At 39.5% G+C, this 72,089-nt stretch overlaps 1 protein-coding gene across 1 annotated transcript; it reads right to left on the bottom strand.

Annotated features, from left to right (window-relative positions):
• Positions 1-21,507: 21,507 nt before the first annotated feature.
• On the bottom strand, positions 21,508-71,087 carry LOC148477377 (uncharacterized). Its single transcript, XM_088456797.1, is given in 8 exon segments — positions 21,508-25,996; positions 26,597-27,012; positions 30,537-30,584; positions 31,996-32,450; positions 35,160-35,609; positions 37,618-37,896; positions 38,024-38,090; positions 70,929-71,087. Coding segments are annotated over 8 exon segments (6,363 nt in total).
• Between the last annotated feature and the right edge of the window lie 1,002 nt (positions 71,088-72,089).

Raw genomic sequence — 72,089 nt, 5'->3', positions numbered from 1 at the left:
ATTGGTTGCTATGGGCAACATCACTTTTAAAACTCACTTCTAAAAACTATCACTTTAGTAAATTTACCCCCTAGCAAATGTGACAAACTTCCCATTAGTGAGCACATCAGCCGGGTTCTCCTTACTGACTATATGAATCATAGCACCAGATCCACTCTCCACAAGCTCACGGATAAAGTTACTTTCTATTCTAAAGTGCTTGGACCATGCATTGTGTTTGTGTGTGGTGCTCTAGGATAGTTGTAGAGGGGGGTGGGGGAGCGGGTACAAACTACCCGGGCCCGGGCTTGCTGGATGGTACCACGCTCCCCCCCTCTCTTCCATCACAGCAGCCCGGCATACGCTGCTGTGTGCTGGGCTGCACTGGGAGACTGCTTGCGGCTGCTATCAAGTTGATCTCGCCCCCAACTGGTTATGCGCTAGGCTGAAGAGGCTCAGAGCACCCCCTCGCCAGCAAGCAGCGCCTCTTCACGGCGCTGCAAAACTTTTGTTTTTGTCTTGAAGGAGGTGTGGCCAAGCCTCCCGTGATTAGGCCAAGCCCACCTTTTACCTGGGTCAGCCGCGGCTCTCAGCGGGCCTGGTTCTATCTCACGTTTACAATCAATTCTTGGCTTACAAGACTTAGGGGTCTATTTACTAAGCTTTACTAAGCTGTTTGGCTGGGAGGTGCAGTTTTTCAAAGTGCAGTGTTTTTTAAGTGCAAAACTAGCGTTAGACCTGCGTTAAACCGAGGATAAACAAAAGGAGAAAAAGTTCCATCAAGCAACAAACCTCAACGGCCTAAAGATTCAGGCTACATCTGGACTCCCTGTGCAGTAACGGCAAGAACACTTCTATTGCTATTAATAATGCTGGCCTTCTGATTCTCGCATACATCTCAATGCTTATCCTACTTGTTCCCATGTCAGTTTACATTTTTCCACTTGGAAACACTGTCCTCTATCTCAGCTCTCTTGCCTAGCCTCACATCCTCTATCTGCTTACAATCTGCGTTATTATTCAAATTCTGCACACATTACATTAACATTAGATCCCCACTTTTAATCCTCTCAATAACAAACTTGTTAATCTGCATACATATTTACCATCACTGTTCTTTCTCTTACATTTCTACAAATCTCTTGCATTCATATCTCATATACATGTCCAAATTTCATTCCTCTTGTTTAGTTATAAACACCATGACAAGGTTTTCTGTCAACTCCCTCCTTCACTCAGCCGCTAGCTAATCCTCTGTTCTGCCCCCTGCTTCCACCTTTATCCTTTCCCCCTTATATCTTCCACCTCCTTCTCTCCCCTCCTCTGTCTGCCTACTCTTCCCTCCTCTCCCATTACTCCACTTTCTTCCTGTCCTACTAGCACACCACCAAACCCTCCTCCTACACCCCTCTCCCTGTCACTTCACCCCACTGTCATCCACATCTCCCTCCCTGCCCACCTCCTACAGGTTCCCTTTCTACCTCAGGTTCCCACACCATCACTAAACTCTGTTCATATCGGTCCCCCAAATTAATATTACCTCCATGTTACAGCAACCCAGATAATCTTATTTACATCTCCCCCACAAATGCTATCTCTCTATCCTGTGCCCTCTGGAATGCCAGGTCAGTCTGTAATAAACTGGTCCCCACCCATGACCTTTTCATCTCCAACTCCCTGAATCTCCTACCATTACTGAAACCTGGATCTCACCCTCTGACACCACTTCTCCTGCTGCTCTATCCTCTGGGGGCCTTGCCTTCTCCCACACCCCCCAGCCTGGGGGTTGCCATGGTGATGGTGTTGGGGTCCTTCTATCCACCAGTTATTCCTACCAGCTTATATCCTCTGAACCATCCCTTACATTCCCCACATTTGAGGTTCATGCTATACGCCTCTTTCAACCAGTAAACCTCAGAGTAACTGTCATTTACCGTCCCCCTGGCTCTCCCTCCAAATTCCTTGACAACTTCACTTCCTGGCTCCCTCACTTTCTCTCCTCAGATCTTCCCTCCATTATCCTAAGTGATTTTAATATTTCTATTGACATTCCCACAGCTAAACTCCTTAGCCTCACCTCTTCATTTTATCTCACCCAATGCACTCACTTGACCTGGTCTTTACTCACCATTGTGATATTTCTGATTACTCCAATTCCCCATTCCCCCTCTCTGACCATCACCTTCTCTCTTTTAACCTATCCCTCTCTCCTTCCCCTCCTTTACCTCCTATTACTAAGTGTAATATTGAGGCTATTGACACTGTTGCTTTTTCCTCTCTGCTGGACTCTCTTCTCTCCCCTATCCTTTCTCTCTCCTGTCCTGAACAATCTACTTCCATGTACAATTCCTCCCTTACTTCTGCTCTTGACTCTGTTGCTCCAGCAATAACTACTCACTCTCGCAGATCCACACCATAACCATGGCATTCAAAATGCACCAGATACCTGCAAAAATGTTCTGGAATTGCTGAGCGTAAGTGGAGAAAATCACGCTCTAAGGCTGACTTCCTCCATTTCAAATTTATTCTCTCTTCCTACAGTGCTGCTCTGTCTCTCTCCAAACAAACATATTTCTTCATCTCATCCCAGTCCTCAAACCCCCGGAGACTCTTTGCCACTTTCAACTCCCTCCTCTGCCTTTCCCCTCCTCGCCGCCCCTCCTCGCACTCTGCCCTTGACTTTGCCACCTACTTTACATCTAAAATGTACTCCATACGTGAGGACATCATATCCCATCATACCTTCAGCACTCCTCCCCCTCCTTGCCCTGACCACCCCTCCCCTTCTGTCTCACCAACTCTTACATCCTTCTCCTCTGCTTCTGGAGAGGAAGTCATGGCCCTCATCCGGTCCTCCCCTCCTTCCACCTCCCCTCTTGACCCTATCCCTTCATGTCTCCTCTCCTACCTGTCTCCTTCTGCCTGTTCCCATCTGGCTCACCTCCTTAATCTCTCCCTATCATCTGGCACTGTCCCTTCTGCATTCAAACATGCCCTTGTCTCCCCCATTCTTAAAAAACCTACCCTTGATCCTAACATATTTTCCAACTATCGACCCATCTCTGTTTTGCTTCCAAACTCCTTGAGTGTATTGTCTTCAACCACCTTACCACCTTTCTTTCCTCCCACTCCCTCCTTGGCTCATTTCAATCTGGCTTCTGTTCTCTCCACTCCACTGAAACTGCCCTCACGAAAGTCAGCAACGACCTCCTTGCTGTCAAATCCAAGGGCCACTATTCTCTGCTCATTTTCCTTGACCTCTCTGCTGCATTTGACACTGTAGACCACCCTCTCCTCCTGCAAATCCTTTACTCTCTTGGTTTACATGGCACTGCCCTCTCCTGGCTTTCCTCCTACCTCTCTGATCATTCTTTCTCTGTCTCCTCCCCCCCACTTCCACTAACAGTAGGAGTTCCCCAAGGTTCTGTTCTTGTACCTCTCCTTTTCTCCCTATATACGTCCTCTTTAGGTTAACTCATTAACTCCTTTGACCTCCAATATCATCTCTATGCTGATGACACTTAAATTTACCTCTCCATCTCTGAGCTCTCCTCCTCGCTCCTTACCCGTATCTCCAACTGTCTCTCTGCTGTTTCTTCATAGATGTCCCAGTGCTTTCTTAAACTTATAATTTCTAAGACTGAGCTTATCATCTTCCCACCCTCTTCTACTACATCACTTCCCTCAATTTCATTAACTATTGATGGCACAACTATCTCCTCTAGCCCCAAAGTGTGCTGTCTTGGAGTTATCCTAGACTCCTCCCTCTCCCTTAAACTAAACATTCAGCACCTCTCGCAATCCTGCCGATTCCATCAAAAAAATATCTCCAGGATTAGACCTTTCCTCACCGAGGATGCCACTAAAGCCCTCATCCACTCACTGGTCATCTCCAGATTGGACTACTGTAACCTTCTCCCAGCTGGCCTCCCAGTCTCTCACCTCTCTCTACTACAATCGGTTCTCAATGCTGCTGCTCGGCTCATCTTCCTCTCCTGACGTTCTACATCTGCTTCCCCTCTCCTTCAAGCCCTACACTGGCTCCCCTTCCCCTTCAGATGCCAATTCAAGGTTCTTACACTTGCCTACAAAGCCCTCACCCAATCCTCCCCACATACATTTCCAACTTTCTCTCCCTTCACACTCCCACCTGTCCACTTCGCTCAACAAATGTACGCCGCCTCTCTTGCCAACTGATTACTTCCTCCCACTCCCACATCCAAGATTTTACCAGTGCTGCTTCCTACCTTTGGAACTCTCTCCCTATCAGACTCTCCACCTCTCTACAAATCTTCAAACAGGCTCTCAAGACCCACTACTTCATCATAGCCTTCCAGCACTCATCCTAACCCACCTCATGCTCTTTCCTCCCTATCTTCCCCTTCTGTATCATGCCTGTCTGTCTGCCCCTCCCCTTCTGTGTAATGCCTGTCTGTCTGCCCCTCCCCTTCTGTGTCATGCTTGTCTGTCTGCCCCTCCCCTTTAGAATGTAAGCTCTCATGAGCAGGGATCTCTTCCCTCATGTGCTTCTCTTTACATTTTCTTCGACTCTTTTCTCCCCATAGGGGCACCCAACACGTGACTGCCAACTCCCTGCTGCTTACTGTGAGTGCTTTAATCGCTATTGCAGCAATGTATATAAATCTTGTCCTTGTCCTGCACTGTAATGTACGTTACTTGTTTCCTGTTTACCTATTAGTTCTATGTACTATGTAAGGTGCTGCGGAACACTTGTGGTGCCATATAAATAAAGGATAATGATAATAATAAGCTTTGTAAGGAGATAAAGTGAACAGTGATAAGGTAGAAACCTAACTGCTATCTTTCAAGCACATCCTGTGACATGGCAGTTAGGAGTTGATTGGCTGGTACCGTATCACCATTTACTTTATCTCCTAACACAGCTTAGTAAATAGACCCCTTAATTCACAATGTCTCTTTTTTTTGTTATAAAATCGGTTTTATTGAAAAATTTTCAACATACAAATAAATATATAATAGGAAAAGTGGTGATACAATATGGAGAGTCTCTCATAATCATAGTAAATATTTCTAAGTATATTGAGCAAGTTATGTTTAGTAAAGTGGTATCTTGCTATCTATAACAGATATCATAATAATGTGGAACATAAGAGAGTGTACTCACAGGTTGGCCAAAAAAACGGGCAGTTGTACACTCAGTGACTATTATAGAAATGACCAAGCAGGCAAAGAAAGAAAATGAACAGTCAACAATGAATCCATTTCCTGGCTGAGAAGAAAGGACACCACCTAACATCATGCATACAGATACAGAGGGATAACACGGAAGGGAGGAGGGGGACATAAAGTCAAAGCAGTACATGCAGAGATCACATTAAGGGGTAGAGATAATTATTATCGAGGAAGATTTGCCTGTAGAGGAACATCTCCATCGAGCGAAACACTTTGAGGATTTGATCTTGTTCTTCGGGAGGTAGTGTATTTATATATAAACCCCATTTCTTAGAACTTTTTTCAACTCCTCTATCCAGGTCAGGGGCAGTGGCACTCCGATCAAAATACAGGAGTTGCACCAACTTTATGTTAACTTCCCATACTGAAGGGGAAGTTTTGGAGATCCAATGAGTACAGTAAGTATCACTTTTTTTTCGCCACTGTCGCTATAGTGGTTAACAAGGGGATTGAGGATGTTTTTCCCTTCTTTGAAGACCATTTAGAAAAATTGGCACAAAGACAATCTAGAGGGTCTGGTTGGAGTTGGAGTCAGAACATTTGGTTAATGAGATTAACTAGCTTGTTCCAAAATCTTCAGATTTTCAAGCAGTCCCAGAAACCATTAAAAAATATTTGTGGTAGGAACATGGCATTTACTGCTCCGTTCCGTGACTACTATATGTTTTCATTGTACAGGGTTATATAGGCCCCATGTATGCTACAAATATGAACCGCCTGTAAATATGTGGACTGCAAAAGAGCATAGTGCTATAGCTAGGGGTTCTATAGCAATTATGAAGAGATTTGGAGACAGTGGGCACCCTTGCCTTGTTTCCCTCTGTATAGGGAAAGGCGCAGACAATAGACTACTACAGGAAATTTGAGTGCTAGGCTGGTAGTAGAGTGTCTTTAGTATATGAGTAAAGGGCTCAGGGATTCCAAGTCGACCCATAGAGTTAAAAAGGTGTTGCCCTAATATAAGGTCAAATGCCTTTTCTACATCTAATGAAATAACCATATTGGTGCCAGGTGACCCTGAGTCCTTAACAATTTTAATCGCCGAAAGCACTCACATTGACAAGCAAGTGTCTACCACTTATGAAACCTGACTGTCCTGCGTGGATGATGTGTGGAATTATACTTCAGTCTTTCAGCTAGAATCTTAGTAAAAATTTTGTAATCAAAATTGAAAAGGGCCATAGTGCAGTAGGACCCCGGTTTGGAGAGGTCTCTTCCCGTCTTGGGTAAGACTTTGATAATTGCTGCGTTAAAATATAATAGGATAGTTTTAGTAGATATAATATTATTGTAGAAGACAACTAGTGCTTCTCCCAAACGATTTTGAGGTATTCTATAGAAATCTCCACTCAGACCATCCGGGCCAGGCACATTGGCAGGCTGCTGACGTTTTATAACCTGTAAAACCTCTTGTAATGTTCTAGGAGCATGCAAAGCAGAAGCCATATCAGAGGGCAGGGTTGGAAAGTGGAGGGAATACCAAGGAGTAGAAGAAGAATTAAAAACCCGGGGAGATTGCTGAGCACTTGAGGACTTGGGGTAAGATATAGAGGGAGAATAGTAGTCTGTTGTAGTAAGTAAACGATTTGAATCTGGTTGAGCATAGATCTTTTTGCAAAAATCACTCATAATAGGTATTTGCGCATTGAAGTAGCGAGGGAGCCATATGCCGTATGTAAAGGATGAACAAGCATAGGGCTACGGGAGCCATGCAAAAGATTAGTTAACAATAGGCCAGTCTTGTTTCCAAGCTTGTAAAAATGGAAATTCACATAATAGGAGCACCTATCACCCATACCTCTCACCCATACCTCTCACCCATACCTCTCACCCATACCTCTCACCCATACCTCTCACCCATACCTCTCACCCATACCCATCACCCATATTTTGAAGAAATTTAACAAAACACAAAACACGAAAAGTGGCTGGTGCACACCCCTAATTTATATCATATCATAAAACCATGTAATGGACACATAGTTCCAACCTGGTTTATCACATTCATTAAATATACATTGTGACTTTTTATACTTGTGACATGTACCACTTTTGCTGGTAACTGAATAACTAGTGTTCTCAGTATATTATCATAGGATTAAATCCTGTTTATAGTAACACCATTACCACATCCATATATCCATTATAAACATGAGCTGCGGTGTTAGATCTCTGAGGACCGGTGTCAGTGTATACAGAGAGCCTGTGTTTGTGCGTCACTGTTAAATCTCCCAAATAATGTCCGTATATCAATTGCCACAATATTATTAGTAAGTGAATAAAGGGAAAAGGAAATAACCTCCACTCTCATGACATCTGATGTAATCTCAGCATGCCCGTACATATATACATAACGTCAGAATATAACACATCCAACCACACATGCTAATGAGCGCTCTAATTGAGATAGAACTCTCAGAGCTCTCACTTCCTGTATCACATGAGATTAATGCTTGTTTAGTGGGTGTAGGTATTGGAACAAATGCATATCACCGTCTAATAAGTCGCAGTGTCTGCAGGGCCGGTTCCCGTGTCGGCTGGTCCCTGCTAAGGTAAATGGAAGACGATCGTTTCGCCTGAGGGGCTTGCTCACTTCCTCACCAGTGTATACCCCGAGCATAATTATTAACATAGTTTGTCTAATTAATTTTTTGACACATTCATTTTAACTAATACATTAATAAAGGTTATATTTTAGCTGAATCATACAAATCAATGAGTGCCCCATAAAAATAATTGTCTGCATCTGTAAGGCTGTTTTTTTTCTATTATATCTATGCATTAATAATAATTATATTTTATCGCTCATTATTAATCTATATATCTAAGAACCAGCAGGTATAAAACCATAGATATATCTAATTAAATATATATTAATAAGTACAGTGATAGTGAATAATACAAAAGAGAGAAAATAAGGGTTAGTTACTTCATATCAAATATAAGTTGATTATTAAGAAGAATATATTTATTAAAAAGAATAAAATATATTCTGTATGTTTTAATATTTAAGGAATTAGCAATGATATAAATTAACAAAATGGCCACAGCAAGAACAAATGTGATAAAAGAGTAAGTAAATGAGATTTTTAGCATATTCGCAGGTTTCAGGTCTGCCACCCATGACGAAAAATAACCACAAGAGGAAGTTACATCCAATGAAGACTTTCATACTGTGAGGTGAAATATTTCTTCTCTTTTGGAGATTTAAACCTTACAAAAAAAAATGACCAATTTATGGATTTTGTTAACTAGTGATAGGTGTTTCCCAGCAATGAAAACATTAGTATACCACTATAATGTATGTTATATTGGTCACACATAAATGTTGAGTTTTTTGGCAACTGTGGGCTTCTGAATAATTTATATGTTGGTTGATAAAGAGACAATACAGAGGACAGAGAGGGGGGATTATGGATTAGATTTCTCCTAGGTTGAACTGGATATGTATACAATGTATTAATATGTGATGCATTGGTTAGAATATAATCCTTTTTTAATAAGAAGAAAATAATACTTTCATCAAGTCTGGCCTGCAAGTTATTATACATTTTATTACGTTGAAATGTACCTTTTATCTAAAATTCACCTTAACGCTGATCCATGGGTATGATTCCTTTCTCTAGATCTTGGATGATTTTCAGGCCTAGAAAGTATTGCGTAGGACCTGTCTATCATTTTGAACTTTTGTCCAACAGCTGCTTGACATCTGCGATGCGCAGTTTTTTGCCGGCTAATAAGAGATTATCCACGTAGACAACTATAATAAAGAGGTCCTCCTTTATGTATTTGTGGTAGAGACAATGGGCAGTCTTTGAACGCACAAAGGGCCTGATTCAGACCCAGTTGCAAGCGCTGAGCGCTTGCAACCGGGTCAATGGTGAACCACAGCGCATGCGCACGACGGAGCCGGCTCCATCATGCGCATGCGTGAGACCCGGCTAGCGGCAGGCAATCCATCGCTCCGGGTCTCGCACCAAAGGGGGCGAGCTGTCGATATTGAGTGACAGCTCGCCCCCTTTGTTGGGCGGGCCGGGGGGTGGCTGCCCAAACGGAGGCGTTCCCATGAGAACGCCTGCCATTTGGGGGCAGCCCCACTGACATCATGAGTGATGTCAGTGGAGAGATTCCGGCTTTGTTAGAGCCGAAATCTCTCTGGGGCTTGCGGCCATGAGACCCTACCACAAGGGTCTCGCCACAAACCCGATGGTCACGATGGTCTTGACCATCGCGACCATCATCATGGCCGCTCGCAATAGCTGTGGGTGGTCACCCACAGTTTTGCGAGCGGCCAAGAGGCCGCTCCAACAAAAAAAAGCCCGGCCCTGATTCAGAGCAAGCGCTCTGTCAGAGCGAGCGGCTCTGAATCAGGCCCAAAGTCCATTTCTTGCAGTGCAGCATTATGTTTGATGTACCAATAATGACCACTTTGCTTGAGATCATATAGAGCTTTCAATAGGAGACCCACTTCGTTCTCTTAAAACATGTTTTTCGCAGTAATGTTCTGGAGGTTCATGAAAGCTGAGACAAAGTCTAACTGGTACAGCAGCATATTGCACAAGGCAGATACAGCATCACTACCCATAGCCTTTTGCTACCGGAAAGTAGGTTTCACAGTACTCAATACCTGATCTTTGTTTATAGCTCTTTGCAGTAAGATGGGATTTGTAACAGGGGAAAGTCCCATCTGCTTTCATCTTTGTGCAGAAATCCATTTGCTCTTGACTGTATTGCGGTGACTTGGTCTCTCAGCTACATCCATGTACAGTATTGTTCTCATTCAGTGATGTCACCACCTTGTCTATTGCTGAGTTCCCACTCACACCAGTCGTTGCTTGACTTTGCCTCTTGGATATTTTGGGTTTCACATAATGTGATATTTGCAAACTCCTCATAATACTGTTTTGCTTTGCTGGTTTTTCCACTATTTGCTCTTGCAGAAGTCCTTTTCTGTGGTTGGATGTCCATGGTGGTAGTTTCTGCCGCAGCAGCGTATCCAAAACACAAACTTGTTCTGCATTTCCAATTACAGCTTTGTGTTAAGTGGTTCTGCTTCTATTCTTAGGATTCCAAAGCTTTGTTCCTGGCCATAATAATAATAATAATAATAATAATAATAATAATAATAATAATAATATAGAAGCATTGGGTCTCATTTAGAGTTAGGAACAAAGTATAAAAGGAGAAGCAGAATCTGCACGTGGTCACACACATTGAGTTATTAGAGATACAGAATATTAATTATTTGTCTTTGAATGGACAGCTTTATATTTACACTGTTACACTGATTTAGGGATGAGCTATGTCGTACCCACTCTCAACTGTTAATGCAAATTAAATATACCCCCTCCCACATACACAGACCCTGCATTGCAGCGTGATTTTGCCAAGTGTCAATTTGCTCCTGTTTTTGCTCCTCGCACAGCTCTGCACCAGCCCCTCAGAGGCCCCCAGTGTGTAATATGTCCCCTCTCTCCGGGATTGTATTGCAGCAGAGTTTGTGCATAACGGCAGCTTCATCAGATAAACCTGCTGATGTGATACCCCCAACTTTCGGAGTATCACTATGAAATGCCTTCCAATGTATAACCCCAAGTTATATGTGTATTTTTAGTAGGGGTGTGCACCGGCCACTTTTCGTGTTTTGTGTTTTGGTTTTGGATCTGGATCTTTCTGGATTGGGATTTGCCAAAACCACCCTTCCGTGTTTTGGGTTCTGGGTTTTGTGTTTTGGATCTGCATTTTTTGGAAAAAAAACATAAAATGCTAAAATTACAGAATTTGTGTGTTTTTCTGCTCCTATGCTATTATTAACCTCAATAACCTTAATTTCCACTCATTTCCAGTCTATTCTGAACACCTCACAATAGTGTTTTTATGTCCAAAAGGTTGCACTGAGGTAGCTGGATGACTATGCTAAGCGACACGAGTGGGCGGCACAAACACGTGGCCCATCTAGGAGTGGCACTGCAGTGGCAGACAGGATGGCAGTTTGAAAAACTAGGCCCTAAACAGTACATAATGCAAAGAAAAAAAAGAGATGCAAGAATGGAATTGTCCTTGGGCCCTACCACCCACCCTTATGTTGTATAGACAGAACATGCACACTTTAACAAACCAATCATTTCAGCACCAGGGTCTCCCACACGACTGTGGCTGAAATGATTGATTCGTGTGGGCCCCCACAAAACAAGCTGGCAATTAATCTGTCCCTGCACAAACTGGCTCTACGGAGGCAAGATGTCGTCCTCATCCTCCTCATCCACCGATTCCTCACCCTCTTCAGTGTTGTGTACATCCTCATCCTCACAGTATTAATTCGTCCCCGCTGGAATCCACAACCACAGGTCCCTCTGTACGTTCTGGAGGCTGGTCTCCCTGGAAGAGTTGATAATTCATTTTTATGAACATCATCTTCTCCACATTTTGTGGAAGCAACCTCCTACGCCTTTCGCTGACAAGGTTCCCGGCTGCACTAAACACTCTTTCGGAGTACACACTGGAGTGGGGGCAACTCAGGTAAAATAGAGCCAGTTTGTACAGGGGCCTCCAAATTGCCTCTTTTCCTGCCAGTACAGGTATGGACTGTCTGACATGCCTACTTGGATGCTGTCACCGATGTAATCCTTTAACAGACAGACACATGCTTGTCGCTGCTGCTTTGAGGATGCAGGTGCGGCTACAGCCCACACAATTCACAAAGACAGAAAAAAAAAGAATTTTTTTATTGTTTGTTGAGCGCACTTTGAGGGTTACACCACCCTTTAACAGACAGATGCATGCTTGTCGCTGCTGTGATAGTAGACTTGTCAGAAATTGTTGGCATGCTTGGCACTGCTACTGTGTTGATGCACGTGCGGCTACATCGCACACAAGTCACAAACACAGAAAAAAAATTGTTTTTTATTTTTTGGAGCACTTTGGGGTTACACCACCCTTCAGACTTATGGGACACAGGTGCACGGTTGGCACTGCTCCTTTGTTGATGCACGTGCAACTACAGTGCACACAATTCACAAAGACAGAAAAAAAAAGATTTTTTTTTTTTGTGGAGCGCACTTTGAGGGTTACACCACCCTTTAACAGACACACCACATACTTGTCGCTGCTGCTTTGGGGATGCATGTGCGGCTACAGCCCACACAATTCACAAAGACAGAAAAAATAATAATTTTTCTATTGTTTGTGGAGCGCACTTTGAGGGTTACACCACCCTTTAACAGACATACGCACGCTTGTCGCTGCTACTTTGAGGATGCAGGTGCGGCTACTGAGCATACTTTTCACAAAGACAGAAAAAAAAGATGAATTTTATATTTTTTGTTGAGCGCACTTTGGGGGTCACACCACCCTTTAACAGACAGACGCACACTTGTCGCTGCTGCTTTGAGGATGCAGGTGTGGCTACAGGCCACACAATTCACAAAGACAGAAAAAAAAAGAAGAATTTTTTATTTTGTTTGGAGTGCACTTTGGGGGTTACAGCACCCTTTAAAGGACATGCCAGCCGGCCCTTTACTTATGACACAGGTGCACACAGTCGCTGAATGGCAAAAGTGGCCAGAAATTTTTTTAGCCACCCAAAGCGTCTCCTGCACGCCCCTGTCGCTTTACAGAAAATTCTGCTGTTGTTGCTGCGTAAGGTGATACATTTACCCAGTTGGCTGTTACAGTCATATAGTCCATAGTCTGCCCTGTTCCACTTGTCCACATGTCCGTGGTTAAGTGGACATTGGGTACAAACGCATTTTTCAGGACACTGAGGAGACTTTTTCTGACGTTTCTGTACAGTCTCGGTATCGCCTGCCTAGTGAAGTGGAATCTAGACGGGATTTGGAACCGGGGAAACACTACCTCCATCAATTGTCTAAATCCCACTGCACTAATGGCGGATACTGGACGCACATCTAACACCAACATAGCAGTCAAGGCCTCAGTTATACGTTTTGCTTGAGGATGACTGCTGTCGTACTTCATCCTCCTCGCTAAGGACTGTTGGAGGGTCAATTGTTTAGTAAAAGTAGTGGTGTTCCTACTTCCTCTCTGGGATGATGAACAACTCCCAGCAGCAGCAACAGCACAAGGAGGAAGTGGTTCTTGATCTTTCCCTATTTTATTTTTATCGGAGAAAGTTTGGTCCTCCATTTATGTTATATTGATATATACGTGCTGCTTAGACGCACACAAACACAGAAAATATTTTTTTATTTTGTTTGGAGTGTACTTTGTGGGTTACAGCACCCTTTAACGGATGAGCCAGCCAGCCCTTTACTTATGGGACACAGGCGCACGCTTGGCGCTTCTCCTTTGCTGATGCACGTGCAGCCACAGTGCACACAATTCACAAACACAGAAAATATTTTTTTATTTTGTTTGGAGTGTACTTTGGGGGTTTCAGCACCCTTTAACGGACAAGCCAGATGGCTTTTTACTTATGGGACACAGGCGCATGCTTGGCGCTGCTCCTTTGTTAATGCACGTGCAGCCACAGTGCACACAATTCACAAATACAGAAAATATATATTTCTTTTTGTTTGGAGTGTACTTTTGGGGTTACAGCACCCTTTAATGGACAAGCCAGCTGGCCCTTTACTTATGGGACACAGGCGCACGCTTGGCGCTTCTCCTTTGTTGATGCACGTGCAGCCACAGTGCACACAATTCACAAACACAGAAAATATTTTTTTATTTTGTTTGAAGTGTACTTTGGGGGTTACAGGACCCTTTAACGGACAAGCCAGCCGGCCCTTTACTTATGGGACACAGGCGCATGCTTGGCGCTGCTCCTTTGTTGATGCACGTGCAGCCACAGTGCACACAATTCACAAACACAGAAAATATTTTTTTATTTTGTATGGAGTGTACTTTGGGGGTTACAGCAAAGCTGCGTGAACCCCCCTGCACCCTTGAGACAGTCCCCCAAAGTTAAACTGTGTCAAAGTTTAAAAAAGTCTTTAGATCAGTACTTTTGTTTTGCGGTCGAAAAAGTCCAAAGTTGGGAGACAAACTTAAAAATTAGTGAAATAGACTCCAGGGGGTCCCCAAGGATGCCCCAGGTGTTTTTAAGATTGCAGGTACTTGCAGCAGGTGTTTTTTAACAATTTTTAAAACAAAGCTTTAACAACTTAAAAATATGCTTGCCCCCATTTTCAGGTACCCCAAATTTGCTAGGACTACTTATTTTGAGCCTAAAAAACGTCAAAATGCTATTCTTCTCCACTTATGCAAAGACGCAAAATTTCAGCTATTGAGAGCATTTAAGTACCCCAAATACCTTCAGCAGGTCTATTCGGGGTATCTAGAGTCATCTCCAATGCCAGTGCATCATTTGGGGGGTGTCAGGCTGATTTCCCCAAATCTGACAGCACTTTTCGCATGTTAAGAGTTTCACCAGGTCCCGTTTTCGACGATTTCTACTTGAATACGGGGAACAGCGGGCATGGGTGCGATACTTTTTTGCATTGAAAACCAGGGATGTGGGCGAAAAGTCCTGCATGCGAAAAGTACGGGACTTTTTGCCTGGAATTGAATATGCCCCGAAGTCGGGTGAATATTAAGTGGCCTCATTGGACTCCTAATGATGAATTGGTCCATTAGTAAAATTTGCAGAAAGTAGCGATTCCGTCTGTGTAACAGCCCATTAGTGATGATGAATAGGCCCCTTAAATAGATGAGGGAGAGATGTGGAGCAGTTCGGATTTAAATAGATATCAAATGGAGAACATTGCATTCACCTTTATAAATAACTGACACCATAATAGTCCTTCTTGTTTACTTTATGTCCTGCACAAATAGAGAAAAGTGATTTTAGCATTTGCTACTAATAATAATATGCAGCATCTCAGTGACGCATCCATAATATTGGTGTATACGGAGCATGTGGGTCGCTGGGCCCATGTGTTGTACTTACCTCTCTGGAGTCCGGTATCAGCAGCCCTGACAACACAGCACAGATCACCAGGAAACTGGAGCTGCAGCCATTATCCCAGAGATTTGCACATTCACTGTAGAAAAATCACCTGCACCACCAGAGATAGAGGAACAGGCCTGCGAGGAGACTGTACACTGTCCCGCTCATCTCTTAAGTCACCCAAGCTACAGCTCTACCCTATGGTTAGGCAAAGGGAGAGTCCTGACGTGCACCTTGATATGTCTATCTTGTAAGTATGACGTATACCTGCACAAACATTACTTTGCCTGTGCTGGACGCATAATGAGATTCTGTCTGTCTAAGTTCTGAGCTCAACTTCGTCCAACTCAAAATGAGCCCCAATGTGTGCACCCTCTTTGCATTTTATGAAACTGGTAAAATAAGGCTGGCTATCCACATTCCATGGGCTTTTTACATCGTTCTAAATGATTGAAATACTTTATTTAACCAGAGTAATTAAACAGGCAGCACCTAATCATTATACAGCATTTAACAGGTTCTCTGTACAGAGTAAACATTTCCACAATATATCACTAAATCTAAACTTATAGGGGTTGTCAATATGGAGCGAAAACGCAGTTTCTGCAATGTTTTCACTCGGATGATGTCACTTTCGCCGCTCTAACTTTTACACCGTGTTCAATTTGAAAACTTTTCTCCGGTGCGATAAGTATATTGCATTTGACCATGCGAAAAAGTATCTCCAGGGAATGGGTGGCGAAAAAAAGTGCAGAATTGGGGTTTTGGGGTGCAACATTTTTGAAACCACCCTGCAACCTTCAGACAGTCCCCCAAAGGTAAAGTGTCAAATTAAAAAAAAAAAATACCTCAGAAGACCCCAAAAAAAGCACTTTCATTTTGGGGGCGAAAAAAAAAATTGGGGAGTACAAAGTTGAAAACTAGCGAACTACAATCTAGGGCAGTGTTGGCTAACCTTGACACTCCAGCTGTTATGGAACTACATAACCCAGCATGCACTGCTACAGTTTTGCTATTAGGGCATGCTAAAACTGTGGCAGGGCATGCTGAGATATATAGTTCCACAACAGCTGGAGTGTCAAGGTTAGCCAACACTGATCTAGGGGGGTCCCCAAGTACGCCCCAGGTGTTTTTTTCATTGCAGGTGTTTGCGGCAGGTGAATTTTTCATATTTTTTAAAACTTCACTTTAGCAACTTTTAAATATGCTCACCCCCATTTTCAAGTACCCAAAATTTGCTGGGACTACTTATTTTCAGCAAATAAAACCTTCTAAATACTATTCTTCACCACCTTCCCAAATCCCCAAAATAGCAGCTATCGAGCCCGTTTAAAGACCCCAAAAACCTTCAGCAGGGCTATTCAGGCGTATCCAGAGTGATCCCCCATGTCAGAGCATCTTTTTGGAGGTGTTAGGGTGATTTCCCCAAAAATCAGCGAAGTTTTTGCTGATTTCATTTTCGCCAGGTGCCGTTTTCGACGATTTCATATTGAATATGGGTATAATCGGGGGCGCGCGCGATACTTTTTCGCCGGCAAAAGCTCCGATGTGCGGCAAAAACTTCGACACGCATAGACGGCGAAGTTTACGTTTTATATTGAATACCCCTCATAGAATATTTTCCTTCAGGTCGCACCACAGGGCCACTAGTGATTTGTTGGTGATGAGGGGAGTCACGGGAACTCTTTGTTGATCATAAATTTTTGGTGACTAACTGAATCTCCAGTCAATTCAATTGTCATTGATTCCAATGGCCTATTCATTTCAATTGGAATTTTTTCACACATCTGTTTTCAGAAGGACCTCTTGTGTCAGGGTTAGGGGTGATGTAAGCACGCTCTGATAAAAATGACAGCTAGGAAACCAAAAATAAATGTCCCATAGATGCGTACAGCTCTGCATAGGGATGACTATCTGCAATCTGTACTACTGTATGCATGCAGAGCGAACGCAATTCCGTCCAACTCCTGTTCAATTCTACGTCAGTCCCCAATGTGTTTCCAGGGAGATAAATGTAATTTTTAAAGAGAGATGACATGCCCCGAACACATTGCAGTGGATTAAGCCATGTCATACAGATAGGGAAGGGACATAGCCACCTGCAGACACGTGTATCAATGGATCTGAATGTATAAAATAAAATAGAATGAGATATATAATGTCTTCTATGGATGTATATACATAAATAAAAATAAATCCCGATGAGTTTGCCCCATCCTATAGATTATTGATGACGATAAAGTGCCTTTTTTGCTACACCAGATGGGTTTCATAACCTGATGGGAGACTGCTCTAAGGTCTACACTCTGAGGGAAGATCAGAACACGCATGTAGTGAACATAAGAATAAGAAATCTATTGGGCACCATGATATAATTCCCAGAAGCATAAAGTTGTCATGGCAGACAAGGCTAAACATGGATCTCCAGGTAATAGGTACAAGATATTAAATGTCCATTTTAGACACATTGCTCCAGCTTCATAAATACTGTAACATTTCATTGGGGCCTATTTATCAATTTTCACATTTTCATTGTGACCACAATTCGCAATGCGGTCCCATGAAATATTTTTTGAATGTATCAAGCAGCAAGTGGCGGGGCAGCGGATGTGAATAAGCGCTGTTTCAGCGAGTAAATATCTTTTGTGTAGAAATTCTCTTCCACAAGTTCGGATAATATAATTTCAGTGTCTGACAAATTCAAGAGTCCTCTACCGCTGAAAGACCTCAACCCACAAAAAAAGGATTGCTTATGTGTGTAATCTGTGTGATATCTATTGTGGCTACAGTAACAATTCAACGCATTAATTACAACACATTAATGCAACAGTTCACACAGCTACATTATATAAATACAAAATATACAGTATGTACAGATAGCTTAAACTAATAATACAATACACTCCCGATAATTATTTCCAGTATGAGACCAGGATGCCAACAATGAAAGTGACATAAAGCTGATACAGCAAAGGCTTTGGGAATTTTGTAATACTATCCAGTCACCTGTAACTCTATAACACTACATGGCAATGGTACTGGTGGCGAATGTAGCAGGGGTGATCTAATGAGTGCAATCAAGGTGCTGCTGGGAAATCCAGCTGTGGCCATATTGTTACTTCTCCGCAGCCAAAACAGTTACTTGCTGTTTTTTATTTTGCTCCCAAATCAGCCCCTACCTCTGCAAAGTCCATCACAAGAACTTTCCAAGATCAATGTGAGATCATGTTTCTCAGATGCTGGTTTAGTTAACGCTCCTCTGTCAGGCTATACCCATATTCCTTAAGGAATCAGTGGCAACAAGGAGTCCTAGCCATCTTCACATCTGGCAGAGGCATAGCTACAAACATCTGGGCCCAAAGCAAAATGGTAAATGGTTCCATCCATGCACCATCACAGAGTCAGATCCACCACAATGTCTGTCTGTGTGTGTGTGTGTGTATTATATATATATATATATATATATATATATTATATACAGTACATATATATAATTCCAGAAAAGGTATTGTATTCAGGACAAGCTCTGGCATTGGCTGGTGGGACACCTGTTGTACTATACTGTCTCTGAAATGGTCTCTAAGGCAAGCCAGATGGCGTTTTGAGAATCAACATATTTAGAAGTGTTATCTGCTTAATTAGTTGTGTGATATGATGTATTAGAGTCTGTCCTTCCGGGATTTGCATTGGTTTCTCCAATAGGTATGGTGATGTTTCCCGAATAGGATTTATTTTCTCCTTGATCAGAAGAGGTATTTTTGGAGATGTTTTTATTATCTCCAAGAACATTGTCAAGGTAGCCAGTATAGTGCGTGTCATCCCTCGGATTATCGTTGGTATTTCCATGACTTGTTTCTGTGTTTCCTTGATCTCTTGTGGTGGATTCAAGATGAGTAGTCTTATCTCCTGAATTATATATGGGATTTCCTTCAGTATTTTGTTGACTTGTGTAAACAGATCCATGATAGGACTTTGTAGAACGTGCATATAATGCTGCTGTTTCATCAGGAACTGATGCAGTTGTTTCATAACTGGAAATGCTGAGAGAGGCCATTATATGTCCTTGTACTGATGCTGTAGGTTCAGGACTAGTAGTGATGGTCCTGAGATTTGTGGAGATGTACTCTGGCTGTGGGGGAGTGTTTTCTGGACTTGATGTTTTATTCTCAGGATCAGTTATTTTGTTTCCTAAAGTAGTGTACTCTGGATTTGTGGATGTTTCTATAGGAAGTAATGGTATTGTTTCACGGAAGGTGATGTTTTGCTTTGTACTGTTCTCTGGATATGCATATAAACCTTCTCTAATTGATGTAATTTTTTCAGATCCAGTGGCGGTGATGCTGTTTGTAAGTACTGTAACTGATTTGGGGGTTTAGAACTATGAGTAATGACACCTAGCTTTGTTGTGGTGTTCTCTATATCTAGGGTTGTATCACCTGGAATTGGTGTAACTAATTTGGAACTAGCTGTGGGATTAGTAGAAGCAATGTTTCCTGGAACAGATGTGTCTGCTTTAGGACTAGTGAAAAATGTTCTTGAATTTGTGGTAGTGTATTCTGAATATGAAGAGGCATCTCCTGGATGTGATGTTTTTGTCTCAACAATGGTGACTTTTTCCAGTGTAGTGTACTCTGGATTTGGTGGTGTGGCTCCTGGAGCTGATGTTGTAATTTCTGATCCTGTGTTGGTGATGGTGGGGAAAGGATATCCTGGAAATGATGTGTGGTTCAGAACTAGGGAAAACAATTCCTATATTTGTGGTGGCGTACTCACTGTCAAGGATTGTATGTCCTGGAATTGGAGTATCTAATCTAGAACTAGTTATGGGAACACTGGAAGTGCTGCCACCTGAAATGCAGGTCTAGATGTAACAGGTCCTAGATTGGAGGTAAAGTACTCTTGGCCTGATGATTTTATCATGGGTTCAGTTACAATGTTTTCTAATGTAGTGTTCTGTGGATTAATGGAAGTGCTTGGAGGAATGAATGGTGTGGTTTCATGAACGGATCTGGTGGTACTGGGGGAAATATGGTCAGGAACTGATATTTTATCCTCAGGATTAGTGATGTTTTACATTGTAGTATAATCTGGAATTGCGGACATACCTCCTAGGATTGATGTAATCATCTTAGATTTGGTGGTTGTGGTGGTGGCTGTATGTTCATGAACTGATGTGGGGGGCTCAGAACTACTGTAGGTGTAATAATTTCTACATTTAGGGTCGTGGTTTCTATATCTGGAGTTGCATTGCCTGGAGTTGGAGTAACTAGTTTGGAACTATATATGGTGATAATGGTAGTAGTATCTCCTGGAATAGCTGTGAGAAAATTTGGACTTGTAGCGATGGTTTCTAGACTTGTGATAATAAGTTCTGGATTAGTGGATGTACTGTATGTCTTGAATATGATACTTCAGTATCAGGATCTGTAACTACTTTTACTGAAGTCAATTTCTAGGAATTGATGTTGCTACATAAGCAGATCCAGTGGCAATGGAAGATATATCCCCAGAAATTGATGGGTTAGGCTCAGGAGTAGTGATGTTTTTCTGTGTAGTGTGCTCTGAGTTTGGGGTATTATCTCCTGGAGTTGTTGCTGTTATTTCAAATCAAGTGGTGGTGGTTATGTCTTGGAACTGGTGTAGGGTGATCAGTACTATGAGTAAGGAATCCTAGCTTTGTTGTGCTATACTCTATATATGCTGTAGCGTCTGCTGGAATTAGTGTAGTTAATGTAGAATTACTTTTGGCAATAGTGGGGGTGCTATTTCCTGGAATGGGTGTAACAAATTTAGGAGTGATGGGGGTTGAATGTTCTGGAACTGATGTAGATTGTTCAGAACTTTGAAGCATGTCCATTAGATTTGTGGTGGTGTACTCTATATCTTCAGTTGAATCTCTGGGGAATGGTGTAGTGTCTTTAGATCTTGTAATAATGGCAATGAGGGTTGTGTTACTTCGGACTGATGTGGGAGTTTCAGATTTTGGGGAAATGGTTCCTAGATTAGTCATTGTGTTCTCTATATTTGGTGTTGTATCTCCTGGATTTTATGTGGTTACTTTAGAACTAGTTCTGATTGTGGTGGGAGTTATTAGTGCTGGATCTGATGAGTCAATTCCAGATGTTGTGATAATAGTTTTTCTAATAGTGGTGATGTTTTCTGTGGATAGAGTAAAATGTTTTTGGCTTGATGTTATGATTCCAGGACCAACTGTGAGATTTAAGGTTATATCTGCTGGAGACAATGTTGTAGTATCTGTAGTGATGGCACCTAGACTAGGAACAGTGTAATGTGGGTAGTCAGTACTAGTTTCTGTAAATGATTGGTTTGATATAATACTAGTTGTGGAACTTTCTGGCATGGAAATAGTGGAGTTTGTACTAGTTGTAGGATATACTTGTTTGTTATGGATAGTGGCTGGAATTTCCTGGAATGGATATAGTTGTGTTTGGACTAGTTGTGGGATATAATTGTGTAGTTGTATTGTCAATTGTGTAGTTGGGAGTAAAGGTAGAAGCTTGTGTCCTGTTGATCCCAAGAGATGTAACGGTTTCTTCTGGATAGTGGCTGGAATTTCCTGAAATTGATATAGTGGAGTCTGGACTAGTTGTGGGAAATACTTGTGTTGTTGTATTGTCAGTTGTGTAGGTGGGAGTAAAGGTTGAAGATTGTGTACTGTTGATCCCAATAGATGAGATGGTTTCTTCTGGATAGTGACTGGAATTTCCCGGAATGGATATAGTTGTGTTTGGACTAGTTGTGGGATATATTTGTGTAGTTGTATTGTCAATTGTGTAGTTGGGAGTAAAGGTAGAAGCTTGTGTCCTGTTGATCCCAAGAGATGTGACGGTTTCTTCTGGATAGTGACTGGAATTTCCTGGAATGGATATAGTGGAGTCTGGACTAGTTGTGGGATATACTTGTGTTGTTGTATTGTCAGTTGTGTAGTTGGGAGGATAAGTAGTAGTTTGTGTCCTGTTGAACCCTAGAGATGTGACGGTTTCTTCTGATTAGTAGCTGGAATTTCCTAAAATGGATATAGTTGTGTTTGGACTAGTTGTGGGATATACTTGTGTAGTTGTATTGTCAGTTGTGTAGTTGGGTGGAGTGCTAGCAGTTTCTGTCCTGTTGATCCCTTGAGATGTGAGGGGTTCTTCTGGATAGTGGCTGGAATTTCCTGGAATGGATATAGTGGAGATTGGTCTAGTTGTGGGATATACTTGTGTAGTTGTATTGTCAGTTGTGTAGTTGGGAGTATAGGTAGAAGCTTGTGTCCTGTTGATCCCAATAGATGTGACAGTTTCTTCTGGATAGTGGCTGGAATTTTCTGGAATGGATATAGTGGAGTTTGGACTAGTTGTGGGATATACTCGTGTTGTTGTATTGTCAGTTGTGTAGTTGGGAGTAAAGGTAGCAGTTTGTGTCCTGTTGATCCCTAGAGATGTGACGGTTTCTTCTGGATAGTGACTGGAATTTCCTGGAATGGATATAGTTGTGTTTGTACTAGTTGTGGGATATACTTGTGTAGTTGTATTATCAGCTGTGTAGTTGGGAGTAAAGGTAGAAGCTTGTGTCCTGTTGACCCCAAGAGATGTGACGGTTTCTTCTGGATAGTAGCTGGAATTTCCTGGAATGGATATAGTGGAGTTTGGACTAGTTGTGGGATATACTTGTGTAGTTGTATTGTCAGTTGTGTAGGTGGGAGTAAAGGTAGAAGCTTGTGTACTGTTGATCCCAAGAGATGTGACGGTTTCTTCTGGATAGTGACTGGAATTTCCTGGAATGGATATATTTGTGTTTGGACTAGTTGTGGGATATACTTGTGTAGTTGTATTGTCAGTTGTGTAGTTGGGAGGATAAGTAGTAGTTTGTGTCCTGTTGATCCCTAGAGATGTGACGGTTTCTTCTGGATAGTGACTGGAATTTCCAGCAATGGATATAGTTGTGTTTGGACTAGTTGTGTGATATACTTGTGTAGTTGTATTGTCAGTTGTGTATTTGGGAGGAAAGGTAGCAGTTTGTATCCTGTTGATCCCTTGAGATGTGACGGTTTCTTCTGGATAGTAGCTGGAATTTTCTGGAATGGATATGGTTGAGTTTGGACTAGTTGCGGGATATACTTGTGTTGTAGTATTGTCAGTTGTGTAGTTAGGAGGAAAGGTAGCAGTTTGTGTCCTGTTGATCCCAAGAGATGTGACGGTTTCTTCTGGATAGTGACTGGAATTTCCTGGAATGGATATAGTTGTGTTTGTACTAGTTGTGGGATATACTTGTGTAGTTGTATTATCAGCTGTGTAGTTGGGAGTAAAGGTAGAAGCTTGTGTCCTGTTGACCCCAAGAGATGTGACGGTTTCTTCTGGATAGTAGCTGGAATTTCCTGGAATGGATATAGTGGAGTTTGGACTAGCTGTGGGATATACTTGTGTAGTTGTATTGTCAGTTGTGTAGGTGGGAGTAAAGGTAGAAGCTTGTGTACTGTTGATCCCAAGAGATGTGACGGTTTCTTCTGGATAGTGACTGGAATTTCCTGGAATGGATATATTTGTGTTTGGACTAGTTGTGGGATATACTTGTGTAGTTGTATTGTCAGTTGTGGAGTTGGGAGGAAAGATAGCAGTTTGTGTCCTGTTGATCCCTTGAGATGTGACGATTTCTTCTGGATAGTGGCTAGAATTTCCTGGAATGGATATAGTGGAGTCTGGTCTAGTTGTGGGATATACTTGTGTTGTAGTATTGTCAGTAGTGTAGTTAGGAGGAAAGGTAGCAGTTTGTGTCCTGTTGAACCCTTGAGATGTGACGGTTTCTTCTGAATAGTAGCTGGAATTTCCAGGAATGGATATGGTTGAATTTGGATTAGTTGTGGGATATACTTGTGTTGTAGTATTGTCAGTTGTGTAGTTGGGAGGAAAGGAAGAAGCTTGTGTCCTGTTGATCCCTTGAGATGTGACGGTTTCTTCTGGATAGTGGCTGGAATTTCCTGGAATGAATATAGTGGAGTCTGGACTAGCTGTGGGATATACTTGTGTTGTTGTATTGTCAGTTGTGTAGTAGGGAGGATAAGTAGTAGTTTGTGTCCTGTTGATCCCTAGAGATGTGACGGTTTCTTCTGGATAGTGACTGGAATTTCCAGCAACGGATATAGTTGTGTTTGGACTAGTTGTGTGATATACTTGTGTAGTTGTATTGTCAGTTGTGTATTTGGGAGGAAAGGTACCAGTTTGTGTCCTGTTGATCCCTTGAGATGTGACGGTTTCTTCTGGATAGTAGCTGGAATTTTCTGGAATGGATATGGTTGAGTTTAGACTAGTTGCGGGATATACTTGTGTTGTAGTATTGTCAGTTGTGTAGTTAGGAGGAAAGGTAGCAGTTTGTGTCCTGTTGATCCCAAGAGATGTGACGGTTTCTTCTGGATAGTGACTGGAATTTCCTGGAATGGATATAGTTGTGTTTGGACTAGTTGCGGGATATACTTTTGTAGTTGTATTGTCAGTTGTGTAGCTGGGAGGAAAGGTAGCAGTTTGTGTCCTGTTGATCCCTTGAGATGTGACGGTTTCTTCTGGATAGTGGCTGGATTTTCCTGGAATGGATATGGTGGAGTTTGGACTAGTTGTGGGATATACTTGTGTTGTTGTATTGTCAGTTGTGTAGTTGGGAGGAAAGGTAGCAGTTTGTGTCCTGTTGATCCCTTGAGATGTGACGGTTTCTTCTGGATAGTGGCTGGATTTTCCTGGAATGGATATAGTGGAGTTTGGACTAGTTGTGGGATATACTTGTGTAGTTGTATTGTCAGTTGTGTAGGTGGGAGTAAAGGTAGAAGCTTGTGTACTGTTGATCCCAAGAGATGTGACGGTTTCTTCTGGATAGTGACTGGAATTTCCTGGAATGGATATATTTGTGTTTGGACTAGTTGTGGGATATACTTGTGTAGTTGTATTGTCAGTTGTGTAGTTGGGAGGATAAGTAGTAGTTTGTGTCCTGTTGATCCCTAGAGATGTGACGGTTTCTTCTGGATAGTGACTGGAATTTCCAGCAATGGATATAGTTGTGTTTGGACTAGTTGTGTGATATACTTGTGTAGTTGTATTGTCAGTTGTGTATTTGGGAGGAAAGGTAGCAGTTTGTATCCTGTTGATCCCTTGAGATGTGACGGTTTCTTCTGGATAGTAGCTGGAATTTTCTGGAATGGATATGGTTGAGTTTGGACTAGTTGCGGGATATACTTGTGTTGTAGTATTGTCAGTTGTGTAGTTAGGAGGAAAGGTAGCAGTTTGTGTCCTGTTGATCCCAAGAGATGTGACGGTTTCTTCTGGATAGTGACTGGAATTTCCTGGAATGGATATAGTTGTGTTTGTACTAGTTGTGGGATATACTTGTGTAGTTGTATTATCAGCTGTGTAGTTGGGAGTAAAGGTAGAAGCTTGTGTCCTGTTGACCCCAAGAGATGTGACGGTTTCTTCTGGATAGTAGCTGGAATTTCCTGGAATGGATATAGTGGAGTTTGGACTAGCTGTGGGATATACTTGTGTAGTTGTATTGTCAGTTGTGTAGGTGGGAGTAAAGGTAGAAGCTTGTGTACTGTTGATCCCAAGAGATGTGACGGTTTCTTCTGGATAGTGACTGGAATTTCCTGGAATGGATATATTTGTGTTTGGACTAGTTGTGGGATATACTTGTGTAGTTGTATTGTCAGTTGTGGAGTTGGGAGGAAAGATAGCAGTTTGTGTCCTGTTGATCCCTTGAGATGTGACGATTTCTTCTGGATAGTGGCTAGAATTTCCTGGAATGGATATAGTGGAGTCTGGTCTAGTTGTGGGATATACTTGTGTTGTAGTATTGTCAGTAGTGTAGTTAGGAGGAAAGGTAGCAGTTTGTGTCCTGTTGAACCCTTGAGATGTGACGGTTTCTTCTGAATAGTAGCTGGAATTTCCAGGAATGGATATGGTTGAATTTGGATTAGTTGTGGGATATACTTGTGTTGTAGTATTGTCAGTTGTGTAGTTGGGAGGAAAGGAAGAAGCTTGTGTCCTGTTGATCCCTTGAGATGTGACGGTTTCTTCTGGATAGTGGCTGGAATTTCCTGGAATGAATATAGTGGAGTCTGGACTAGCTGTGGGATATACTTGTGTTGTTGTATTGTCAGTTGTGTAGTTGGGAGGATAAGTAGTAGTTTGTGTCCTGTTGATCCCTAGAGATGTGACGGTTTCTTCTGGATAGTGACTGGAATTTCCAGCAACGGATATAGTTGTGTTTGGACTAGTTGTGTGATATACTTGTGTAGTTTTATTGTCAGTTGTGTATTTGGGAGGAAAGGTACCAGTTTGTGTCCTGTTGATCCCTTGAGATGTGACGGTTTCTTCTGGATAGTAGCTGGAATTTTCTGGAATGGATATGGTTGAGTTTAGACTAGTTGCGGGATATACTTGTGTTGTAGTATTGTCAGTTGTGTAGTTAGGAGGAAAGGTAGCAGTTTGTGTCCTGTTGATCCCAAGAGATGTGACGGTTTCTTCTGGATAGTGACTGGAATTTCCTGGAATGGATATAGTTGTGTTTGGACTAGTTGCGGGATATACTTTTGTAGTTGTATTGTCAGTTGTGTAGCTGGGAGGAAAGGTAGCAGTTTGTGTCCTGTTGATCCCTTGAGATGTGACGGTTTCTTCTGGATAGTGGCTGGATTTTCCTGGAATGGATATGGTGGAGTTTGGACTAGTTGTGGGATATACTTGTGTTGTTGTATTGTCAGTTGTGTAGTTGGGAAAAAAGGTGAAAAATTCAGTCCTGTTGGTTCCTAAAGTTGTGTATTCAGGATCATGGCTGGAATTTCCTGGCAATTGTGATGTGTTCCCTGCTAAACCAGTAACAATAATCATAGTAGTTATGATCACACCTATAGCGATCCTATAACAGTACTTCTGAAAGAGAAAATAAAGTATAAAAATACATTGTTATTTAAATTATATAGAATTTATAGCACAAACTAAGCAATACTATAGTTCTTATTGTATGCACAGAATACATATTGTAAGTGTTAAACTGAGATGAGCGAGGGCACCTATTATAAACGTAATCTGCACAATAACCCCGTTACTACACAGCAGTTGTGATGCCCATTACTCACCATTTTCCTGCTGAGGCCATTTTCCAATGTTTGTGCTCCTGACAATCCAACATCAATATCACTGATACATCACACACACAAATTATACCTTGTTTTCCAGGATACATTGTACCGTATTTACTGAAAGTACCATTAGTCTTTTTGCTCAATATAACTCCTCACTTAAAATGTAACTAAAATGGGCAAGTACCTGTGAGTGTTTTTTAATTGAAATTACTTTCGCTTTTGGTTCATGAAAGTGATTATTATTTTTTGTATAAACACCCAAAATAAATACTTAGTAATTTCTGATTCAGCATTAATCCATTATTCTAACCAGCTGGATTCTTCATGTAGTTTTTTACACACAAATAAAATATCCATTAAAATGATACTGTGGTATATATTTTCTTCTATTGGCAAATTTTATCTGCCCCAATTTAAACGTTCGCTTTGTGTGAGTGTAATATCGTAGCCCAACAGAGGCCTGCTACTTATTCATCTGGGAAAGCTGCTGCATTAAAGGATGGAGACAGTTTTTATTTGACACAAGATGGGGGCATTATGGGCTTTAGATAACCCACATTTGTGGCAAATGTTATTTTTGTGTCCTGTTTCAGTTACTGTCAGGCGATCACCAGACAGTAACTACTAAGGGGGGCACATTGTTTGTGTGTGCAGACCAGTATGGAGGAGATAGGGCCCATTCTGCCCCCATCTATGGAAATCGATTTTGTTCCTTAGCCCTGGGTGATACTGTTTGGTGACCATAGGTGATCATCAGTCAATAGCTGCTAAGGAGACCTCATAATGTGAAAGAGGGGAATGCAATCGGGAAACTGGTTGACGTGATACCGGCAGCCGGCTTCCCGAGTGCTTTATCCCGGTGTGGGTTAAATGACAGGCGTCTATATCTAGACGCCTGTCATTTTCCCGCCGCCAGGAGACAGGCGCCCGGCATCCCGATCAAAGGGATGCCGGGCGCTGCGAGCGGACAGCCGGGGGGGTAGGGTTAGGTTTAGGGCTCCCAGGGGGGGACTTAGGGTCAGGTACCCCCCGGGAGGGTTAGGGATAGGCTATGGGGGAGGGAGGGTTAGGCACCCCCGGGGGGGACTTAGAGTTAGGCACTTAGGTTTAGGCAGCAGGGAAAGGGGGGGTTAGGGTTAGGCACTTAGAGGGGGGATTAGGTTTAAGCACTTGGGGGGAAGTTAGGGATAGGTACCCCTAAGGAGGGTTAGGGAGTTAGGTTAGGTTAGTATATACTTACCTACGGATGATCACGATTTCCAGCGCTGTCGGGCTTCTGCTGCCGGGAACTCTGCTTCTGTCGGGCTGCCGCAGCCGGGATGCAAGCTGCCGGCCAGAGGGCCAGCGGTATTTCATATCGGTCCCAAATCAGGGGACTCCCACATTTACAGGTGTTATTATGGGCATGATAGGGAACATACTGTCCTCCCATTCTTGTAGGGGCTACTTCAGTTTAAAGATGGGGATAATTTGCGCCAAACATTGAGCGGTGCAGCTATGCTCATGAAGCCACGTGGATATTCGCATTAGCATAATTCGGTAAATCTGGTTACCTCGTCGATCCGCACTTGTGACTGCCCTCCATACATGGCAGAATAGGCCCCATTGTTGAACAGCAAAGTATTGTTGATAAAGGAGCAATGTTGCACTATTATAGTTTCAGTTCTGTGTTTTATTTTTCACATTTGATTCTCTCCTTTTCCCCCAGGTTAGTCTCAGAAGAAACTGTCATAGTTCTCACATCTTACAAAAATAAAAAAAGATCCATATTATTTGTTCAAAGCACCGCTCCCCAGACCAGTCAGGCCAGGGTCCTGCAATCGGAGCTGCATTAAGGGATTTGGGGGGCCCGGGGCATTTAAGACTGGAAGGACCTAAAGCACAACATTTTGGACATTGGGATGGTGTCACTGTGCGCAGGCACACAAAAACGGTGCATGACAACACAGCTTCACGCCAATTCATTTCTCACTGGGGGCACGGACATCACTTCCCCAGCCACTGGGCTGCCCTCCCTACTTTTTCCCCGTCCCACAGGTGGGATAGCATCTAAAAACAGGACTGTCCCACCAACTGGTTGGGGGGTATGCATGCATACATAGGCAGACACAGATACACATATATAGTCACACACATATATACATACATGCATACATACTATCACACAGATATGCACATACTGTAACAGTCATGTACATATACATACATACTGTCACACACATAAATACATAAAGTTACACTTATTCACATACTGTATATACACACATACACACAGACTTTGGTTGATGGTTTTGCCATCGTGGGCAGAGATCCTACCTAATTTCTACAGCTTGCAGTGCACTCTTGCAATGCTGCTTTAAGTAAAGTCTGGGTGCCCGCCTCTGCCTGCAATAACAGCTGTCATCTGATTAGGGGAATACTTCAATGGAGTTCTCAAAACATTGTGTGTTAGGCAGTGGTGTCTTATGAGGGGAGGGGGCCCGTGTTCAGTGTCCAAGGAGGTCCCACCCTATTGCGTTGGTGCAGGTTCCGTGTACACTATGGCACTGTGTCATAGTCTACCAAGCTTGGGCATATCTCTAGGCACCTTTTTCCCAGTAATTCCTCTACGAAACATGTGCATACAGTATCTCTGGGAAAACAGCGCAGTAGGTGAGCATATGGAATGGGTGCAGGATGAGCAATGCGGGCCATCCCCGAACCAGGGGCCTGTTTGCACGACAGACCCTGCACCCATTAATACTATGCCATTGGTGTTAAACCTCCACTGTTGTTTACATTAAGGATGTCAGTGGATACAATGACTGATATTTCCAGAGCTTATGCTCACCATGTTTTGCCCTTGGTTTGGTACTGTGCTGGCTATAAGCTATGGAGTGTGCCAATATACTACTTAATATTAACAAATACAGGAGCCATAGAACCCACCTTCCTGGAATGATATAGCAATAATCAGTATAACCAGCATTTTTGCACTACATGTTGGTACTTTAATGGGGTTATCCACTTAAAGACAATCTTCTTCTTCTTCTTAAACTTATATATGTAATAGGTGTGGGTTGTCCATTCTCTGTCAGTTCTCCCATCCTTACATAAAGCTGGGAGATTGCACCGTATATGTGAAAGTTGCACATGGCGCAGGAACATTTATTCTGCCCAATGTTTATACATGAGGGTGTCTAGAACCTTAGTTTTACATGGACATAAAGGAGAGTAGATGGCAATAAGTTGGGAAGCCCATCAGATGTTTATTTAGAGCACAGCACATTTTTTCCTAACGTGTGAGCCGGCATTAATTACTGGGTCACTGACCTGGATGGAGCTTCCTTTGCTTCTGGCTTCTGTCAAACTTTCAATGTCCTGTTAAGCAGAAATAGATCATTAGGTGAGTCCCAATAGTGTAGGGAGTTTGTACCACCCACCTAATATAGTGATTTCAAGCAGAAACATAGCTGGTCAATTCCCCCCATACAGTGTAATATGCTTCTGTGTTATCTAATATAGACAGAAACATTTGTCTGAGCATTGGGGCGCTCTATAGAGCAATACATTGGTCAGGCTGATTTGACCTTACTGGGATCAGTGGTACAACACAGCTAGATGGGCCATTTGGTGTCAGTGGAAGAAGGAAATCTCCCGGTGGGGATTTAGGGCCGGATTCATAAATGGACGGTATTGCACAGATGCAAATGCAGCAGGAGGTGTTTGTAGAAAATGCATCTTCAATCCAAGTGCAGCATCCATAGACGCAACATCAACGCGACCATCAGGACCATCGGTCACGATGGTTTCTTCTTTGGCCATGCTGCATAAACAGGGTCCGACGATGAAGACCCTGGGCTCGGCACGCCTACAAAAAGGGGACAACATTTTGTAGAGCGGCTCCTTGTGTTCGCCACCAAATGCTTCAGCATCTCAATCGTGCCACGGATAAGGGGGGCATTTGCAGACCCCCAACAATCGTAGATGTGTGCAAATCATCGGGTTTGCGACTTTGCGTACATCTCTGAATCAGGCCCTTAATCAAGTGCACTATTATGAACTAGGTGTCATGAGTGGAATAGTAGAATATTTGATATATTTGCAGCTACAACCAAATATCTTGCAACTCTGCATTGATATTAATCTAGGATGAATTTGCGCATAAAAGTTTTTTGTTGTTTGGTTCATAATTACCGGCACATAATTAGAGTTACTCCGGTGCGCCAAAGTCTATTTCTCTGTGCAAAAGCAGTGCGAATGCTGGCGGAGGTAAAACAATGATACAAGTGCTATTTTCTCGCACACTTACTTATGCTTGTCTCACCGGAATCCCGTACCCATCCCTTACACCTTAGTTCCAGCTTTTCCATGTCTCTGCACACCTGAGTTTAATGTCTTACCTTTTTCACTTATGTGTAAGACAACAATAATGGAACATCAATGATGTCTTTTTTGCACATGTCCTTACTGGTTTATGTTCTGTCTATGTCGGTTCATGTTTGTTTATCAAAGGCACAACAACTAATCCAGGAAGATCTAATCCAGTAAAGTCTAATCCAAGAACAATTTATCCAGGAAGGTCTAATACAGGAACAACTAATCCAGGAAAGTCTAATCCAGGACTGTCTATTCCAAAATGGTTTAATCCAAGAACAATTTTTGCAAGAAGATCTAATCCAGGAAATATTTCCAAGAATTACTAATCCAGGAGCAACTAATCCAGGAAGATCTAATCCAAGAATTTCTAAACAATTTTTGCAGGAAGATCTAATCCAGGAAAATCTAATACAAGAATGACTAATCCAGGAGCAACTAATCCAGGAAGGTCTAATCCAGGGCTGACAAATCCAATAATGACTAATCCAGGAAGGTCTAATCCAGGAATGACTAATCCAAAAATGACTAATCCAGGAAGGTCTAATCCAGGACTGACTACTCCAAAATGGTCTAATCCAAGAACAATTTTTCCAGGAAGATCTAATCCAGGAACGACGAATCCAAAAATTACTAATCCAGGAAGGTCTAATCCAGGAACTACAAATCCAGGAAGCTCTAATCCAGGAACGACTAATCCAGGAATGACTAATCCAGGAAGGTCTAATCCAGGAACTACAAATCCAGGAAGCTCTAATCCAGGAACGACTAATCCAGGAAGCTCTAATCCAGGAACGACTAATCCAGGAATGACTAATCCAGGAACATTTCCAACCTGAATGTTCATTTCATATCTCGCCCATTCTGCACCTGTCGAATCAGCTAATAACATCCATATGCCACATATTGCTCCAGCTGTAATTGCCACACTTAAGATGTGTACACACTAGATGATATGTCATGCGATCCCTCGGATTGGAATGACATATTGGGTACATCGTCTAGTGTGTACCCATGATATGCGCGCTCCTGCAGGATGCTAGCAACCCCGTTGGCTCTGCTGTAGGATTTATGGAGGATGTGGCTAATGATGCTGTGCTGCAGAATGCAGCATGACACGTCCCTCCCCCATCGGACCCGGCACCGGCAAGTGTGTATGCACTATCCGCATGCCGGGTCCCGTCGCCGGCGATGTTGTGCTAGATACACATGGTGTAGTACAGGTATAGATTAATTATGCATCACTACATTTCCACTATCAGAAGTGACCCTGTCATTGTGTGATGTGACCAACCCATATAGCTGGGAAATCAGGCATCACAAATAAGCAGTGAATTTAATTAGATGCAAATATTTTGGATGATAGGAAAGAGGTAAATGCTGGGAAAGTAACTTTACCTGTAACGTGCCTGTTAGAGTCTTTCCATCTGCAGATGTGCCGGGTGTTTCTGTCAATAAATTATCTTATTAATGCTTTTATTCTGTATAAATGGTTTGAATGCATCATATACATAGGATAGATTTAATAAAAAAAAAAGATCATGAATATATTATACTGTAAGAAGTATTTTAGGAGTTGGTGTGTGGGTTGAGGGTTGAGGGGGTAGTTGGCAAAACAAGTTGAAAGACCACCCCTGCCCAGTAACCTCTGTTGGATATATCATTTGCATAGAAAATTAGAATTATACAGTATTATACCAAAGCAGAGTTCTAGCAGCATTTACGAAATGTCTCTCTCTCTCTCTCTCGCTCTCTCTCTCTCTCTCTCTCTCTCTCTTCCTCTCTCTCTCTCTCTCTGTCTCTCTATCTGTATCTCTCTCTCTCTCTTTCTCTCTCTCTCTCTGTCTCTATCTGTATCTCTCTCTCTCTCACTCTCTCTCTTTCTCTCACTCTCTCTCTCTCTCTGTCTCTCTATCTGTATCTCTCTCTCTCTCTCTCTCGTATATATTTACTAAAGTGTGGGTCTTTAGAAGTGGAGATGTTGCCCATTGAATCCAATCAGATTCTACTTATTGTTTATCTAGCACCTTATAGAAGATAATAGCAAGAATCTGATTGGTTGCTATGAGCAACATCTCCACTTCAAAAATCCCGCAGTTTAGTAAATCTCTCTCTCTCTCTCACTCTCTCTCTCACTCTCTCTTTCTCTCTCTCTCTCACTCTCTCTCTATTTTATTACTATTTTATGACTGTACATTTTTTGCACACCATTCTGTATAACTGTAATGTTTTTATGACACATTAGTCTTGATTAAGAGGTAAAAATAGAAACATAGTGGGTGCTAGTTATTAATACCAATGGTGAATTGTGTAATCACACAGACTGGCCTAGCTGCCCCCATACTGTGGATCTGGGTCTCCACCACAAAACTAAGAGAAAACTACAAAAGAAAAAGTGACAGATTGCATGCACGGCAGTGTCCACTGGCTTTCTTCTGCAGCATTGGAGATTACTGGGGATACCGCAAATTAGGAGCTGAGGTTCCTCTGCCTTGGGTCCCTGCACCGCCAGCCACTCAGTCAGAGCATCACCATTACATACTGGTGCTAGTGTGCAGCACATTGCAGATATGGCCAGAGACTGAATGTATTTATAGAGGCAGTAAGGTAAACAGAGTGATTGGATGAGAACGGAGTGGGTTAAAGCTCAAGTCTGGGGGCTGGCTTGTGTAACACCATGTGATTGAATTGATCCTATTGGGATAGGTGTGTGTGTTTTACTTAGGTATGTGAGGCTTTTGTTCCTGACTTCCCACCCTCCCTCCCTCCCTATGTGGTTCAGTGAGATTTTTTGAAGTTAGCTGTTTTTTGTGGTGGGAAAGAATGGCAGGTCACCACTTAGGGTGCAAATTTGGTTACATTTTTAGTATTATAGTCTTTGGGCGTGCTCACCTTTGTTGAGTTCACTGGATCACCTTACCGGGTGGATAGTCATGTTAGGGGGTTGAGTGGAAACCTATTGTTGACAATTGTTTAGTTCTTGGTTGCTGTGCACTTTGGGCGGTCCACTGGCCATGCATGTCTGTGCTCTGCAAGGTTGGAATAGGCCGATTGTTGCCAACCTTTTATTGCTACCATACTTTCTATCAGTCATGGTTAATTTAATATTTGTTATATAATTTTAATGAATAGCTAACAAATTATTCTGCCAAATCTCATGTCTCCGAGTCTTTATTTTATACGGTTTATTTAAGAATGTGTTTTATTATATGGTGTATGCATGGCGCACCCCTCAGACGATAGAAGGTTTATGAGAACTTATCCCTTTCATACATAGGGATACATTTATTAACAAGTTTTATTACTCAAAACAAGTGATAAAACTGGCTGCGTATGATAATGGTGCTCCAGCCAATCAGCTCCCAACTGCCATCTGTTTGAAAAATGACAGAGGGAGCTGATTGGCTGGAGCACCATTGTTTTGAGTGATAAAACTTGTTACATGATGCCCATAGACCCCTACTTCCTGATATGTAATATTTCTAGATCTATATTGAATTATTTATTATGCTGTTTTGTCTCTCTATAATTTATATCAAACTCATTCAGTGTCACAGTATTATGCAGCCATCAATGTACCTGTTGGAACACTTGTCACACTATCTGATTTCTTCTTCACTGAGCCAGCCAGGTCTTGGTTCTGGGTTCCTGCTGTGGATCCAGTATCTGAGTTACTGGAGCTGATGGAAGTTCTCGCCTCAACTGTGGATCCAGTGTCTGAGTTACTGTGGCTGATGGAAGTTCTCACCTCTGCTGTGGATCCAGTGTCTGAGTTACTGTGGCTAATGGAAGTTCTCACCTCTGCTGTGGATCCAGTGTCTGAGTTACTGGGCCTGATGGAAGTTCTCACCTCAGCTGTGGATCCAGCATCTGAGTTATTGGGGCTGATGGAAGAGCTCGTCTCAGCTGTGAATAGGTACAGATTTTTCATCCATGTTTTAAAATCCTCTTGGTTCTCCAAGTTCTGGATCTTCTGCTCATAGGTTCCGTCTCCCAGGTCATCATTCACCACCAGAATCTTTTTATTTTCTAGACACAGACATAAAATAATCTGTATTAGTCAAACAATTCAAAAGTATGTACAGTAATTTCTCTGCTTGCTTCTGGTTCTATAGCTCCTTTGAAAGCAAGTTTGGGAATTTAGAGAGACAGATCAGACGAGGATGAGATTCACAGCAGATGGGCTGGGGGCTAGGCATTTAGGTTATAAGAGAACTGTCATGAGAATAATATTAGTTTAGGACATTCTGTTTTAGAGATTGAGTTAATCAGGCAACAGAGTCAAATAACAGCAACAATGGCTGGTAGGGTTCAATTATACATAAAAACGAGAATTACTGTAAGTACAGTCAAAAGAGAAGACAATTCTTGGTTAGACCTACTGTATACTGGACCAGGGTATATAATGGTAAAAATATATGTACTGCTGAGCTACTGAAACAAAGTATATACAATGTAGCAGCTCGCTTTAGAATAGAAACAATGTAAGTAGTGGAGAAAAAGGAGCGTTTGTGATGAATAAATACTAAGTATATGTGTGACGCGATTCCTGTAAAAAAGGGGTAATTAGTGAATGTTTATAAAGCTCTTTTACACAGTTAAAAAGTCTTTTGAATGCGTTTTCTGTGGGTTCTAATGTTTCCAATAGCATAGCATTGACGGGGTGGCTGCAGGTAGAACTAACTAGTTAGCCCTGCCTCTGTCTACCTCCCGTGTGCTGGTGTTCTCCGCGGCTGGCTGGTTCCCTCTGAGCTTGTATAATTATTCCGCTGGTGTGCGCGATGTAAAGCACTGCTCCAGGGCAGGAAGGATATTCTTTGTGGTGTCAGCTTCCAACACGTTTCAGGCACTCCTGACCCTTATAAAGGATGTTTTAAAATTAAATAAAATCTCTATTTATAGGGAAAAAACTTTTTTGAAAAAACAGAAGTCTAAAATTTGTCTTCCTTGTAAAAAAGCGGCTACCATGTCTTAATGCCATAGCTATAGCGTTTTTGGGTAATATAAGAAAAATAAAAATGGAATCGCGCTGCTAACTAAAAATATTTGTCATGTAATGATTAAATATTATGATTGTGTCAAAAAAAACTTTGGAAACATGAAAAGATTTTTATAAAACAGCGTTAATTTCTATGTCTATATTAAGACCATGTGGTTGTAAGGTGTGCATAGCAAAAATCCATTCATTTTCCTTTTTTATTAATGATCGGGAATGGTCTCCTCCTCTCCAGTTTTTCGAAACACTTTTGTGAACAACATAATAAAAACCCTTCAGAATTGAACTTCATGGGCATTCAAAAAATTCCAAAAAAATGGAAAAGAGGAGACCATTCCCGAACATTAATAAAAAAGGAAACTGAATGGATTTTTGCTATGCACACCTTGCAGCCACATGGTCTTAATATAGACATAGAAATTAATGCTGTTTAATAAAAATCTTTTCATGTTTCCAAAGTTTTTTTGACACTATCATAACATTTAATCATTACATACTATACTGGTTCTATTTAAATATTTTTAGTTAGCAGCGCAATTCCATTTTTCTTTTTCTTATATTACCCAAAAACGCTATCGCTTTGGCATTAACACACGGTAGCCGCTTTTTTACAAGGAAGACAAATTTCACACTTACGTTTTTTCAATAAAGTTTTTTTGTATTGCAGTAATAACTTATTATGTGCTGACAATCATTTTAATGCTGGATGATTCAGATATGTTAAATGTCCACTGTTCCTATAATCTAACATTGGCTCATAGCAATATGTGTATATATATATATATATATATATATATATATATAATGTTGTACTTTATTTTCCCTGCTGGAAATAAGAGCAAATGAACCTCACAATAGGGGAGTAGTAGAGGATTAATTAAGATTCATGGAGTTAGATACTTTTTTAATGCTGACTAAGCTTGAGGGAAAGGAAAATTTATAATGTGTTGAAAATAATTAGATTAGTTGGGTTTAATGGTTGGTTGGTCATTCCCATGGTCTATATGTCTTTATTACTAATTCTTTCACCAATGATCTTACCATGAAAATCCCGAACAGATTCTAGGTCAAATGGAGTCTTTGTCTCATCGAGAAATTCAAATAGTTCTTTATTCTGTATTTTGTACAGAACAACAAAGTTATATTGAGATATTTCTTCTCTGAAGTCTTGTGAGATGTTAATTGGGTGAATATCGTTCACTTCTGGCAAAGACAAGAGGAACCTAATTAACCATTGGTAGGCATTGGGGTCTTCTCTAGAGAGTATTCCAACCACGACTTCCGCTGAATCCATTCCTCTCTGTGCTCGAAGAACTGGCCCTGAGGACAGATATAATGATGCTTAAATGCAAGATTATATATTCTGAAAATTAACACAGACAACGATCATCAACACAGTAGATATAAGTCTTGCAGTCAGTCTAAAATGGAATCTTAATGGACCTACCTATGCTTTTAGTGTAAATGTGCAATATCATAAGTAGGTTCTGCCCTACAAGTGTTCCTATTATCAACTAAACATAAAATCAATATTTTAAACAATTAAATAATTTGTTTTTCTAAATATTGGGCAGCAAAAGTCTCCCATTGTCTTTACATACAGTATCCCTTAAGCAGGTACAATTCCCAGCTTGCTTGTGCTCGTACACTGGGTATAAGGGTGGAGCAAGTGTAATTCCCAGCTTGCTTGTGTTCGTACACTGGGTATAAGGGTGGAGCAGGTGTAGTTCCCATCTTACTTGTGCTCGTACACTGGGTATAAGGGTGAAGCAGGTGTAACTCCCAGCTTGCTTGTGCTCGTACACTGGGTATAAGGGTGAAGCAGGTGTAGTTCCCAGCTTGCTTGTGCTCATACACTGGGTATAAGGGTGGAGCAGGTGTAATTTCCAGTTTGCTTGTGCTCATACACTGGGTATAAGGGTGGAGCAGGTGTAATTCCCAGCTTGCTTGTGCTCGTACACTGGGTATAAGGGTATAGCAGGTGTAATTCCCAGCTTGCTTGTGCCCGTACACTAGGTATAATTTTGGAGCAGGTGTAATTCCCAGCTTGCCTGTGGTCGTACACTAGGTATAAGGGTGGAGCAGGTGTAATTCCCAGATTGCTTGTGTTCGTACACTGGGTATAATGGTGGAGCAGGTATAATTCCCAGCTTGCTTGTGCTCGTACACTGGGTATAAGTGTGAAGCAGGTGTAATTCCCAGCTTGCTTTTGCTCGTACACCAGGTAAAAGGGTGGAGTGGGTGTAATTCCCTGCTTGCTTGTGCTCGTACACTGGGTATAAGGGTGGAGCTGGTGTAATTCCCAGATTGCTTGTGCTCGTACACTGGGTATAAGGGTGGAGCAGGTGTAATTCCCAGCTTGCTTGTGCTTGTACACTGGGTATAAGGGTGAAGCAGGTGTAATTCCCAGCTTGCTTGTGCTCGTACACTGGGTATAAGGTTTGAGCAGGTGTAATTCCCTGCTTGCTTGTGCTCGTACACTGGGTATAAGGGTGGAGCAGGTGTAATTCCCAGCTTGCTTGTGCTCGTACACTGGGTATAAGGGTGGAGCGTGTGTAATTCCCAGGTTGCTTGTGCTCGTACACTGGGTATAAGGGTGGAGCAGGTGTAATTCCCAGCTTGCTTGTGCTCGTACACTGGGCTTAAGGGTGGAGCAGGTGTAATTCCCAGCTTGCTTGTGCTCGTACACTGGGTATCAGGGTGGAGCAGGTGTAATACCCAGCTTGCTTGTGCTCGTACACTGGGCTTAAGGGTGGAGCAGGTGTAATTCCCAGCTTGCTTGTGCTCGTACACTGGGCTTAAGGGAGGAGCAGGTTTAATTCCCAGGTTGCTTGTGCTCGTACACTGGGTATAAGGGTGGAGCAGGTGTAATACCCAGCTTGATTGTGCTCGTACACTGGGTATAAGAGTGAAGCATGTGTAGTTCCCAGCTTGCTTGTGCTCGTACACTGGGTATAAGGGTGGAGCAGGTGTAATTCCCAGCTTGCTTGTGCTTGTACACTGGGTATAAGGGTTGAGCAGGTGTAATTCCCAGCTTGCTTGTGCTCGTACACTGGGTATAAGGGTTGAGCAGGTGTAATCCCCAGCTTGCTTGTCCTCATACACTGGGTATAAGGGTGGAGCAGGTGTTATTCCCAGCTTGCTTGTCCTCATACACTGGGTATAAGGGTGGAGCATGTGTAATTCCCAGCTTGCTTGTCCTCATACACTGGGTATAAGGGTTTGAATCCTCATTTTACCACTACATTCTCCTTTTGAGTAGTCAAATATGATGTTAGAAGAAAAGCTGCAGCCTCTGTGCTGTGCCATAGCAGTTACAGAACAAATAAATACAGTAAGGCTAAGCATACTGGAGGCATAAAGGTCAATTAGCCAGACATGGGCACAAGGTGTATACATCTGCCAGGAGCCCTATTTCTTGTGGGCTTTGAAGAGCTTTTACATTGAGCCATGTTGCTGCTGCTGCTGCTGCTGCTGCTGATGATGATGATGATGAGGAGGAGGAGGATCAGAGGCAGTGGAATAGACCATCGCAGTGTTAAATAAGGAAGAGGCAAAAATAAGAAATATAGAATAAATGAACAGTAGTAGGTCGACAGCTCCCCCCCCCACAAACATAAGTGATCTAATTACATGGGGACAACAATTTGGGGGGTGCAGAGTATCATGTCAGAATGTCATTATAAACACTGATAAAATGCTGACAAGTTGATAGTACTAAAGCATATTACCCTAACTGCAGCCTAACCCAAACCACAGCTTAACTCTAACCGTAACCACAGCCCAACCCCAACCCTAACCTTAGCCTAAACCTAACTGCAAGTTATCTCTAACTGCAATCTAACCCTAACCCTAACCTTAGCCTAACCATAACTGCAAGTTATCTCTAACTGCAATCTAACCCTAACCACAGCCTAACCCCAACCCTAACCTTAGCCTAACCCAAACTGCAAGGTATCTCTAACTGCAGCCTAACCCTAACCACAGCTTAATTCTAACCGTAACCACAGCCCAACCGCAAACCTAACCTTAGCCTAACCCTAACAGCAGGTTATCTCTAACTGCAATCTAACCCTAACTGCAGCCTAACCCTAACCACAGCCTAACCCCAACCCTAACCTTAGCCTAACCCTAACTGCAGGTTATCTCTAACTGCCATCTAACCCTAACTGCAGCCTAACCCTAACCCTAACTGCAGCCTAACCCTAACTGCAAGTTATCTCTAACTGCAATCTAACACTAACCACAGCCTAACCCCAACCCTAACCTTAACCTAACCCTAACTGCAAGTTATCTCTAACTGCAGCCTAACCCTAACCACAGCTTAACTCTAACCGTAACCACAGCCCAACCGCAAACCTAACCTTAGCCTAACCATAACAGCAGGTTATCTCTAACTGCAATCTAAACCTAACTGCAGCCTAACCCTAACCACAGCCTAACCCCAACCCTAACCTTAGCCTAACCCTAACTGCAGGTTATCTCTAACTGCAATCTAACCCTAACTGCAGCCTAACCTTAACCACAGCCTAATCGCAACCCAAACCTTAGCCTAACCCTAACTGCAGGTTATCTCTAACTGCAATCTAACCCTAACTGCAGCCTAACCCTAACCACAGCCTAACCACAACCCTAACCACAGCCTAACCCTAACTGCAGGTTATCTCAAACTGCAATCTAACCCTAAACTTAACTGCAGCCTAACCACAGCCTAACCCCAACCCAAACCTTAGCCTAACCCTAACTGCAGGTTATCTATAACTGCAATCTAACCCAAAACCTAACTGCAGCCTAACCCTAACCACAGCATAACCCTAACCTTAGCCTAACCCTAACTGCAGGATATCTCTAACTGCTGGCTAACCCTAACCACAGCTTAACCCCAACCTTAGCCTAACCCTAACAGCAGGTCATCTCTAACTCCAATCTAACCCTTAACCTAACTGCAGCCTAACCCTAACCACAGCTTAACCCCAACCCTAACCTTAGAGTAACCTTAACTGCAGGTTATCTCTAACTGCAATCTAACCATAAACATAACTGCAGCCTAACCCTAATCACAGCCTAACCCTAACCTTAGCCTAACCCTAACTGCAGGTTATATCTAACTGCAATCTAACCTTAAACCTAACTGCAGCCTAACCCTAACCACAGCCTACCCCAACCCTAACCTTAGCCCTACCCTAACTGCAGGTTATCGCTAACTGCAGGCTAACCCTAACCACAGCTTAACCCCAACATTAGCCTAACCCTAACTGCGGGTTATCTCTAACCTTAGCCTAACCCTAACCACAGCTTAACCCCAACCCTAAATGCAGGTTATTTATAACTGCAGGCTAACCCTAACCTCAGCTTAACCCCAACATTAGCCTAACCATAACTGCAGGTTATCTCTAACTGCAGGCTAAACCTAACCACAGTTTAACACCAACATTAGTCTAACCCTAACTGCAGGTTATCTCTACCTGCAATCTAACCCTAACCCTAACCTTAGCCCTACCCTAACTGCAGGTTATCGCTAACTGCAGGCTAACCATATCCACAGCTTAACCCCAACATTAGCCTTACCCTAACTGCGGGTTATCTCTAACCTTAGCCTAACCCTAACCACAGCTTAACCCCAACCCTAACCTTAGCCTAACCCTAACTGCAGGTTATCTATAACTGCAGGCTAACCCTAACCACAGCTTAACCTGCAGTTAAGGTTAGGCTAATGTTGGGGTTAAGCTGTGGTTAGGGTTAGCCTGCAGTTATAGATAACCTGCAGTTAGGGTTAGGCTAAGGTTAGGGTTAGGGTTAGGCTGTGGTTAGGGTTAGGCTAAGGTTAGGTTTAGGGTTAGTTTGCAGGTAGAGATAACCTGCAGTTAGGATTAGTCTAAGGTTGGTGTTAAACTGTGGTTAGGTTTAGCCTGCAGTTAGAGATAACCTGCAGTTAAGGTTAGGCTAATGTTGGGGTTATCTCTAACTGCAGGCTAAACCTAACCACAGTTTAACACCAACCTTAGACTAATCCTAACTGCAGGTTATCTCTACCTGCAAACTAACCCTAAACCTAACCTTAGCCTAACCCTAACCACAGCCTAACCCTAACCCTAACCTTATCCTAACCCTAACTGCAGGTTATCTCTAACTGCAATTTAACCCAAAATCTAACTGCAGCCTAACCCTAACCACAGCTTAACCCCAACCGTAACCATAGCCTAACCCTAACTGCAGGTTATCTCTAATTGCAATCTAACCCTAAACCTAACCTTAGCCTGACTCTAACCACAGCTTAATCCCAACCCTAACCTTAGCCTAACCCTAACTGCAGGTTATATCTAACTGCAATCTAACCCTAAACCTAACTGCACATTAACATTAACCACAGCCCAACCCCAACCATAACCTTAGCCTAACCCTAACTGCAGGTTATCTCTAACTGCAGGCTAACCCTAACCACAGCTTAACCCTAACCTTAGCCTAACCCGAACTGCAGGTTATATCTAACTGCAATCTAACCCTAAACCTAACCTTAGCCTAACCCTAACCATAGCCTAACCCTAACCTTAGCCTAAGCCTAACTGCAGGTTATCTCTACCTGCAGGCTAACCCTAAAAACAGCTTAACCCCAACCTTAGCCTAATCCTAACTGCAGGTTATCTCTAACTGCAATTTAACCCTTAACCTAACTGCAGCCTAACCCTAACCACAGCTTATCCCCAACCCTAACCTTAGCTTAACCCTAACTGCAGGTTATCTCTAATTGCAATCTAACCCTAAACCTAACTGCAGCCTAACCCTAACCACAGCTTATCCCCAACCCTAACCTTAGCCTAACCCTAACTGCAGGTTATCTCTAACTGCAATCTAACCCTAAAGCTAACCTTAGCCTGACCCTAACCACAGCCTACTCCCAAACCTAACCTTAGCCTAACCCTAACTGCAGGTTATCACTAACTGCAATCTAACCCTAAACCTAACTTCACCCTAACACTAACCCCAGCCCAACCCCAAACCTAACCTTAGCCTAACCCTAACTGCAGGTTATCTCTAACTGCAATCTAACCCTAAAGCTAACCTTAGCCTGACCCTAACCACAGCCTACTCCCAACCCTAACCTTAGCCTAACCCTAACTGCAGGTTATCTCTAACTGCAGGCTAACCTTAACCACAGCTTAACCCCAACCGTAGCCTAACCCTAACTGCAGGTTATATCTAACTGCAATCTAACCCTAAACCTAACTGCAACTTAATCCTAACCACAGCTTAACCCCAACCCTAACCTTAGCCTAACCCTAATTGTAGGATATCTCTAACTGCAGTCTCACCCTAACTGCAGTCTCACCCTAACTGCAGTCTAGCACTAACTGCAGCCTAACCCTAACCACAGCTTAACCCCAAACCTAACCTTAGTCTAACCCTAACTGCAGCCTAACCCATACCACAGCTTAACCAATAATTGCAGGTTATCTCTAACTGCAATCTAACCCTAAACCTAACTGCAGTCTTACTCTAACCACAGCATAACCCCAAACCTAACGTTAGTTTAACGCTAAGTGCAGTTTAACCCACACCGCAGCCCAACCATAACCGCAGCCCAACTTTAACCCTAAACACAGCTCAACCCTAACCCTAAACCTAACCATAACCATCATAGCAATAACTGCAGCCCAACCACAGTCTAACCATAACTGCAGCCCAACCCTATCCACAGCCTAACTATAATCACATTCAAAACCTAACTGCAGACTAACTGTAACCCTAAAAGAGTCCATTGACTTTCTGACTAAATATTTTAAAATCCTTAATATCAATATGGTAACTACTTACAGTACTTTGTGGGGTCACCCTGCAAAAGCAATAAAGAGCACCAGGCTATAACAGGCTTGTCTATATCAGGTAACCTGTTTAGTAATCTACTGAAATGTGCAAATATACTGTACGTGCCACCGCTGGGGTGGAGGGGGGGGGGGCAGAGTACCATGCCTGGGGAGTTTCGGGGAAAAAACAAATGAATGTTAAAAAATATATTTTAAAGAATAGCAATTTGTATGTGGTACGATTGTGCCAAGTCCTGACCTGTTCTAATTTTAATTAAATAAAAAGAGAAATAAATCACTGTTCTGGTAGACACAACATATACCTAGAGTTACCTCTGATATGGTAAGAATACTTACAAGAAATGTATTTGATAAAAATAATATTTTAAGATACATTTACATAAAGTCCTTAAAATACAATCAAAACATACAGATGTGCCGTGCAATGTTAGGCAGAACGTCCATGCATTAGATGTCAGATTCATCAGCTGCCAAATATTAATGCCCATGTGGACTTGTATATCAGCTATAATATATAGTCACCGGTTATTCTTATAGTGATACCACTACAGAGTCTGAGAACTACAGTAAGTGATACATTGTGTAATCACGGCCAATAGGAGACATAAGAGCTACATTGTATCTAGCATCCAAACCTGAGGCTTAAGAGTTAGATTGTACAGATAACAATGCTTTAAGTAATACGTATACTGTATATATATATAATGTGTCATTTGTAAATTGAGGGGATATTGTCAGGACCAGGGTTCCAGCCGCTGCAGTGCACCACTGAGTTTACGAAAAAATAAATATGAATGGCATAATTAACGGCTGAGGGGCATATAATGAATTGGTGGCAGTGTTATGAGGTACATTATGATTTTGGACACTGCTGTGTAGCATATTCTATATAGTATATTATGAATTTGGGACACTGCTGTGTGTAATATTCTATATAGTATATTAAGATTTTGGACACTGCTGTGTAGCATATTCTATATAGTATATTATGAATTTGGACACTGCTGTGTAGCATATTCTATATAGTATAATATGAATTTGGGACACTGCTGTGTAGCATATTCTATATAGTATATTATGAATTTGGGACACTGCTGTGTAGCATATTCTATATAGTATATTATGAATTTGGGACACTGCTGTGTAGCATATTCTATATAGTATATTATGGATTTGGGACACTGCTGTGTAGCATATTCTATATAGTATATTATGAATTTGGGACACTGCTGTGTAGCATATTCTATATAGTATATTATGGATTTGGGACACTGCTGTGTAGCATATTCTATATAGTATATTATGAATTCGGGACACTGCAGTGTAGCATATTCTATATAGTATATTATGAATTTGGCGCTCTGCTGTGTAGCATATTCTATATAGTATATTATGGATTTTGGACACTGCTGTGTAGCATAATCTATAGAGTATATTATGAATTTGGCGCTCTGCTGTGTAGCATATTCTATATAGTATATTATGGATTTGGACACTGCTGTGTAGCATATTCTATATAGTATATTATGATTTTGGAAACTGCTGTGTGTAATATTCTATATAGTATATTATGAATTTGGCGCTCTGCTGTGTAGCATATTCTATATAGTATATTATGGATTTGGACACTGCTGTGTAGCATATTCTATATAGTATATTATGATTTTGGAAACTGCTGTGTAGCATATTCTATATAGTGTATTATGAATTTCGACACTGCTGTGTAGCATATTCTATATAGTATATTATGAATTTGGGACACTGCTGTGTGTAATATTCTATATAGTATAGTATGAATTTGGGACGCTGCTGTGTAGCATATTTTATATAGTATATTATGAATTTGGGACACTGCTGTGTAGCATATTCTATATAGTATATTATGAATTTGGGACACTGCTGTGTTGCATATTCTATATAGTATATTATGAATTTGGGACACTGCTGTGTAGCATATTCTATATAGTATATTATGAATTTGGCGCTCTGCTGTGTAGCATATTCTATATAGTATATTATGAATTTGGGACACTGCTGTGTAGCATATTCTATATAGTATATTATGAATTTGGGACACTGCTGTGTAGCATATTTTATATAGTATATTATGGATTTGGGACACTGCTGTGTAGCATATTCTTTATAGTATATTATGAATTTGGGACACTGCTGTGTAGCATATTCTATATAGTATATTATGATTTTGGACACTGCTGTGTAGCATATTCTATATAGTATATTATGAATTTGGACACTGCTGTGTAGCACATTCTATATAGTATATTATGAATTTGGGACACTGCTGTGTAGCACATTCTATATAGTATATTATGAATTTGGGACACTGCTGTGTAGCATATTCTATATAGGATATTATGAATTTGGACACTGCTGTGTAGCATATTCTATATAGTATATTATGAAATTGGGACACTGCTGTGTAGCATATTCTATATAGTATATTATGAATTTGGGACACTGCTGTGTAGCATATTCTATATAGTATATTATGAAATTGGGACACTGCTGTGTAGCATATTCTATATAGTATATTATGAATTTGGGACACTGCTGTGTAGCATATTCTATATAGTATATTATGAATTTGGGACACTGCTGTGTAGCATATTCTATATAGTATATTATGAATTTGGGACACTGCTGTGTAGCATATTCTATATAGTATATTATGAATTTGGGACACTGCTGTGTAGCATATTCTATATAGTATATTATGAATTTGGGACACTGCTGTGTAGCATATTCTATATAGTATATTATGGATTTGGACACTGCTGTGTAGCATATTCTGTATAGTATATTATGGATTTGGGACTCTGCTGTGTAGCATATTCTATATAGTATATTATGAATTTGGACACTGCTGTGTAGCATATTCTGTATAGTATATTATGGATTTGGGACACTGCTGTGTAGCATATTCTATATAGTATATTATGAATTTGGGACACTGCTGTGTAGCATATTCTATATAGTATATTATGAATTTGGGACACTGCTGTGTAGCATATTCTATATAGTATATTATGATTTTGGACACTGCTGTGTAGCATATTCTATATAGTATATAATGAATTTGGGAAACTGCTGTGTAGCATATTCTATATAGTATATTATGATTTTGGACACTGCTGTGTAGCATATTCTATATAGTATATAATGAATTTGGGAAACTGCTGTGTGTAATATTCTATATAGTATATTATGATTTTGGACACTGCTGTGTAGCATATTCAATATAGTATATTATGGATTTGGGACACTGCTGTGTAGCATATTCTATATAGTATATTATGGATTTGGGACACTGCTGTGTAGCATATTCTATATAGTATATTATGAATTTGGGACACTGCTGTGTAGCATATTCTATATAGTATATTATGAATTTGGACACTGCTGTGTAGCATATTCTATATAGTATATTATGAATTTGGACACTGCTGTGTAGCATATTCTATATAGTATATTATGAATTTGGGACACTGCTGTGTAGCATATTTTATATAGTATATTATGGATTTGGGTCACTGCTGTGTAGCATATTCTATATAGTATATTATGAATTTGGCGCTCTGCTCTGAAGCATATTCTATATAGAATATTATGAATTTGGGACACTGCTGTGTAGCATATTCTATATAGTATATTATGAATTTGGGACACTGCTGTGTAGCATATTCTATATAGTATATTATGAATTTGGGACACTGCTGTGTAGCATATTCTATATAGTATATTATTATTTGGCGCTCTGCTGTGTAGCATATTCTATATAGTATATTATGAATTTGGGACACTGCTGTGTAGCATATTCTATATAGTATATTATGGATTTGGGACACTGCTGTGTAGCATATTCTATATAGTATATTATGATTTTGGCGCTCTGCTGTGTAGCATATTCTATATAGTATATTATGAATTTGGGACACTGCTGTGTAGCATATTCTATATAGTATATTATGAATTTGGACACTGCTGTGTAGCATATTCTATATAGTATATTATGGATTTGGGACACTGCTGTGTAGCATATTCTATATAGTATATTATGAATTTGGGACACTGCTGTGTAGAATATACTATATAGTATATTATGATTTTGGACACTGCTGTGTAGCATATTCTATATAGAATATTATGAATTTGGGACACTGCTGTGTAGCATATTCTATATAGTATATTATGAATTTGGGACACTGTTGTGTAGCATATTCTATATAGTATATTATGAATTTGGGACACTGCTGTGTAGCATATTCTATATAGTATATTATGAATTTGGGACACTGCTGTGTTGCATATTCTATATAGTATATTATGAATTTGGGACACTGCTGTGTAGCATATTCTATATAGTATATTATGAATTTGGCGCTCTGCTGTGTAGCATATTCTATATAGTATATTATGAATTTGGGACACTGCTGTGTAGCATATTCTATATAGTATATTATGGATTTGGGACACTACTGTGTAGCATATTCTATATAGTATATTATGAATTTTGGACACTGCTGTGTAGCATATTCTATATAGTATATTATGAATTTGGACACTGCTGTGTAGCACATTCTATATAGTATATTATGAATTTGGGACACTGCTGTGTAGCATATTCTATATGGTATATTATGAATTTGGGACACTGCTGTGTGGCATATTCTATATAGGATATTATGAATTTGGGACACTGCTGTGTAGCATATTCTATATAGTATATTATGGATTTTGGACACTACTGTCTAGAATATTCTATATAGTATATTATGGATTTGGGACACTGCTGTGTAGCATATTCTATATAGTATATTATGGATTTGGGACACTGCTGTGTAGCATATTCTATATAGTATATTATGAATTTGGGACACTGCTGTGTAGCATATTCTATATAGTATATTATGAATTTGGATCACTGCTGTGTAGCATATTCTATATAGTATATTATGAATTTGGGACAAAGCTGTGTAGCATATTCTATATAGTATATTATGGATATGGGACACTGCTGTGTAGCATATTCTATATAGTATATTATGAATTTGGGACACTGCTGTGTAGCATATTCTATATAGTATATTATGAATTTGGCGCTCTGCTGTGTAGCATATTCTATATAGTATATTATGGATTTGGGACACTGCTGTGTAGCATATTCTATATAGTATATTATGAATTTGGGACACTGCTGTTTAGCATATTCTATATAGTATACTATGATTTTGGACACTGCTGTGTAGCATATTCTATATAGTATATTATGAATTTGGGACACTGCTGTGTAGCATATTCTATATAGTATATTATGATTTTGGACACTGCTGTGTAGCATATTCTATATAGTATATTATGATTTTGGACACTGCTGTGTAGCATATTCTATATAGTATATAATGAATTTGGGAAACTGCTGTGTGTTATATTCTATATAGTATATTATGATTTTGGACACTGCTGTGTAGCATATTCTATATACTATATTATGGATTTGGGACACTGCTGTGTAGCATATTCTATATAGTATATTATGAATTTGGGACACTGCTGTGTAGCATATTCTATATAGTATATTATGATTTTGGACACTGCTGTGTAGCATATTCTATATAGTATATTATGAATTTGGACACTGCTGTGTAGCATATTCTATATAGTATATTATGAATTTGGGACACTGCTGTGTAGCATATTCTATATAGTATATTATGAATTTGGCACTCTGCTCTGAAGCATATTCTATATAGTATATTATGAATTGGGGACACTGCTGTGTAGCATATTCTATATAGTATATTATGAATTTGGGACACTACTGTGTAGCATATTCTATATAGTATATTATGAATTTGGGACACTGCTGTGTAGCATATTCTATATAGTATATTATTATTTGGCGCTCTGCTGTGTAGCATATTCTATATAGTATATTATGAATTTGGGACACTGCTGTGTAGCATATTCTATTTAGTATATTATGGATTTGGGACACTGCTGTGTAGCATATTCTATATAGTATATTATGATTTTGGCGCTCTGCTGTGTAGCATATTCTATATAGTATATTATGAATTTGGGACACTGCTGTGTAGCATATTCTATATAGTATATTATGAATTTGGACACTGCTGTGTAGCATATTCTATATAGTATATTATGAATTTGGACACTGCTGTGTAGCATATTCTTGACAGTATATTATGAATTTGGGACACTGCTGTGTAGCATTTTTTATATAGTATATTATGGATTTGGGACACTGCTGTGTAGCATATTCTATATAGTATATTATGAATTTGGGACACTGCTGTGTAGAATATACTATATAGTATATTATGATTTTGGACACTGCTGTGTAGCATATTCTATATAGAATATTATGAATTTGGGACACTGCTGTGTAGCATATTCTATATAGTATAATATAAATTTGGGACACTGCTGTGTAGCATATTCTATATAGTATATTATGAATTTGGGACACTGCTGTGTAGCATATTCTATATAGTATATTATGAATTTGGTACACTGCTGTGTTGCATATTCTATATAGTATATTATGAATTTGGGACACTGCTGTGTAGCATATTCTATATAGTATATTATGAATTTGGCGCTCTGCTGTGTAGCATATTCTATATAGTATATTATGAATTTGGGACACTGCTGTGTAGCATATTCTATATAGTATATTATGAATTTTGGACTCTGCTGTGTAGCATATTCTATATAGTATATTATGAATTTGGGACACTGCTGTGTAGCATATTCTATATAGTATATTATGATTTTGGACACTGCGGTGTAGCATATTCTATATAGTATATTATGAATTTGGATCACTGCTGTGTAGCATATTCTATATAGTATATTATGAATTTGGATCACTGCTGTGTAGCATATTCTATATAGTATATTATGAATTTAGGACACTGCTGTGTAGCATATTCTATATAGTATATTATGAATTTGGGACACTGCTGTGTAGCATATTCTATATAGTATATTATGATTTTGGACACTGCTGTGTAGCATATTCTATATAGTATATTATGAATTTGGGACACTGCTGTGTAGCATATTCTATATAGTATATTATGAATTTAGGACACTGCTGTGTAGCATATTCTATATAGTATATTATGAATTTGGGACACTGCTGTGTAGCATATTCTATATAGTATATTATGGATTTGGGACACTGCTGTGTAGCATATTCTATATAGTATATTATGAATTTGGGACACTGCTGTGTAGCATATTCTATATAGTATATTATGGATTTGGGACACTGCTGTGTAGCATATTCTATATAGTATATTATGAATTTGGGACTCTGCTGTGTAGCATATTCTATATGGTATATTATGAATTTGGCGCTCGGCTGTGTAGCATATTCTATATAGTATATTATGAATTTGGGACACTGCTGTGTTGCATATTCTATATAGTATATTATGAATTTGGGACCCTGCTGTGTAGCATATTCTATATAGTATATTATGAATTTGGCGCTCTGCTGTGTAGCATATTCTATATGATATATTATGAATTTGGGACACTGCTGTGTAGCATATTCTATTATGAATTTGGGACACTGCAGTGTAGCATATTCTATATAGTATATTATGGATTTGGGACCCTGCTGTGTAGCATATTCTATATAGTATATTATGGATTTTGGACACTGCCGTGTAGCATTTTCTATATAGTATATTATGAATTTGGGACCCTGCTGTGTAGCATATTCTATATAGTATATTATGGATTTGGGACACTGCTGTGTAGCATATTCTGTATAGTATATTATGGATTTGGGACACTACTGCGTAGCATATTCTATATAGTATATTATGAATTTGGACACTGCTGTGTAGCATATTCTGTATAGTATATTATGGATTTGGGACACTGCTGTGTAGCATATTCTATATAGTATATTATGATTTTGGACACTGCTGTGTAGCATATTCTATATAGTATATTATGATTTTGGACACTGCTGTGTAGCATATTCTATATAGTATATAATGAATTTGGGAAACTGCTGTGTGTAATATTCTATATAGTATATTATGATTTTGGACACTGCTGTGTAGCATATTTATTATGGATTTGGGACACTGCTGTGTAGCATATTCTATATAGTATATTATGAATTTGGGACACTGCTGTGTAGCATATTCTATATAGTATATTATGAATTTGGGACACTGCTGTGTAGCATATTCTATATAGTATATAATGAATTTGGGAAACTGCTGTGTGTAATATTCTATATAGTATATTATGATTTTGGACACTGCTGTGTAGCATATTTATTATGGATTTGGGACACTGCTGTGTAGCATATTCTATATAGTATATTATGAATTTGGGACACTGCTGTGTAGCATATTCTATATAGTATATTATGAATTTTGGACACTGCTGTGTAGCATTTTCTATATAGTATATTATGATTTTGGACACTGCTGTGTAGCATATTCTATATAGTATATTATGATTTTGGACACTGCTGTGTAGCATATTCTATATAGTATATTATGAATTTGGGACACTGCTGTGTAGCATATTCTATATAGTATATTATGGATTTGGGACACTGCTGTGTAGCATATTCTATATAGTATATTATGAATTTGGGACACTGCTGTGTAGCATATTCTATATAGTATATTATGAATTTGGGACACTGCTGTTTAGCATATTCTATATAGTATATTATGAATTTGGGACACTGCTGTGTAGCATATTCTATATAGTATATTATGAATTTGGGACACTGCTGTGTAGCATATTCTATATAGTATATTATGAATTTTGGACACTGCTGTGTAGCATATTCTATATAGTATATTATGATTTTGGACACTGCTGTGTAGCATATTCTATATAGTATATTATGAATTTGGGACACTGCTGTGTAGCATATTCTATATAGCATATTATGAATTTGGGACACTGCTGTGTAGCATATTCTATATAGTATATTATGAATTTGGGACACTGCTGTTTAGCATATTCTATATAGTATATTATGAATTTGGGACACTGCTGTGTAGCATATTCTATATAGCATATTATGAATTTGGGACACTGCTGTGTAGCATATTCTATATAGTATATTATGAATTTGGGACACTGCTGTTTAGCATATTCTATATAGTATATAATGAATTTGGGAAACTGCTGTGTGTAATATTCTATATAGTATATTATGATTTTGGACACTGCTGTGTAGCATATTCTATATAGTATATTATGGATTTGGGACACTGCTGTGTAGCATATTCTATATAGTATATTATGAATTTGGGACACTGCTGTGTAGCATATTCTATATAGTATATTATGGATTTGGGACACTGCTGTGTAGCATATTCTATATAGTATATTATGGATTTGGGACACTGCTGTGTAGCATATTCTATATAGTATATTATGGATTTGGGACACTGCTGTGTAGCATATTCTATATAGTATATTATGAATTTGGGACACTGCTGTGTAGCATATTCTATATAGTATATTATGGATTTGGGACACTGCTGTGTAGCATATTCTATATAGTATATTATGAATTTGGGACACTGCTGTGTAGCATATTCTATATAGTATATTATGAATTTGGGACACTGCTGTTTAGCATATTCTATATAGTATATTATGAATTTGGGACACTGCTGTGTAGCATATTCTATATAGTATATTATGAATTTGGGACACTGCTGTGTAGCATATTCTATATAGTATATTATGAATTTTGGACACTGCTGTGTAGCATATTCTATATAGTATATTATGATTTTGGACACTGCTGTGTAGCATATTCTATATAGTATATTATGAATTTGGGACACTGCTGTGTAGCATATTCTATATAGCATATTATGAATTTGGGACACTGCTGTGTAGCATATTCTATATAGTATATTATGAATTTGGGACACTGCTGTTTAGCATATTCTATATAGTATATTATGAATTTGGGACACTGCTGTGTAGCATATTCTATATAGTATATTATGAATTTGGCGCTCTGCTGTGTAGCATATTCTATATAGTATATTATGAATTTGGACACTGCTGTGTAGCATATTCTATATAGTATATTATGAATTTGGGACACTGCTGTGTAGCATATTCTATATAGTATATTATGAATTTTGGACACTGCTGTGTAGCATATTCTATATAGTATATTATGATTTTGGACACTGCTGTGTAGCATATTCTATATAGTATATTATGATTTTGGACACTGCTGTGTAGCATATTCTATATAGTATATTATGAATTTGGGACACTGCTGTGTAGCTTATTCTATATAGTATATTATGAATTTGGGACACTGCTGTGTAGCATATTCTATATAGTATATAATGAATTTGGGAAACTGCTGTGTATTATATTCTATATAGTATATTATGAATTTGGACACTGCTGTGTAGCATATTCTATATAGTATATTATGATTTTGGACACTGCTGTGTAGCATATTCTATATAGTATATTATGGATTTGGGACACTGCTGTGTAGCATATTCTATATAGTATATTATGAATTTGGGACACTGCTGTGTAGCATATTCTATATAGTATATTATGATTTTGGACACTGCTGTGTATTATATTCTATATAGTATATTATGTATTTGGGACACTGTTGTGTGTAATATTCTATATAGTATAGTATGAATTTGGGACACTGCTGTGTAGCATATTCTATATAGTATATTATGGATTTGGGACACTGCTGTGTAGCATATTCTATATAGTATATTATGGATTTGGGACACTGCTGTGTAGCATATTCTATATAGTATATTATGAATTTGGGACACTGCTGTGTAGCATATTCTATATAGTATATTATGAATTTGGGACACTGCTGTTTAGCATATTCTATATAGTATAGTATGAATTTGGGACACTGCTGTGTAGCATATTCTATATAGTATATTATGGATTTGGGACACTGCTGTGTAGCATATTCTATATAGTATATTATGGATTTGGGACACTGCTGTGTAGCATATTCTATATAGTATATTATGAATTTGGGACACTGCTGTGTAGCATAATCTATATAGTATATTATGGATTTGGGACACTGCTGTGTAGCATATTCTATATAGTATATTATGAATTTGGGACACTGCTGTTTAGCATATTCTATATAGTATATTATGAATTTGGGACACTGCTGTGTAGCATATTCTATATAGTATATTATGAATTTGGCGCTCTGCTGTGTAGCATATTCTATATAGTATATTATGAATTTGGATCACTGCTGTGTAACATATTCTATATAGTATATTATGATTTTGGCGCTCTGCTGTGTAGCATATTCTATATAGTATATTATGAATTTGGATCACTGCTGTGTAGCATATTCTATATAGTATATTATGGATTTGGGACACTGCTGTGTAGCATATTCTATATAGTATATTATGAATTTGGGACACTGCTGTGTAGCATATTCTATATAGCATATTATGAATTTGGGACACTGCTGTGTAGCATTTTCTATATAGTATATTATGAATTTGGGACACTGCTGTGTAGCATATTCTATATAGTATATTATGAATTTGGGACACTGCTGTGTAGCATATTCTATATAGTATATTATGAATTTGGGACACTGCTGTGTAGCATATTCTATATAGTATATTATGAATTTGGGACACTGCTGTGTAGCATATTCTATATAGCATATTATGAATTTGGGACACTGCTGTGTAGCATATTCTATATAGTATATTATGAATTTGGGACACTGCTGTGTAGCATATTCTATATAGTATATTATGGATTTGGGACACTGCTGTGTAGCATATTCTATTTAGTATATTATGAATTTGGGACACTGCTGTGTAGCATATTCTATATAGTATATTATGAATTTGGGACACTGCTGTGTAGCATATTCTATATAGCATATTATGGATTTGGGACACTGCTGTGTAGCATATTCTATATAGTATATTATGAATTTGGCGCTCTGCTGTGTAGCATATTCTATATAGTATATTATGAATTTGGATCACTGCTGTGTAGCATATTCTATATAGTATATTATGATTTTGGCGCTCTGCTGTGTAGCATATTCTATATAGTATATTATGATTTTGGCGCCCTGCTGTGTAGCATATTCTATATAGTATATTATGGATTTGGGACACTGCTGTGTAGCATATTCTATATAGTATATTATGAATTTGGGACACTGCTGTGTAGCATATTCTATATAGTATATTATGAATTTGGATCACTGCTGTGTAGCATATTCTATATAGTATATTATGAATTTGGGACACTGCTGTGTAGAATATTCTATATAGTATATTATGAATTTGGGACACTGCTGTGTAGCATATTCTATATAGTATATTATGAATTTGGGACACTGCTGTGTAGCATATTCTATATAGTATATTATGAATTTGGGACACTGCTGTGTAGCATATTCTATATAGTATATTATGAATTTGGGACACTGCTGTGTAGCATATTCTATATAGTATATTATGAATTTGGGACAAAGCTGTGTAGCATATTCTATATAGTATATTATGGATATGGGACACTGCTGTGTAGCATATTCTATAGAGTATATTATGAATTTGGGACACTGCTGTGTAGCATATTCTATATAGTATATTATGAATTTGGCGCTCTGCTGTGTAGCATATTCTATATAGTATATTATGGATTTGGGACACTGCTGTGTAGCATATTCTATATAGTATATTATGAATTTGGGACACTGCTGTGTAGCATATTCTATATAGTATATTATGGATTTGGGACACTGCTGTGTAGCATATTCTATATAGTATATTATGAATTTGGGACACTGCTGTGTAGCATATTCTATATAGTATATTATGATTTTGGATCACTGCTGTGTAGCATATTCTATATAGTATATTATGATTTTGGATCACTGCTGTGTTGCATATTCTATATAGTATATTATGAATTCGGGACACTGCTGTGTAGCATATTCTATATAGTATATTATGAATTTGGCGCTCTGCTGTGTAGCATATTCTATATAGTATATTATGGATTTGGGACACTGCTGTGTAGCATATTCTATATAGTATATTATGGATTTGGGACACTGCTGTGTAGCATATTCTATATAGTATATTATGAATTTGGATCACTGCTGTGTAGCATATTCTATATAGTATATTATGAATTTGGGACACTGCTGTGTAGCATATTCTTGACAGTATATTATGAATTTGGGACACTGCTGTGTAGCATATTTTATATAGTATATTATGGATTTGGGACACTGCTGTGTAGCATATTCTATATAGTATATTATGAATTTGGGACACTGCTGTGTAGCATATTCTATATAGTATATTATGAATTTGGGACACTGCTGTGAAGCATATTCTATATAGTATATTATGAATTTGGGACACTGCTGTGTTGCATATTCTATATAGTATATTATGAATTTGGGACACTGCTGTGTAGCATATTCTATATAGTATATTATGAATTTGGCGCTCTGCTGTGTAGCATATTCTATATAGTATATTATGAATTTGGGACACTGCTGTGTAGCATATTCTATATAGTATATTATGGATTTGGGACACTGCTGTGTAGCATATTCTATATAGTATATTATGAATTTGGGACACTGCTGTGTAGCATATTCTATATAGTATATTATGAATTTGGGACACTGCTGTGTAGCATATTCTATATAGGATATTATGAATTTGGGACACTGCTGTGTAGCATATTCTATTATGAATTTGGGACACTGCTGTGTAGCATATTCTATATAGTATATTATGGATTTGGGACCCTGCTGTGTAGCATATTCTATATAGTATATTATGGATTTTGGACACTGCCGTGTAGCATTTTCTATATAGTATATTATGAATTTGGGACACTGCTGTGTAGCATATTCTATATAGTATATTATGGATTTGGGACACTGCTGTGTAGCATATTCTGTATAGTATATTATGGATTTGGGACACTACTGCGTAGCATATTCTATATAGTATATTATGAATTTGGACACTGCTGTGTAGCATATTCTGTATAGTATATTATGGATTTGGGACACTGCTGTGTAGCATATTCTATATAGTATATTATGAATTTGGACACTGCTGTGTAGCATATTCTGTATAGTATATTATGAATTTGGGACACTGCTGTGTAGCATATTCTATATAGTATATTATGATTTGGGACACTGCTGTGTAGCATATTCTATATAGTATATTATGGATTTGGGACACTGCTGTGTAGCATATTCTATATAGTATATTATGAATTTGGGACACTGCTGTGTAGCATATTCTATATAGTATATTATGGATTTGGGACACTGCTGTGTAGCATATTCTATATAGTATATTATGAATTTGGGACACTGCTGTGTAGCATATTCTATATAGTATATTATGAATTTTGGACACTGCTGTGTAGCATTTTCTATATAGTATATTATGATTTTGGACACTGCTGTGTAGCATATTCTATATAGTATATTATGATTTTGGACACTGCTGTGTAGCATATTCTATATAGTATATTATGAATTTGGGACACTGCTGTGTAGCATATTCTATATAGTATATTATGAATTTGGGACACTGCTGTGTAGCATATTCTATATAGTATATAATGAATTTGGGAAACTGCTGTGTGTAATATTCTATATAGTATATTATGATTTTGGACACTGCTGTGTAGCATATTCTATATAGTATATTATGGATTTGGGACACTGCTGTGTAGCATATTCTATATAGTATATTATGAATTTGGGACACTGCTGTGTAGCATATTCTATATAGTATATTATGGATTTGGGACACTGCTGTGTAGCATATTCTATATAGTATATTATGGATTTGGGACACTGCTGTGTAGCATATTCTATATAGTATATTATGGATTTGGGACACTGCTGTGTAGCATATTCTATATAGTATATTATGAATTTGGGACACTGCTGTGTAGCATATTCTATATAGTATATTATGGATTTGGGACACTGCTGTGTAGCATATTCTATATAGTATATTATGAATTTGGGACACTGCTGTGTAGCATATTCTATATAGTATATTATGAATTTGGGACACTGCTGTTTAGCATATTCTATATAGTATATTATGAATTTGGGACACTGCTGTGTAGCATATTCTATATAGTATATTATGGATTTGGGACACTGCTGTGTAGCATATTCTATATAGTATATTATGGATTTGGGACACTGCTGTGTAGCATATTCTATATAGTATATTATGAATTTGGGACACTGCTGTGTAGCATATTCTATATAGTATATTATGAATTTTGGACACTGCTGTGTAGCATATTCTATATAGTATATTATGATTTTGGGACACTGCTGTGTAGCATATTCTATATAGTATATTATGAATTTGGGACACTGCTGTGTAGCATATTCTATATAGTATATAATGAATTTGGGAAACTGCTGTGTGTAATATTCTATATAGTATATTATGATTTTGGACACTGCTGTGTAGCATATTCTATATAGTATATTATGGATTTGGGACACTGCTGTGTAGCATATTCTATATAGTATATTATGAATTTGGGACACTGCTGTGTAGCATATTCTATATAGTATATTATGATTTTGGACACTGCTGTGTATTATATTCTATATAGTATATTATGTATTTGGGACACTGTTGTGTGTAATATTCTATATAGTATAGTATGAATTTGGGACACTGCTGTGTAGCATATTCTATATAGTATATTATGGATTTGGGACACTGCTGTGTAGCATATTCTATATAGTATATTATGGATTTGGGACACTGCTGTGTAGCATATTCTATATAGTATATTATGAATTTGGGACACTGCTGTGTAGCATATTCTATATAGTATATTATGAATTTGGGACACTGCTGTTTAGCATATTCTATATAGTATAGTATGAATTTGGGACACTGCTGTGTAGCATATTCTATATAGTATATTATGGATTTGGGACACTGCTGTGTAGCATATTCTATATAGTATATTATGGATTTGGGACACTGCTGTGTAGCATATTCTATATAGTATATTATGAATTTGGGACACTGCTGTGTAGCATAATCTATATAGTATATTATGGATTTGGGACACTGCTGTGTAGCATATTCTATATAGTATATTATGAATTTGGGACACTGCTGTTTAGCATATTCTATATAGTATATTATGAATTTGGGACACTGCTGTGTAGCATATTCTATATAGTATATTATGAATTTGGCGCTCTGCTGTGTAGCATATTCTATATAGTATATTATGAATTTGGATCACTGCTGTGTAACATATTCTATATAGTATATTATGATTTTGGCGCTCTGCTGTGTAGCATATTCTATATAGTATATTATGAATTTGGATCACTGCTGTGTAGCATATTCTATATAGTATATTATGGATTTGGGACACTGCTGTGTAGCATATTCTATATAGTATATTATGAATTTGGGACACTGCTGTGTAGCATATTCTATATAGCATATTATGAATTTGGGACACTGCTGTGTAGCATATTCTATATAGTATATTATGAATTTGGGACACTGCTGTGTAGCATATTCTATATAGTATATTATGAATTTGGGACACTGCTGTGTAGCATATTCTATATAGTATATTATGAATTTGGGACACTGCTGTGTAGCATATTCTATATAGTATATTATGAATTTGGGACACTGCTGTGTAGCATATTCTATATAGCATATTATGAATTTGGGACACTGCTGTGTAGCATATTCTATATAGTATATTATGAATTTGGGACACTGCTGTGTAGCATATTCTATATAGTATATTATGGATTTGGGACACTGCTGTGTAGCATATTCTATATAGTATATTATGAATTTGGGACACTGCTGTGTAGCATATTCTATATAGTATATTATGAATTTGGGACACTGCTGTGTAGCATATTCTATATAGCATATTATGGATTTGGGACACTGCTGTGTAGCATATTCTATATAGTATATTATGAATTTGGCGCTCTGCTGTGTAGCATATTCTATATAGTATATTATGAATTTGGATCACTGCTGTGTAGCATATTCTATATAGTATATTATGATTTTGGCGCTCTGCTGTGTAGCATATTCTATATAGTATATTATGATTTTGGCGCTCTGCTGTGTAGCATATTCTATATAGTATATTATGGATTTGGGACACTGCTGTGTAGCATATTCTATATAGTATATTATGAATTTGGGACACTGCTGTGTAGCATATTCTATATAGTATATTATGAATTTGGATCACTGCTGTGTAGCATATTCTATATAGTATATTATGAATTTGGGACACTGCTGTGTAGAATATTCTATATAGTATATTATGAATTTGGGACACTGCTGTGTAGCATATTCTATATAGTATATTATGAATTTGGGACACTGCTGTGTAGCATATTCTATATAGTATATTATGAATTTGGGACACTGCTGTGTAGCATATTCTATATAGTATATTATGAATTTGGGACACTGCTGTGTAGCATATTCTATATAGTATATTATGAATTTGGGACAAAGCTGTGTAGCATGTTCTATATAGTATATTATGGATATGGGACACTGCTGTGTAGCATATTCTATAGAGTATATTATGAATTTGGGACACTGCTGTGTAGCATATTCTATATAGTATATTATGAATTTGGCGCTCTGCTGTGTAGCATATTCTATATAGTATATTATGGATTTGGGACACTGCTGTGTAGCATATTCTATATAGTATATTATGAATTTGGGACACTGCTGTGTAGCATATTCTATATAGTATATTATGATTTTGGATCACTGCTGTGTAGCATATTCTATATAGTATATTATGATTTTGGATCACTGCTGTGTTGCATATTCTATATAGTATATTATGAATTCGGGACACTGCTGTGTAGCATATTCTATATAGTATATTATGAATTTGGCGCTCTGCTGTGTAGCATATTCTATATAGTATATTATGGATTTGGGACACTGCTGTGTAGCATATTCTATATAGTATATTATGGATTTGGGACACTGCTGTGTAGCATATTCTATATAGTATATTATGAATTTGGATCACTGCTGTGTAGCATATTCTATATAGTATATTATGAATTTGGGACACTGCTGTGTAGCATATTCTTGACAGTATATTATGAATTTGGGACACTGCTGTGTAGCATATTTTATATAGTATATTATGGATTTGGGACACTGCTGTGTAGCATATTCTATATAGTATATTATGAATTTGGGACACTGCTGTGTAGCATATTCTATATAGTATATTATGAATTTGGGACACTGCTGTGAAGCATATTCTATATAGTATATTATGAATTTGGGACACTGCTGTGTTGCATATTCTATATAGTATATTATGAATTTGGGACACTGCTGTGTAGCATATTCTATATAGTATATTATGAATTTGGCGCTCTGCTGTGTAGCATATTCTATATAGTATATTATGAATTTGGGACACTGCTGTGTAGCATATTCTATATAGTATATTATGGATTTGGGACACTGCTGTGTAGCATATTCTATATAGTATATTATGAATTTGGGACACTGCTGTGTAGCATATTCTATATAGTATATTATGAATTTGGGACACTGCTGTGTAGCATATTCTATATAGGATATTATGAATTTGGGACACTGCTGTGTAGCATATTCTATATAGTATATTATGGATTTTGGACACTACTGTCTAGAATATTCTATATAGTATATTATGGATTTGGGACACTGCTGTGTAGCATATTCTATATAGTATATTATGAATTTGGGACACTGCTGTGTAGCATATTCTATAGAGTATATTATGGATTTGGGACACTGCTGTGTAGCATATTCTATATAGTATATTATGGATTTGGGACACTGCTGTGTAGCATATTCTATATAGTATATTATGAATTTGGGACACTGCTGTGTAGCATATTCTATATAGTATATTATGAATTTGGGACACTGCTCTGTAGCATATTCTATATAGTATATTATGAATTTGGGACACTGCTGTGTAGCATATTTTATATAGTATATTATGAATTTGGGACACTGCTGTGTAGCATATTCTATATAGTATATTATGAATTTGGGACACTGCTGTGTAGCATATTCTATATAGCATATTATGGATTTGGGACACTGCTGTGTAGCATATTCTATATAGTATATTATGAATTTGGCGCTCTGCTGTGTAGCATATTCTATATAGTATATTATGAATTTGGATCACTGCTGTGTAGCATATTCTATATAGTATATTATGATTTTGGCGCTCTGCTGTGTAGCATATTCTATATAGTATATTATGAATTTGGATCACTGCTGTGTAGCATATTCTATATAGTATATTATGAATTTGGGACACTGCTGTGTAGCATATTCTATATAGTACATTATGAATTTGGGACACTGCTGTGTAGCATATTCTATATAGTATATTATGAATTTGGCATTTTATAAACATGGAAGGAGCAGGGGTGGTTGGTGAAATCTTGCCTAGGGCACCCAGAAACGTTACGCTGGCTCCGGATTTGTTGATCCCAGATTAGGAACAACCAGAAAACTGTTTATTTTTATTTATTTGTTTTTATTAATTCATTTTTTTATCTTACTGATTGGGAAACACTTTATCCATTTTCATTACTAAGGTTTTACAAACTTGCATTTTTTTTAAATTAGGGGGAGGGGCCATAGATTGCACATCCTAAGCACAGTGTGAGTTGCTACCTGGTGAGACTTGTAGTGCTACAAGCAGAAAAAGAGAAAAACTGCAAGTGCACACTCTAACCATGCTAAACCTAATGATAATTCTGCTATATTGCATCAAAGAAGTTCTTCGCATAATAATAATGGCCATAATTATGGGCCTGCCCACTGCATCCAGGTGACCGCTGTCCGACAGGTCCCTAACACTCCTATTGAACAAATACAGGGCACAGGACCCCCCAGTCCAACCGAGCAGAACTGCCCCATGGCATCACACTAGTGTGAGATTTAAAGTGAGGGTTAAAGAATAATAAACTCCTATGTGTTTAGTTCTAACTAACTAAGAGGTTATAATTAAAAGTGGCTATAACATGGAATGTATCATCATGTACTGTGTGTAGTGTGTGGCTGTACCATGGAATGTATCATCATGTACTGTGTGTAGTGTGTGGTTGTACCGTGGAATGTATCATCATGTACTGTGTGTAGTGTGTGTGTGGTTGTACCGTGGAATGTATCATCATGTACTGTGTGTAGTGTGTTGCTGTACCGTGGAAAATATCATCATGTACTGTGTGTAGTGTGTGGTTGTACCGTGGAATGTATCATCATGTACTGTGTGTAGTGTGTGTGTGGTTGTACCGTGGAATGTATCATCATGTACTGTGTGTAGTGTGTGGCTGTACCGTGGAATGTGTCATCATGTACTGTGTGTAGTGTGTGGTTGTACCGTGGAATGTATCACCATGTACTGTGTGTAGTGTGTGGTTGTACAGTGGAATGTATCATCATGTACTGTGTGTAGTGTGTGGCTGTACCATGGAATGTATAATCATGTTCTGTGTGTAGTGTGTGGCTGTACCATGGAATGTATCATCATGTACTGTGTGTAGTGTGTGGCTATACCGTGGAATGTATCATCATATACTGTGTGTAGTGTGTGGCTGTACCATGGAATGTATCATCATGTACTGTGTGGCTGTACCATGGAATGTATCATCATGTACTGTGTACTGTGTAGTGTGTGGCTGTACCATGGAATGTATCATCATGTACTGTGTGTAATGTGTGGTTGTACCATGGAATGTATCATCATGTACTGTGTGTAGTGTGTGGCTGTTCCGTGGAATGTATCATCATGTACTGTGTGTAGTGTGTGGCTGTACCATGGAATGTATCATCATGTACTGTGTGTAGTGTGTGCTTGTACCGTGGAATCTATCATCATGTACTGTGTGTAGTGTGTGGTTGTACCGTGGAATCTATCATCATGTACTGTGTGAAGTGTGTGGTTGTACCGTGGAATGTATCATCATGTACAGTGCGTAGTGTGTGGTTTTACCGTGGAATCTATCATCATGTACTGTGTGTAGTGTGTGGCTGTACCCTGTACTGTGGAATGTATCATCATGTACTGTGTGTATTGTGTGGCTGTACCGTGGAATCTATCATCATGTACTGTGTGTAGTGTGTGGCTGAACCATGCAATGTATAATCATGTACTGTGTGTACTGTGTGGCTGTACCATGGCATGTATCATCATGTACTATGTGTAGTGTATGGCTGTACCGTGGAATGTATCTTCATGTACTTTGTGTAGTGTGTGGCTGTACCGTGGAATGTATCAGCATGTACTGTGTGTAGTGTGTGGTTGTACCGTGGAATGTATCATCATGTACTGTGTGTAGTGTGTGGTGGTACCGTGCAATGTATAATCATGTACTGTGTGTAGTGTGTGGCTGTACCGTGGAATATATCATCATGTACTGTGTGTAGTGTGTGGTTGTACCATGGAATGTATAATCATGCACTGTGTGTAGTGTGTGGCTGTACCATGGAATGTATCATCATGTACTGTGTGTAGTGTGTGGCTGTACCATGGAATGTATCATCATGATCTGTGTGTAGTGTGTGGCTGTACCGTGGAATGTATCATCATGTACTGTGTGTAGTGTGTGGTTGTACCATGGAATATATCATCATGTACTGTGTGTAGTGTGTGGTTGTACCGTGGAATGTATCATCATGTACTGTGTGTAGTGTGTGGCTGTGCCATGGAATATATCATCATGTACTGTGTGCATTGTGTGGCTGTGCCATGGAATATATCATCATGTTCTGTGTGTAGTGTGTGGCTGTACCTTGGAATGTATCATCATGTACTGTGTGTATTGTGTGGCTGTGCCATGGAATATATCATCATGTTCTGTGTGTAGTGTGTGGCTGTACCATGGAATCTATCATCATGTACTGTGTGTAGTGTGTGGCTGTACCCTGTACCGTTGAATGTATCATCATGTACTGTGTGTAGTGTGTGGCTGTACCCTGTACCATGGAATGTATCATCATGTACTGTGTGTAGTGTGTGGCTGTACCGTGGAATGTATTAGCATGTACTGTGTGTAGTGTGTGGCTGTACCGTGGAATGTATCAGCATGTACTGTATGTAGTGTGTGGCTGTACCGTGGAATGTATCATCATGTACTGTGTGTAGTGTGTGGCTGTACCCTGTACCGTTGAATGTATCATCATGTACTGTGTGTAGTGTGTGGCTGTACCCTGTACCGTTGAATGTATCATCATGTACTGTGTGAAGTGTGTGGCTGTACCCTGTACCATGGAATGTATCATCATGCACTGTGTGTAGTGTGTGGCTGTACCCTGTACCGTTGAATGTATCATCATGTACTGTGTGAAGTGTGTGGCTGTACCCTGTACCATGGAATGTATCATCATGCACTGTGTGTAGTGTGTGGCTGTACCGTGGAATGTATCATCATTTACTGTGTGTAGTGTGTGGCTGTACCGTGGAATGTATCATCATGCACTGTGTGTAGTGTGTGGCTGTACCGTGGAATGTATCATCATGTACTGTGTACTGTGTAGTGTTTGGTTGTACCATGGAATTTATCATCATGTACTGTGTGTAGTGTGTGGCTGTACCATGGAATGTTTAATCATGTGCTGTGTGTAGTGTGTTGCTGTACCATGGAATGTATCAGCATGTACTGTGTGTTGTGTGTGGCTCTACCATAAAATGTATAATCATGTACTGTGTACTGTGTAGTGTGTGTTTGTACCATGGAATGTATCAGCATGTACTGTGTGTAGTGTGTGGCTGTACCGTGGAATGTATCATCATGTATTGTGTGTAGTGTGTGGCTGTACTGTGGAATGTATCATCATGTACTGTGTGTAGTGTGTGGCTGTACTGTGGAATGTATCATCATGTACTGTGTGTAGTGTGTGGCTGTACCGTGGAATGTATCATCATGTACTGTGTGTAGTGTGTGGCTTTACCTTGGAATATATCATCATGTACTGTGTACTGTGTTTAGTGTGTGCATTCAATGTCAGACTAGCATATACCTGAGGCTGATGCACTTGCCTAATCACTTACACCTGGGGGCATGCAATGAGGCTACAGAGGAAAGTTCTAGCATAGACAAGATGAAACACATTTCAATGGTGAGCCAGCTACCAATCTGTGTACTTTTATTGTGTCTATTTTTAAAACTTCACACACAATCTTAGTAACATAGGACCTGATTCAGAGCCGCTCGCTAGATGCAATCGCTCGCAAGGTGTGTATGCAAATTGCATAGGCAGTTCTCCCATACAGCAATGCATTAGCACGCTCAGTATTTCTTAGAGACTGATCACATAGTGTATACGGACACCCACCAGCCTGTTTTAAGACGCCCACTTGTGCACGTCATGTCCAGGAAGTGTATGTAACCATGGTACATCGGAAGCTATCGCAGTGTTTGAGGTTGACCATACCCTGCCGCAAACACTGTGAGCACTTCAGTGTAAAAACAGCCCAGGTGACGTGTACTATGACGCTGTATTATAATTATGCGCACCTCTAAAACGCCAGTGCGATGCTCAGGCATGCCTGCGTTTGCACCTCCACTCCCCCGTTATTAATGGCCAGCCCCTGTTACCACCTACAAATGGCTTCTCCTGTCACTCACTCTGCTGGGCTGTCTATGCGCAGCGAGCAAACGCATTGTGAACTTTCGCTAAGGTATGCGCATGTGCACTGTGAGACATACCATCGGCAGCAGCGAGAGTGTGCATCTTGGCGAGCAGGTCTGAATGAGCACCAAAGTTCCTTGTTTTCAGGCGCTCATGTAAAGAAACCAATTTATATCAGCTGCAGTCACCTGTGAAGTCTGTGTAGAATAAACAAACTATTCTAAAAAAAAAAATAGTACTGCACTTATAAAAATATTCTACTATGGCATAAATTACCAGCACCAAGACACAGGTATGGATGTAAATAAGGGAACAATTTTATTCCATCGAAAAATATATTATATAAATCTAATGCATATATAAAAAATGTTGCACAGTAATTTTTCTAATAATCCATTTCTATATTCAAAAAAGACCGTACAATACACATTGTAATATTCCACCGGGGAATTAATGAAAATAGAGCTCCATAACAATTAACTATCCTGAAAAAAGATGTATAATAGGGAGAATCCTTTATGTATCAGCATTCCATAAGCTGGTGATGAATGGATTTCAACATATGAATTCTCTCTTTAATGTGGTAAATAAGGTGTTCCCTGGACAAACAATATGATATCCACAGTCTACGATCTATGGAGCCACAATGATGGGAACATACAGTATATAGGAACTGTCCAAGGTTATAGAGGGCTCAGCCGTTAATAGGTAAATGGCATTCACTAACAGGTTGGCTGCAAATTGGCAGACACTGTTACCTGGCTCTCCGGAGCCAATGGCAGCGTTCAGCTGAGGTCCCCAGCCATCGGGAAGCAGTCGGGAAGCCGACAGATGGAAACCCGACTGTCTAATTTTACCTATGCCGGGAGCCCGACACCCCTCTCACCGATCGAAGGTAAGCCGGGCGCCGGGAGCGGACAGCCGCAGGGGGGGAGGGTTAGGTTTAGGGTTTCCGGGAAGGACTTAGGGTAAGGCACCCCCCTGGGAGTTTAGGGTTAGGCTAGGGGAAGGGTGGTTTAGGGTTATGCACCCCCGGGGGGAGGATAGGGTTAGGCACCCACCCAGGGACTTAGGGTTAGGCATCGGGGAAGGGGGGGTTAGGTTTAGGCACTTAGAGGGTTGATTAGGGTTAGGCACTTGGGGGGAGGTTAGGGCTAGGCACCCCTAAGGGAGGGTTAAGATTAGGGGGTAGAATAGGGTAGGAAATGCCTTAGGACAACCTGGATTTTCACTGCTGCCGGCCGGTGGTCAATCATGCTGAATCCCAGCCATCTGTTGTCTATGGGCTTTATCAGGGTGATGTCCAGCATTGACGCAGTATGCAGGTTTACGTAGTAAAATCTTTAGCTTGTTCATAGAAATGTAGCCGGGGTCCTTTAAATCAGTCCACACAATAGAAGCAATGAAGTCCTATTCCTCTGACATGTTTCACTCCTATTATGGGAGTTTTAGTATGTGCCAATTTGTGGGCAACCTGTTAGTGAATGCCATTTACCTACTAGTGGCTGAGCCCACTATACGCTGGGACAGTTCCTATTTATGTTCACATCATTGCGTCTCCATAGATCATGGACTGTAGATACCATATTGTTTGTCCCAGGAACACGCAGTTTATGGAACGTTGATACATAAAGGATTATCCCTATTATACATCTTTTTTTCTGGATAATTTATTTTTATGGAACTTTTTTCATTAATTCCCTGGTGGAATATTACAATGTGTATTGTACGTTCTTTTTTTGAATATATAAATTGATTATTAGAAAAATTACTGTGCAATATTTTTTACATATGCATTAGATTTATATAATATATTTTTCGATGGAATAAAATTGTTCCCTTATTTACATACATACCTGTGTCTTGGTGCTGGTAATTTCTGCCTCAGTAGGGGTGTTTTCATAAGCGCAGTACCAATTTTGATTTTTTGAATATTTTTTAAACTTATTGATTTATTTGATTTTTATTTTGTCAGAAACATAATAAAAGGGCATACAATATGCAGCATTGCATTGTTCAACTAAGTACGATTACAAGAACTAATCCAGAATAACAATCCTCATTTAATTTCGATTGTATTTCTAGTCTGCCCCATACTAAAATGAATTCAGATTTGTAAATAACGGAAGTGAATAAAATAGTAGTGAATTACTAAACACATATAGAAAATAAAGAGTACAATTGCTGGTGGTTGGTACAAAACATGTGTAGAGAAATGAGGAAGATAAATAGTAAACATGTCTGCCCTGAGGCTGACATTGATCAGTAAAATTAACAGATACAGAATATTTACCAACATGTCATTATCTATTATCAATCTGTTTCTGTAAGAATAGAGAAAAACAAAGTGAGTAACCTCCCAAATATCTCTGTTACTCTCAGACACTGACAACCCGTCGCCTTGAGACTTCCAGACTGAAATAATCTGAGGGAACTAAATTGAGTTTCAGTTACTTTCCCGAATTGCCCATTGAAAGCATAAGAAAATATACAGTATGTACTTTATCTTATACAGACATTCTCTGTAACCTCTGAAACTTATACTGACTCACTCTAACTTGAGGAGTGGATATAAGAAGGATTGTACCAATATTGGCAGGAGCCCTGTCTCCAGGCTCAGTGGTGTCAGGCAAGATTTATATTACAATATTTTATAACATACATAAACACTTAATTAAAGCACAATAACGAAACCACAATTTATTGTACTTACCAGCCAATTCGCACTGATCACAGAGGAGCTAAATACGTGGTTATGTTTCATAGTTTTGTACTTTGGCTGTTGCTTATTACTGGAGTTTTTCTTCAAACTCAAAGTCCTCTCCGGTGTTATCTCAGAAATGAGTAAGGAAGTGGCGTATATAGCCGCCATAACTGCTCCTAGACAGTGATAACAGTACTAGTAACTTTCTCTAAATATTGTTATGATTCCTGGAGAGAATCGATGGTATTAATGTAGAGCCGACTGATGACAGCCTTGAGGGCAGGAATGTTTTGTACTAGTCGTGGCCATGGGTTAAAGATTTGGTTGCAGCTGTTGGCCTGTCGATGCTGCCTTGGGGCTGGTTTGTTTTGAATAATTGTGCCGAGGGCAAGAGGTGTGATGCAGCCTGTGGCTGTTTGTAGCAGCCTTGGGGGCTGATTGTGGCATTTATAGTCATGGCCAAGGGACTAATTGAGTGAAGCAGCCTTTGGGCTGTTGGAGCAGCCTTGAGGGCTGATAGTGACCTGGGGCCCCAGAACCCTTGCAGCCTTTGGGTTGATGACACTCAGGTGAGGTATGCAACAAGAATGTGGGGATGCTACCAGTGCCGCCAATGCCACTGGAGACAGTGTGCTTAATAGTGCACCTGGAACGCAGAGTTGCTACCAGTGCAGCTGGGATGACACTGGCGACGGTGTGCTAGATTGTGCACCTGGGACCTTATTGTATTGTATTGTATTGTATTTATTGTTGTCATCAGCAAAACAAGTTTGACAGACGAAATTACATTGCACTTTTTTAAAACAGTGAATAGCAATCCATGGTAAAGGTTATCACAAACAATTTCACAAAAATAATAAAATTAAAATTAACTAAAGAGATACAATCATAGCATTCAACATGCGCACAGCAGATGGAAGAAAACTAACCCTCAAGCGACTCGTACGTGCCCGAAGTACTCTAAACCGCTTTAAAGATGGGAGCTTATCAAAAAATTCATGAAATGGATGGCTTGGATCCGATATGATACCTTTGGTTCTCTTTAGAACCCTAAGCCCATAAACATCATGAATAGTTGGCAACTGCATGCCAATGATTTTGCTGGCGGTCCTAACAACCCGTTCCAGTGCACTTCTTTCACTCGCTGTGCAGTTGCCATACCAGATAATG

Source organism: Taudactylus pleione, unplaced genomic scaffold, assembly GCF_031769625.1.
Source record: "Taudactylus pleione unplaced genomic scaffold, aTauple2 ptg000720l, whole genome shotgun sequence".
Taxonomy (NCBI): domain Eukaryota; kingdom Metazoa; phylum Chordata; class Amphibia; order Anura; family Myobatrachidae; genus Taudactylus; species Taudactylus pleione.
The sequence above is the reverse complement of the archived record's forward strand: the minus strand, read 5'-3'. Positions and strand labels throughout refer to the sequence as shown.